Source organism: Petaurus breviceps, unplaced genomic scaffold, assembly GCF_028583685.1.
Source record: "Petaurus breviceps papuanus isolate PSGF00001 unplaced genomic scaffold, PetGlider_PUasm1.0 90925, whole genome shotgun sequence".
Lineage (NCBI taxonomy): Eukaryota > Metazoa > Chordata > Mammalia > Diprotodontia > Petauridae > Petaurus > Petaurus breviceps.
The window spans coordinates 11,236,400-11,308,250 of NW_027187380.1; the positions used below are offsets into that span (position 1 = coordinate 11,236,400).

The window sequence follows — 71,851 nt, forward strand, 5'->3', positions numbered from 1 at the left end:
CCTATGTTATAATGTTATTTTCATGTGAATTGGATTTTTTATGTTATAATATCTGATGGTTTAAAGCTTTTATATTTGGGATACAAACAAGTAGTAACAATACTGCCAATATTTACTGTGATAGCTGATTGTCCATTTAACTTTTTGACTATTCTGGAAATATACAGTGATTATAAGTTGATTGGTTGTATGGCATCAAAAAAAAAAAAGGATTTTAGTTTAGTATAACTTCATGTGGAGTTTTAAGGTCATCAGATTGGTAATTCATTTGTTCTTATTTCGAAGTTCAAACTTGAGGTGATATCATTACTGGTAAACATCTGTACTATCTATGCTGTATGAAAAGCAGTTTCTCTTAAAGTTTTGGAGTATTGTAATTTGGGAAAATCTTAAGCTTCCAAGTCTATCTTTGTTTAAAAGGAAGTTTCAGTTAAGATTGTTTGAAATTGTAAGACTGTTAACTAAGTTATTGGGCTACTGTTTTAATGCTAAAACCTAAAACTGTGACAACTTTATACTGACTAGTTCTGCTCATTCAGAACAGTCCCCCTACTACTGTATAATGTTGTAGTACTGATGACAATCCTTTTGATGAATGGCTTATATGTGGGGTCAATGGCAGTTGTTTAGTGGGAAATCCCTTAGTAATGCTACTAGGAGGATCCGCCGGTAATGGGACCTTAATAAGCGGAGAGGGGAACCTTAATACCTGGAAGGTCAACACAAACCCCCCCACTCAGTATGTGCCCACACCTGTTTGTGTTTGGCCACCCTTCCTTTGGGTACTGACCAATTCTACAGAGGAAGAGATCACTTGCCGCAATGCCACGTGCGTGCTTAGCCAGTGCTGGAATGCCACACGACATCAAACGGCTGTGGTTGTGCGCACACCCACCTGGCTACCGGTGCCAGTAAAGATGGAGCAAGGATTGACAGTGCCCCAGAGACATAAAAGAGACTTTGGAGTGACCGCGGCCATTATCGCTGCCATTGCAGCCAGTGCAGCCGCTATTGCCTTGGCCGCTACATCCATGCAACAGCAGGTGCAAACAGCTGCGGCATTGGCCAATGTTACTTGACAAGCAGCGGAAGCCATGCAATCGCAGATGGACATAGACCGAACCTTGCAGGGGGGGATCATGATTCTTAATCAAAGGGTGGACCTAGTGCAAAAGCAAATTGATGCCATAATGGAAATGGGTCTCATGGGGTGCCAATGGCACACAACCGGTCTTTGTGTGACCTCCGCCCCGTACCAAAGATATTCTAGGGCAGCTAATCTGTCCTATACTCTGGGTTCATTTTTAAACGGGACATGGAATAAGCAGTTTACACTGAAGTTAAATGAATTAAGACATGCTATAGTTGTATTGAATTCTACCACCATATCTGGTCCCCAGTTATCAGCATGGACTGAGTGGTTCTAAAACATTACCCAATGGTTTGCCTCTTGGGGAGGTTTGGGGGCGTCAAGTATGGTGTTACTCTTGACCATAGGGTTGCTTGTCTGGTGCCTCTGCCGATTGCAGAGAAGACAACAAGGATATATGTTGCTCACACAAAAGGCCATTATGGCCATTGAGGAAGGAGCAGACCCTCAAGTATGGCTGGCTTCCATGGAAGACATGTAACGCCCTTGAAGTAAGACGGGATCCATTCTATGACGGGCAACCTCTCCTGACCCGGCCGCCTAAGACAGGGCCCGAGGGCGTTGGGTTACGGAGGACGGGTAAGGTTCAGGGATCAGGAGATGACCCAAGCCAGAACATCCCGCATTCCCCTACTGCCGCCAGGGTCTGCTAAATTCAGGTTATTGCAACTGCACCGCTTAAGGCTGTACCGGACAAGCGTCCTGATTAAACAAAAAGGGGGAGATGTTGGGGGCCAGGAAGTAATGGTATATGGGCTAGTGCCTGCTTGCTTGATGTATGACCTTAAAAGGTAATGAATAGAGCTGTAGAAGATGATTGGCTATATGTACTTATAAGTTGCCCTGATGCGGAAGTCCAGGGCAGTCGCGATGTAGCTGAGCCTGAATAAACAACTCCTGCAAACCTCGGGTGCTCTGTCTGGTAATTCCTCCTAGGAGGCCGGTGACGACCGAAGACTTACTATGGGTAAGTGAGAGGACGGGATATCAATAGCCCCCCACAACCTACAATGAAGGTTTTCTGATTTCCACTGAGAAGATATATTTGTTTATAAGACTATACTGTTTGTCTGTCTTTTAAAACCCTGGATCCCCTCCCTCTGCCTCTTCTCCTGACTCCTCAGGGTTTTCAACCTCCCCGAGCCCCCTTTCATCCCCCCACACCCAGACTGGGGCAAACTATCAGCCCCCAGAAGAACCCTCTTCTGCTTCAGCCATCCTTCCCCTCAGGGAATCCATTAACCCAGAGGGAAGCCCCTCTCTAGTATATGTTCCCTTCTCCACTTCAGATATTTACAATTGGAAAATTCAAAATCCCCTTTTTTTTTTTTCAGAAAAAACCCAGGCTCTTATTAACCTCCTTGAGTCTGTCTTCCAGACATATCATCCCACGTGGGAAGACTGCCAACGACTCTTAACCACTTTATTCACCACTGAAGAGCAAGATAGAATTAAACAGGCAGCCAGAAAAGCTATGCTGGGCCCTGAGGGTGGGTCATTGGAGGAACACGAGAAGAGGTTGAGGGAGTGTTGCCCTCTTCCCGGCCCCATCTGGGATCCTAACAGTTCTAGGGGCCAAGAATCCTGCCCATGGACCTCAGATAGGGTAGTGGATTTGGGAAAAGGCACTGTAACCCACTCCTTCCTGGTTATACCTGACTGCCCTTACCCTCTCCTAGGCCGGGACCTGTTAAAAAGGCTTCAAGCTACTATTTCCTTTGGTCCAGGCCTCTCTACCTTCCTAGCAATTTCTCTGCAAACCCTGCTGCCCCCAGTTTCTATCTTGGTCACCATGCCCCTAGCTTCTGAGTTTCTACTCCATCAAACCACCTCTCCTTCTAATGCATCTTCTTTGTTAGCAAGCCTCCTTGAATCATACCCTGGGGTGTGGGCAGAGACCAACCCCCCTGGCCTAGCCTCTCATCATCCTCCTGTGGTCATACAGCTCCTTGCTACTGCCTCCCCTGTCTCCGTCTGCCAATATCCCATGTCTTCCAAGGCCCATCGAGGCATTGCGGTTCACATTTCCTGGCTGCGAGAGGCAGGAATTCTAGTACCCTGCCAAACCGCATGGAACTCTCCCCTTTTACCCATCCAAAAACCTGGCACCTCTAACTTTAGGCCCATTCAGGATCTGCGGGAGGTGAACAAGCGGGTAGAGACTATTCACCCAACTGTTTCAAACCCCTATATTCTTCTTAGCCTCTTTCCCCCTTCACATTGTGTCTACACTGTCTGGGATCTCAAAGATGCTTTCTTCACTATTCCCTTGGCCCCTGCTAGTCAACCCCTTTTTGCTTTCACCTGGATAGACCCTGAGGGTGGGTTTTCAGGCCAGTTAACCTGCACACGTCTGCCCCAGGGTTTCAAGAACTCCCCTACCCTCTTCAATGAGGCCCTCCATAAGGACCTTATCCCCTTCCACAAATCCCACCCCTCTTGCTCTCTAATTCAGTATGTTGATGACCTTCCTCCTTGCGGCACCTACTGAAAGTGCTTGTTTATCTGCCACATCTGACCTTCTTTCTCTCTTGTAGTCTTTGGGTTACTGAGTTTCTTCTAAGAAAGCTCAAATCTGTTTATCTCAGGTCACCTATCTTGGTTACATTCTCTCAGGGGGTACTCGATCCCTTTCCCCCTCCCAAATCCAAACCATTCTAGACTTACCAACCCCAAAGACTAAAACAACAGGTTCAAGAATTTTTGGGTACAGTAGGTTACTGCCAGCTCTGGATTTTGGGTTTTGCAGAAATTGTGAAACCTCTTTATTCTGCCACTGCCAGAGCTGGACCCTTTTCTTGGTTGGGCCCAGAGCAAAAGGCTTTTGATAGCCTTAAGGCCACCTTGGCCTCAGCGCCTGCCTTAGCCTTACCTGATATTACCAAGTCTTTTCATCTTTTTGTTGCTAAATCTAATGGGGTGGATAAAGGAGTCCTCACCCAAACCCTGGGCCCCTGGCACCTCCCTGGCGCCTATCTTTCCAAACATTCAGTAGCTGCTGGCTGGCTCCTTTACCTCTGGGCCGTTGCTGCAAAGGCCCTCCTTGTTATGGAATCTGATAAGCTTTTCTTGGGTCAGCCCCTTTCCATCTCTGCCCATCATTCTGTTGAGACTCCCCTCCAAAGCGATCCTACCCGCTGGCTCTCTAACTCCCGACTAACCCAATACCAAGCTCTCCTCCTGGATCAGCCTCCTCTGACTTTTTCAAAAACCTCTGTTCTTAACCCTGCCACCCTGCTCCCTGACCCTGAACCTAGTCCACCCTCCCCCACTGTCCATGGTTGCCATCAGGTTATTGATCAGGTCCAGGCTACAAGACCCTATCTCACTGACACACCCCTAAGAATGGAATCTCTACATTTGTGACTAAGATCAGAGGTATGGATTTTGGATTTTAGTACAAGGATTGTATAAGATAGTGGTAAGGGTGAAGTTAATGTTAATTTGTTAATGCATCTGTCTGATAATTTTACAAAGGGCAGATAAAATCAATTTTTAAAAAAAGGTTTTTCGTATTTTAAAGGACTCCCATACCAGGTACAGGATTTAGGAAAAGTAGAAATAACAAAGAATAAATAAACTGAAAATTCTCTGTAGTTAAAATATGGAACTAATCTTAAGTGTATTAATCTATATTAAGCCAAAATTATCTGGTCATCTCTAGATCTGAACTGGAGAAGCAAAACTCCTTTTTAGATTCTGTAACTACATGAGGCATCTGGGATTTAAAAGTGTTGCTTAAATGAAATAGGTCACTGGGATACAAAGGATTGTATGTTAATTATGATTCTTGTATAGTTTGTATGTAAGTTTTCTTGGTTATCTTGGTGACATGTACCTAACTTAATGTAATTATGTCATTTTGTAAAATTGTGAGAAAAACCTCATTGTATTAACTGAGCCTAGCCCTGTGTGGCTAAGAAAACAACTATTTGTTTGAACCTAGTCTTGCATGGCTAAAAACTGGACCTTTATATGTAAAATCGTGTTTCTGGGAGCTCTTGTATTGTATATTTGAACTCTAGTCATCTAAGGATTATCCCCTGAGCCTTGAAATCTGAAAAAGATGACATCAGATGCAGACAGCTTTCCCAAGAATCTGGACCTGACCTCTATTGGGACAGCTTCATTCCTGGAGAAATTCAACTAGAGGACTGATGGAAAAATGTGACCCTCTCCTCTTCCTTGTGACTATGGCCTTGATTATAGGAAGTCCCTACTAACTGTTAAATTGCTAATTGTTATGGATCCCCACTACCAGCCCGTGGGATCAAAGCTGACTGTCCTGGATGATTAGGCCTGGTGGTGTCAAGGGCTCGACACAAGCACAAAAGAAGTAGGAAATGTTGTGCCTGCTTTTCCCCACCCCCTACCTCAAGGAGGTGAGCCGACTGCCTAGTCAGCTCTGCCCTCCCCCACTGGGTCTCCGCCCTTTACCCTAGTCAGCTCACCTGCATAGAAGTGGGAGGGCTTCTGGGTCAGGCAAGGGAGTTTCAAGGTGTGTACTGACCAATCACTGCTTATAGAAGGCCCCTTTTATAAGCTGAGGTTCTGCCCCAGATGGGGGCTGTTGCTGGCTGCTGCTACTGCTATTGCTGTACCTCGGACATGTGGTAGTATCTGCTCAGCCTGCCATGTGGCCTGATCAGCCAACATGGCGTTTTAATAAAAGGTCCATTCTAAAATTATTACTTGGGTCTTGCTCGTGTTAATCAAGGTACAGCATGCCCAACAAGGGCTATAAAAATCCATATCCTTTTTTGCAGAAGTTGGGGAATAGGAACATATAGCAATGCATATAATGTCTGACAGTTGATATGCTAGATAGTGTATACATTTGGAGTTTGGTTTTTTTCTCATTTTTTGGTCTTGGGTATAAGGAATGACTATCTGGGAAGGGATAAAAATTATATAAACACAAAGGACATCAATAGCATTTATTTTTCATGGTAATAATAGTTGTTTTTATATTATTATTTGTTTAATAGAATAGTACAAAAGGGAATAGTTTCCCTGAGACATAAATGGTGACTAAGAAAGCCTGAAAGGCAGTAACACTAGAGTCCTTGGTCCTTTGTTTTTGATGTTGAAGGACAAATGGTTGGTAATAGTCCATGTTTAAAACGAAACTAAACTACTAAATTAATGTAAAAGAAGTGCCTAAAACAATATGACTTCCTTCATCTCTCTCACCTCCAATATTGATTAAAATATTGAACACTTATTAAATGACTAGTATGTGCATGACACTGTTCTCAGACACTGATTATATTAAGGAGGTTTCTAATGGTCAGATATGATACATACACATAGTGGGGGCTGGTCAAGAGATTTCTCTGATTAGCTTGGTAAGCTTATAGGGAGTTTTAGGTTGGGCTTTATTCAGGCCAATCTGGTGATTCAAGTCTAGAAGAAAACAAAATGAGACATGTAGAATACATACCGGTTAACAAAAGGAGATTCGCTTAGCCATAGCATAAAAGGATATTATTCATCAATGATATAGCATTGGGTTTGGTGCTTGCCTACATATAGAAATAATGTCTGGTCAGCGGGGTGCATTGGGTATGGTGACTAATACAGCAGTAGCACATTTGTCAACTGAAACGGGATCTGGTATCTTACAGCTGGTCTCATTTATACCTTAGATGATCAGAAAGCCAATGACTTGAACCTTAGCCCCTGAACCAATCAAATCTCACATACAGCTTCCTTGTCTTTTTTTTAAATAAGTTTTTATTGATATGTTCTGTTGCATCATCATAGTTATCTCAGGTATCTTTCCCTTTCCCTTTCCCGGAAAGCCATTTCATATAACAAATAGTAATTTTTTTGAGGAAAAAAAAAAGTACAACTAATCAATACATGGAAAAAGTCTGAAAATATGTCTAATGTGTAAAACCTATGGACCTCCCACATTCAAGAGGGGTAAGTTGGGGGTGTCCTCTTATATCTTTTCATTCAAGTCTTGATGGATCTTTATACATTTGTTATATTTGCTTTTGCTTTTTTTGTTGTTGTATAGTTGTTCTTTCCATTTACATTGTTATAGTTGTATATACTGTTTTCTTGGCTCTGCTTACTTTACTCTGCATCAATTCATACAGATCTTTTCATGCTTCTCTATATTCATTACACATATCATTTCTTACCACACAGTAATATTCCATTACATTTGCATACCATAATTTATTTAACCATTCCCCAATTGATTTACTTTGATCTACTTTGTTTCCAATTCTTAGCTATCACAAAAAGTACTGCTATGAATATTTTGGAGCTGATAGGGACTTTCTTCTTATTGATGGATTCCTTGGGAGTCTCTGGCTCAAAGGGTATGGACATGTTAGTCACTTTATTTGCATAATTTTAAATTGTTTTGCAAAAAGGTTGTACCACTTCATAACTCCACCAACAATATATTAATGTACCTATCATTCTACAATCCATCTAACATTGACCATTGCCAACTTTTTTTGGCTATTTTTACCAATTTTCAGTATGTAAGATGAAACTTCAGGTTGTTTTGATTTGCATTTTTAAAATTTTTAATAATTTAGTGTATATTTTCATGTGGCTGTAAATACTTTGCAATTCTTTTGAGAAATGTTCATATTCTTTGACCACTTATCTATTAGAAAATGGCTATTAGCATTAATAATGTCTTATTAGCATATTTATTAATTGTTTATATATCTTAGATACCAAACCCTTATCAGAGACCTGATACAAAGATTTTTTCCCCACTTGATCACTTCCCTTCTTATCCTAATTTTAATTTTGTCTGTGCAAAAGCTTTTCAGTTTCAAATAATCAGTTATCTTTTTTCACTCTTTCAAAATTGTTTCTGTTTCTTATTTGTTTAAGAATTTACTTTCTTCCCATAGTTGAGTTGTGTATGATCTGTTTCTCTTTTAATTTTTTAAATGTTGTTTATCCTTCTTTCACGAAGAGGCCAGTGACATCATAGGGTGATGTCTTGATTCCCACATGAATTAGATTTAAATAAGGCAGAGTTGCTCAAAGTTGTCATCCTCATTCTCCCTTTCAGAGTCATCAGAGTCCAGGGCAAGACAAACATCAGGAAGACTGGCAATGGACTGGGATGCAGAGGATGACCTTGGCATCTTCTATGTCTGCAAGCTCTAAGCTCTCCTCAGTACCTACTTCAGGCACTTTCATGGCCTTTGGAACAAATTTTTCTCATCTTCCCATTGTGGGGGGAGCAGAGAGGGAAGAAAATATTCATATGGTTGGGGTAGACATATCCCTAACTTACCCATTGGTTTCAGGCCTATTGGTTACCATCTATCTGGTTTAGCCCATCACCAAGATGGTTTTACATGTATGGCCACTGTACATGCTACAACTTCTTGGAGCAGCAGGTGATGGGGTGACTGGTTGGATACTAAAGATGGATGAGAAGCCCTGAAAAGGGCTTGGTAAACCCTCACACCAGAGGTATAGTCCTCTTTTAACAAAGTATATACCCCATTTAAAAAAATAATATATTCTTTAACATTAATGTATTATGGAATATGGCACAAGGTATTGGTGTAAGCCTAATGTTGTACCCAGAAAACAGGAGTAAGACCTAAGTAACAATTTAGAATCGAACCCTTTATTATATGCCATGTTGGCTGATCAGGCCACATGGCAGGCTGATGAGGTACCACCCCACTGTCCCAGGTCGAACAGTAGCGATCTCAGGTAAAGCCTCAGCTTTTAAAACAGTTAGGTATTACATAAGCAGAAACTTGCAGAGGCCAAGAACAGTGATTGATCAGTACACACCTTGAAATTCCCGCCGGGCCCCAAGTCTCCCTGACCCAGAAGCCTGCCCACCTCTGTGGGGGTGTGCTGACTGGGGAAGGGCCCACATCCACTAGGGGAGGGTGGAACCGGTCCACTCACCTCCCTGAGGGAGGGCCGAGGCTGGGGGATGGGAAAACCAGGCACTACATTCCCCACTTCTTTGGGCGGGTGTCAAACCCTTGATACCACCAGGCCAAATTATACAGGTCAGTCAGTTCTGTTCCCAAGGGCTGGTAGTGGGGATCCATAACAATTAGCAATTTAACAGAGTTAATAGGGACTTCCTATAATCAAGGCCATAGTCACAAGGAGGAGGGGGTGGCCACATTTTTCCATCAGTCCTCTAGTTGAATTTCTCCATGAAAGAAGCTGTCCCAATAGAGGTCAGGTCCAGATTCTTGGGAAACCTGTCTGTATCTGATGTCCTCTTTTTCAGATCCCATGGCTCAGGTGGGTAATCTTTAGAAGACTAGAGTTCAAATATACAATACAAGAGCTCCCAGAAACACGATTTTACATATAAAGGTCCAGTTTTCTAGCCATGCAAGACTAGGTTCAAACAAATAGTTCAGTTTTCTTAACCACACAGGGCTAGGCTCAGTTAATACAATGAGGTTTTTCTCACAATTTTACAAAATGACATGATTACATTAAGTTAGGTTCACAATTACATGTCACCAAGATAGTCAAGAAAACTAACATACAAACTATACAAGAATCATAATTAACATACAATCCCTTGTATCCCAGTGACCTATTTCATTTAAACACTTTTAAATCCCAGATTACTCATGTAGTTACAGAAAAAAGGAGTTCTGCTTTGCCACTTCAGATCCAGAGGCGACCAGATAATTCTGACTTAATATAATTTTTATTATATATATTATATATATATTTATTAATAATATAATTGAGTACAATTATAAGTACAATTACTTAAGATTAGTTCCATATTTTAAAACTACAGAGAACTTTCGGTTTATTTATTCTTTGTTATTTCTACCTTTCCTAAATCCTGTACTCGGTGTAGGAATCTTTTAAAATATGAAAAACTTTAAAAAAATGATTTAAGCTGCCCTTTGTAAAATAACAGACAGATGCTTTAACAAGGTAACATTAGCTTCACCCTTACCACTATCTTATCCAATCCTTGTGCTCAAATCCAAAATCCAAACCTCTGATCTTATTCCCAAACCTGCTCAAAGCATGAATTCACGTAATAGAAAAATTTTAAAGCCAATTTTATACATCTGTATTTAATCCCAGGTGTCATCTAGTCTGATCCTTTTGTTCTCCTCAAACTTCACTATCCTGCTCAATCAGGCATCTATTTCATTACTTTTTGCCTTATTACTAATCATCTCCTTCTTTGAAGGATGTTATCTCTATATTTATTCATTTATTTGGCCCTGAATATTACTTCTCAGTGAATTTCCTATAAAATAAAAAGAAGGACAATGTCATAAACCTTGACAGAAGGGAAACTTCCTTAGCCTTGTTTGATTCCAGGCATGAGTCATCTCTGCTAGTCATTCAGATAGATGCCAGGTGCGGAAAGCAAGGATTAGGCATAAACAGGCGGGGGGTTTCCTTTTCAAAAAGAAAACACAAATTGGGAAATAAAGTCAGAGAGATCCCACCTGAGCAGTGTCCGAGGTTGTCCCCAAACTTTTCCAAGCACAGACATCCACCTTGAACAGTTTGCAGCCTGCAGACTGAAGCCTCTGCCATCCCATTATAGGCTTTTATGACGATTCCTGTAATCAAGGCTTAGGAAAATGGTAAAATTTACAGTCCCTCAAATTATTAAATAGCAAATAAATATGGACTGGTGTCCTTCAGATAGGGCCATCTAAAATTTGATTGAGCGATTTATTACAAACTCAAGTTACAAATCTTTCTGCCTTCCCAAAACTTCCTCATGCTCTCTTAACATATTCTAAAACTGATATCAACTATCTGGAAACAGGAAGGGATGGATGAACCCCATTTGTCCCCAAACCTTCTTATCTGCTTTGTTCAGATTTTCATAAATAGACTTTAAAGACAGTTTGAATTAACCTGGTGTCAAAAATGGTATTTTTCTTTTCTCTCAACTAAAGTATCTCTGATTAACCTAAATATCAGGCACCCAAGTACCCCATCATTCCAAGCACCTGATCATTCCCCCCTTAAACAGCTGGGACACAAAAGCATTTGGGCAGAGCTATCTCTGTTTTTTAGGGGGCTGGGTCTGTAGGCAGTGGCTAAAATGTGGCCAAAGCCAGGTCCAGGGGGTGATGGGCCATGGTCTTGGGACAGTGGGTAAGTATCGGTTAGTATAATCCATTACTAAGACTATTTCAGGTTCAAATCCGGCCTCAGACACTTAATACAAAACTAGCCGTGTGACCTTGGGCAAGTCACTTAACCCCAATTGTCCTCCAAAAAAAAACAAAACAAACAAAAAATAATAGATTGGAAGGGAAAAAGAAGACTGGCTAGGAAATTATAACAATAGTCAAAAGAGGAAAGATGAAGATCTAAATTAGTGTAGCTACTATGGGAATGGAAAGAATGGATGAAAAACATTTCTCTAGCATGGAGCTAGAATGGACTGAAGATGGTACTTCTAGTTCTCATACCTTGTTATAATATTTATTAATTTGCATTGTCTTTTAAATAAACCCATTTAGGAAACAAAGTACACTATTGTATTCTAGAATATAGAGAACTTAAAGACAAGAAAGAAAGAGGGAACTGGGTTTTAGGAGGACATTCAGATAAAGTGGCAAAGGTGAATAAAGGGTAGATAATGAATGAATGAGAAAGCATTTAATCAATAGTAAAGAAACATGCAGTAAGCACCAATTTTGTGCTAATGCTAACAGTGCTAAGCCCTGAGGTTACAAATACAAAAGTGAGGAGTAGAAACAGGACTTCCACGTGGCTCCAGCTTCCAAGTTCCCCAATTAATGTAAAAAGGAACTCTGAACAAACTTTGGAGCTACAGAATCCACAAAATGACACAGAGAAGCTAACCTCCTGCTGAGGACAGCCCGGCAGGCTGGCAGGAATTGGCCAGTGCAGGGCTCTGGGAGCTGAGCCCAGGCCCACATGTGCCAGAGGTTTTAGCCCCAGGGTGGGCCTGACCAACCACCAGCCAGAGGGACTCCAGATCACCAGCAGCTGTGGCCATTTCCAGAATTATCAACACATAGATGCTAAGGACAAAGTGAGAGGTCAGTGCAGTGTGGACTTTGGGACTAGTAGTTGGGAGACTGTTGGCTTTTGCCCCCAGGGCGAGAAGCCACTGAGACACCATGGCACAGCCGGCACCACATTGCAGCTTTAGCTCCTGGCCTGCAGAGTGTAGGGGAACCAAGCCACCAGTCTGAGGGGTAATTGCTCTTGCTTTAACCTGCTTGGATCTGGATTGCAGTCTAGGGTGGAGGTCCTGGGGTGTGTGACCAGCTTGCCAGAGCATGTGAAGGCTTCAGAGAGGGCACCCAACTAATACCTCTGGCAGCTGAGAAAACCCCAGTGTTTGGGACGGAAGCTCCCCTGTCTGGTGGCAGAGTCCTATTGTGGTAAAGAGCCCAGGGGTCAAGTAATTGAGTGGCAACATGACCAGGCAAAAGAAGCAAAACAAACAGAAAAATCCAACATTAGACTCCTATTTTGGGGACAAAAAGGAGCAAAGCATGGAACAGGAAGAAGACAGTAAAGTCAGAACTCCTGCACCAAAAGCTTCAGAGGAAAATATGAGCTGGTTACAGGCCATAGAAGACCTTAAGAAACAGATAAGAGAAACGGAGGAAAAATTGGGAAGAGAAATGAGAAATGATGCAAGAAAATTATGAAATGAAAGTCAACAGCCTGACTGAGGAAAATCACATCTTAAAAAACAGACTAACTCAATTGGCAAAAGAGGCTCAAAAAGGCAATGAGGAGAGGAATGCCTTAAAAAGTCAAATTTGCCAGATGGAAAAAGAAGCTCAAAAGCTCACTAAGGAGAAGCATTCCTTAAGATTTAGAATGGAGCAAAGGGAAGCTAGTGACTTGAGAAATCAAGATGCTTTTAAACAGATCCAAACAAATGAAACAATAGAAGGCAACGTGAAATATCTCATGGGAAAAATCACTGACCTGGAAAATAGATCCAGGAGAGATAATTTAAAAATTATTGGTCATGATCAAAGAAAGAACATAGAAATCATCCTCCAAGAAATTCTCAAGGAAATCTGCCCTGATATTTTAGAACAAGAAGGCAAAATAGAGGTTGAAAGAATCCACTGATCACCTCCTGAAAAAGATCCCCAAAACTCCTAGGAATATTAGAGCCAGGTTCCGGAATTCCCAGATCAAGGAGAGAACATTACAAGCAGCCAGGAAGAAACAATTTGAATATTGTGGAAACACAATCAGGATAACTCAGGTTCTGGCAGCTTCTACACTGAGGGATCAAAGGGCCTGGAATATGACATTCTGGAGGTCAAAGGAGCTGGGATTAAAACCAAGAATCACCCACCCAGCAAAACTGAGTATCATGTTTCAGGGGAAAATATGGTCATTCAGTGGAATAGAGAACTTTCAAGTATTCTTGAAGAAAAAACCAGAGTTGAAGAGAAAATTTGACATTCAGATACAAGAAGCAAGAGAAGCATGAGAAGGTAAACAGGGAAAAGAAATCATAAGGAACTGATCAAAGTTGAACTATTTACATACCTACATGGGAAAATGATAATTGTAACTGATAAAACTTTTCTCAGTATGAAAATAGTTGAAGGGAATATAAATACACACACACATACACACACACACACACACACACATATATACATATATAGTCTTTATTGGAGGGTATATAGACATATGAATACATATATAAATGTGTATATATATGTTTATAGCTATACATAGAGGGCACAGGACCAATTTAATAGGAAGGGATGATACTTAAAAGGTGAAATTAAGAGGTGAGAGAGGAATATAATGAGAGGAGATGGGGAGAGACAGAATGGGGCAAACTATCTCATATAGAAGAGGCAAGGGAAAATGGGTACAATGGAGGGGGAGAAAAGGAAGGCATAAAGGAATGGGTCAACCTTATACTCAGTGAATTTGGCTCAGGAAAGGAATGACATACACACTAAACAGGGTATCTCACCCTACAGGAGAATAGATGGGAAGGGGAGGAGAGGGGGGTGATTACGGAAGGGAAGGCAGGCTAGAGGGGAGGGAAGTTGGAAGCACACACTTTTGAAAAGGGACAGGACCAAAGTAGAGAATAGATCAAGTGGGAGATGGGATAGAAGGGAGGGAAATATAATCAGTCTTCTACAATATATCTATTATGATAATGTTTTGCATTAGCTACGCATGTACAACCTATATTGAATTGCTTATCTTCCCCGTAAGGGTGGGTGAGAAGGGTGGAAGGGAATGAATCTGGAATTCAAAGTTTTAAAACTAAATGTTTAAAATATATATTGTTATTATTATTATTATTAATACTATTTTTACAACTAATTGGGAAATAAGAGGAGGGGATATCTTGGGGGACCGCTATTTTGGGGGAGGTGGGTAGGGAAAAAATGGGGAGAAAATTTGTAACCCAAAATCTGGTGGAAATGAATGAAGTAAACCAGAAATTAATTAAGCATTTGGGAAAAAAAAATAATTAAACATCTGTCTAAATACTATTTTAAATATTAAAATATTTTTTGAATTATTGGAGTTTTATTAACAGGAAAACTGAAACAAGGTAGATGGGACAAAAAATTAGTGAAGGATTAAAATATATGATAGGGATGGACCATGGTCATTTTAATCGGAAAAGCATTTATTCATAAAATAATTTTTTAAAACAACCCTTAAAGAAAGTGATTGTTCTGTCATTTGGAAAATCCAATCAGAAAATTTAAAAAAATTTTCAATACATGAACAAAGAAAGTAACAGAGACTAATTATCTAAGGCAAGAGAAACAATCAGAAATTGAGGTATAGTCTGGATAGGGTTTATAGAAGACTTCGTATTGTATTTTTCAGAATTTAGTTTAACAGTTTGTGCCATTATGTTAATTTTTAGGAAAGAACTGAATAAGGTAGTATGCTTGAATTTTAATAGAACACTTTGAAAATGATGAACTATTGTATGGAAAGCACCTGATTAGCCAAGAATCTGAATCTTATTAATTGAATTTTTTTATATAATTAAATGCATTTTTCCACATTCTGAAAATAATAGAAGAGATTTTCAAACTGAAGTTGACCTGCTTGGTTTGGAGTGTATTTAATCAAGAAAAATCTAAATTTAATATGTGTGATTTGCTTCTTATGTATATTAAACAGAAATGTTTATTTAAAAAAAGAAATGTAGTTTTTATACTTCAACCAATTTAGAAACTTTTGATTCTCAAAACTTTTCAATACATGATTAAGAACCAAAAAAACAAAAACAAAAGTGAACTGCCGCGAAGGATTTTACATTCTAAGTGTGTGTGAACCAACATCTTCACATATGATCATGTGCAGAATATATTCACATTTTCTTCTATTGATTTTGTTTTGTTATTTCTTTATGTCTCATGGAGTAATTAGCTTCTGTTGAGGTATAAGGTTAGGGGTGCTCGAGACCCCAAAATATCAAAACACCAGGTCCTGCCAAATGAATTTGACTCAAGTCTTCTCTCAGCCAAAGCAAAGCAAAGCAAAGTTTATTAAAGGTTTGCCATATTGGATAGACTCTTAAGGAGCCTCAGTATCTGTGATGCTTGTACTGGATAAGCAGGCCAGAATCATCTGACACAGAGTAAGTCTGGGCTAGCTAATTCTTAGGCCTTCCCTTTTCATGGAGACAAGATGGGGTCAGAAAGGTTGTCGGAGAAATCTAGGGGTAATCTAGAGGAGAAGTTTGGAGAGGGTCTTCAGGAGGAGTCAAATGAGGCCATACTCCAGTGATGAGAGACTAAGGGTGAGAAGAATCTGGAGGCTACATGGAGAGGACAGATAATGGAGGGCTAGGCTAGTAATTGATATTAGGGTGAGCTATAACAAAAGGCTTATGGCCTCAGGCAAATGCCTCATCAAATGGGAATATATAAGGAGAGTTCAAGAGAGTTCCCAGCTCCATACCTCATGACTTCCACTTGCCCAATTCTAATTTTTAAGGAATTTTCTTCTCTGAGATTTTGTACTTCTTTTACCTTTAGGCCAATTCTGTCTTTTAAAGTGTATTCTTTTAGTATTTTTTTGTGTGCCTCTTTTACCAAGTAGTTAATTGTCTTCATAATTTTCTCACATTACTTTCATTTCTTTAACTCTTGGACTTGGGTTCAATTAGCATTTTTCTTTGAGACTTTGGTTGTAGATGTTTTCACATTGTTTTCTTCTGAGTTTATGTCTTTGTCTTCCCTGCCACCACAGTAGCCTTGACTCCCTTACCATTGATGTTGTAAATATTGTTGCTGTAGCTGTGTGTATGTGTGGGGAGGGGTGCCTCTCGACAGACTTCCACCTTGTGTGACAAACTTCTCCTGCTGACCTCCTAAGTTTTCTTAGGCCAGGAAAATGTCTCTGAATTTTTGTTGACTCTGTTTCTCCAAAATTTTATTTGAGGCATTATTTTCGAGTAGTTCACAGCAGAATGTTGAGAGAGTTCAGCTGGGTTATCTCTAATCCACTGCCTTTATACAGAATATATTCAAAATGGGGGCAGCTAGGTGGCACAGTGAATAGAACACCAGTCCTGGAGTCGGGAGGAGCTGAGTTCAAATCTGACCTCAGACACTTAGCACTTACTAGCTGTGTGACCTTGGGCAAGTCACTTAATCCCAATTGCCCTGCCTTCTCCCTCCAAAAAAAGAATATATTCAAAATGAATACAAGGTAGTTTGGAGTGGGGGGTGCCCTAGCAGCTGTGGAGATCAGAAAAGGCTTCATGAGGATGTTGTGCCTGGTTTTCCCCACCCCCCTACCTCAAGGAGGTGAGGGGTCTGCTGGGTCAGCTCTGCCCTCCTCTACTGGGTCTCCGCCCTTTACCCCAGTCAGCTCACCTGCATAGAAGTGGGCAGGCTTCTGGGTTAGGCAGGGAGTTTCAAGTCTTTATAAGCTGAGGTTCTGCCCCAGACCAGTGCTGTTGCTGGCTGCTACTGCTATTGCTGTACCTGGGACATGGGATGGTGCCTGCTCAGCCTGTCATGTGGCCTGGTCAGCCAACATGGCATTTTAATAAAAGGTCAGTTTCTAAATCTCAAAGGGTTTTTGAAATCTAAGTTTTTATAACGCTTTGGAAAGAAGAGCCCTCAAGGAACCCTTGTATTGACTTTAAAGGAGTAGAAAAGGGGTTGTACTGGAAAGGGCCAGGGACTTGTGTCACCTAAAGTCAAATCCTGCTCAGACAGTTTTGTTCCTCTCTGCAAATCATTTAACCTCCTTGGGCCCTAGTTTCCTCACCTATTAAATTGGAAGGGAGGAGGTTGGGCTTGATGACAATTGTAGAGGTATGCTGGACCCAACTCAAAGTATAGTCGAATGTTAAATTTCTAGTGTCAGCATTTATACCTCGGAAATCAGGAAATCCTATAAGTTAGAACTCGATTTGTTTTGTTGACTTGATGGAGAAAATGTTAATAATGCAAATTAAATTTAAAAGTGTGTCCAGCGCACATGACCTCCTTCCACCACCCGGATGTTAAACATTTACCAGCATACCTCTACTTTAAGGTCCTTTGTAACTCTAAATCTATTCCTATAACTACAGGTAAGATAACATTCACATAATAAATCGAGGATCCGAGCCTCCAGCCTTCTCAGGGGAGTTTTATCTATTACAGTATGGTCAGTGTGCAAGACAGGATGCTCAGCCAATCGGCTTACCCCTTCCCCCAGAAACGCGCATGCGCCAAGGGCCATAGACGTACAGGGCTAGAGCGTAGAACACGGACAGGGATGACCTGTCTTGAGGAAAGTCCTGGGATCTACTTTCTCTCTCCAGTTCTCTCTAAACAACTAATGTAACAAGCTAGACTCCAAGAACTTTTATTGTTTTGGAACTCGGCTACTGCAGATTTAAAAATACAACGGTCCTGAAGTCGGCCATCTTGGATCGGGGCAGAAGCATTAACCATGGGACCGCCTTAGCCCGGCACTGCCCGAACCTGCGAGGAGGAAAGAGTCCCCCTGGTGGCCGGAAGTGAAAACGATGAGTCCCTCGCCACTTTCCATAGAGAAACCGCCTCGGACAGACCGTTGGAGGAGGAGACTGAGGCGAGAGGGAACGACACTCTAGCCCGCGCCTCTAGGATTCTAAGAGGGGGCTGGGCCTAGCTTCTTCCCTGTGGTCGGAGCACACGAGGCGGGGTGGAGGGGGACGGGAGGTCACCAGGGCCCTGAGGGCTGCGGGGGAGGTCCGAGATTGCTGGTGGCTCGAGTGGAGACCACCCGACTCCTCCCTTCCTGTTCCGACTTCGTCCCTTCCCCCGCCGCGCTTGCTCTCTAGGCGGATGGGGCCTCGACCTCGGCCTCAGTAATTCTTACTGCCTCCCCGCGCTGTCTGCGGAGGGCTGGACGATGCCCAAGAAGCTGCTGCTGCTGCCCCCGCTGTCCGTATCCTCGACCTTTCGTGCCCTTCGAGCGCGACCCGCTGCCTTCCCAACCATGAACGCCGCCCGCACGGGATACAGGGTCTTCTCGGCCAACTCCACCGCTGCCTGCACGGAGCTTGCCAAGCGCATCACCGAGTAAGCGGGAGGGGCACGCATGCGTGACGTAGGGGTGGCTGGGGCTGGTTTTGGAATCGGGAGACAAGGGTTCGAATCTTGCGTGTGTTATTTCTCCGATTGTGGACCTCACTTTCCCCATCTGTAAAAGAGAGGAGCTATGCTAAAGGGTGTCAGAGCCACTTTACAGCTTTAAGTTCAGTATTCCCTTTTTGCATTTGGGCCTGAGAGAGGGGAGGCAAGTTTGGAAAAGAAGGAAGAACAGGTGCAAGGCCTACTTTGCACAGACAACCCGGAAGAGTGTCTGGCATTTTTTTTCTTAAATTAGTTTTTCATTATCACATTTGAGGAAAGTCCTAGTTATATCCACTGCGGCTGTTTCCTAGTTGGTAAAAACAGACAAATGAAACAGGACTAGTAGATGGGAATGTGGGTATCCTTCCATTTTCAACACCGCATTACTACTTACAGACTCGCCACTGATACCAGCACTCAGCTTTTTCTTCTCCTTAGAGGTTAGTGCTATCCAAATTCATCAAGCTGATCCAGATCCCAGTGGCTATGATTCATAGACAGCTGTTATTCCCTTCTTTTCTCAGTGTTATGCTCCTAAATTCTTAGGTCAGTGCCCTCAATTTTACAATTCTGTTGGGCTGCTTGGATCTTGGAATTAAAGCTGGTCTGTACTCTTAAGTAATCTAATCAAACATCTTTAATTTTAAAGATAGGAAACTTGTAAAATAGATATGTAATTTCCCCTGCAGTTCTTTTTCTCCTCCCAATGTGCAAGGCCCTGGGGGTACGAATTGTTTTTTCGTTTTGTCTTTTTTGGAGGAGGGAAGGCAGGGCAATTGGGGTTAAGTGACTTGCCCAAGGTCACAGAGCTAGTAAGTGTTAAGTTTCTGAGGTTGGATTTGAACCTGGTGTCCAGGGCCCCTGCTCTTTTCACTGGGCCACCCAGCTGCCCCAAAAGTTTTTTTTAAAGAAAACTTTCTGCCCACAGGCTTATATTCTTTTGGGATGATCACTGAGTTAAAGCTGGTCTGTACCTTAAGTAATTTAATCAGCCCTCTCTTTCATTTTAAAGTTCAGGAAACTTGTAAAATAGATAAGTGATTTATTCCACAGTTATTTTATTCCTCCCTAATTGATTCTCTGGGCTGTTCGATGTTGCCACTAACCCTGGAGTCAGGAATTCAGAGTTCAGATTCAGTCTGTGAGGCTTACTGGATATGTGATCCTGGGCAAGTTGCTTAATCCTTATTTGTCTCCTCTGTAAAATGGGGACACACTTGATAAGGATATGCCAAGGCATTCCATTATCTTTTCCAAGCAAATCCCATGCATGGATAAAGCCTGTTGGGTTACATAGCATCAGTCACAATTGAGCAACAAAATTGGTTCTCTATCCCATTCCTTCTTAGGCTGTTCCAGATCTTTTAACTCCATCTAGTAGTCTCTGATAAAGAGGTGGCCCTTCTCTTATCTAAGAATCTTTTGATCTCACCTCTCTTTTCAAGCATATGGTTCCCAATAACATCCTCTCTAATCTTCAATCTCTACCTATCTACGGTTTCCTCCCTGCTGCTCACAAACACACCTGAGTCTTCCTCAGATACCACCATCTTTGCTAACTCATCTCATTTGGTGTCTTGACTTTATCTCCTCAGTCTCCTCTTAAACACATGCAATCTGACTTCCAAACAATCATTTACCTGAGACTACTCTCTCCAAAGTTATCAATTTTCTCTTGACCTTTTCTCAGTCTCCTTGATCTCTTGAGATTGGTCACAGCCTTCTTTTTGTACTCTTTTCTTTGGGTTTTTGTTAACACTACCCCTGGTTCACCTTCTCCCTCTCTGGTCAATTATGAGTCTCTTTTGATAATTTTGTCATCCACATCACACTCACTAACTATGGATGTGTGCCAACACTCTATTGGGTAACTTCTACTCTCTAGATGTACTCCTTTACCTGGTGATCTCTTGAGCTTCCATCAGTTCTCCCATCTCTGTGCCAATGACTCCCAAATCTATATATCTAGCCCTAGTCTCTGTCCTTAGCTCCAGTTACTCATAACATACTGTCAGGACAATTCCATCTGAATATCCCATAGGCACACCTTAGTGTGGGAACCAAGATAGTAGAATGACAGGAAGCAGTGTGTTTGGCTTCCCTCCACAAACTCCTTCAGACAGATATAGACTGAATCTTGATGGGGAAATCCATAAAAAGTCAGTAAGTCATTTGTCTAGTTTATCTCCAGATATGGGGAAAAGAGAGATCAAGTCTAGTCAGGCACCAGGGGAGCACTCCAGCCTCTAAGGAGAGGCTGTGCACCCAGCCAAGAGGAGGTCCCAGTCCTATACTGAGGGGGACACTGCAGCAGGACAGGTGCAAGCTAGAAGCTTTGTTGCCTGCTACCCAGTTCTGAATCACAGAGCAAGGATGAGCACAGTGAGAAAGGGACCTGTGCAGGGGAGTGGCATCCCTGGGGAAAGAGGCCCTGGATTTATATGGGGAAGAAAGGAAGTTCAGAAGCTGGAAGCAGCAGTGGTCTGGCTCACACCCCAAGCTCAGAGCAGGGTCTTATTTCTAGCATCTATCCTAGTTTTCAGAGGAATAACCAGAGCAGGAAACTCACACCAAAGGGGAGCCACAGTTCTTCAACTCTGAACCAGTAGAACTTTCCACCACGCTGATAGGAGTGGAGTCCAGGAGTAGTCTACTTGTTGCTCAGGCCCAAGTCCAGGTCATGAACTTGCAGGGTTTAGACTCTTTGGGTGGCCAGCAGTCAAAAATTACCCTAGACTGCACCACTCACCTGCCATTGAGAAGACAAGAAAAATAAAACTCATTACAAACATGTATAATAAAAACAAATTTCCATGTGGATCATGTCCTAAAAAATACTTGTCTTATTCTGAATCCTTCACCTTTATTAAAGGTGGGTGGCGTATTTCTTCATTAGTCATCTGGAAATCATGTTTAGTCATGTTGATAAGAGTTCAACTCAGTAGTGTTTTGTCACATTTACTATATGCCATAACTTGTTTATCAATTCCCTAATTTATGGACATCTTCTTAGATTTCCATTCTTTGCCACTTCAAAAAAAAAGTATTTTTTCCTTCATTCTTAGAATTTGTTTTGCTTAGGACTTAATCCCTCCTGTAATCTACCCTATCCCTTTTTACTCTGATTTCCATGTTGAATGAAGTATATTTCTATACATATGTGTATTTCTATTCCTTCTTTTGACCATTTCAGGTGAGAATGAAGTTCCAAGTGTCAGCCGCTCTTCTCATGCACTCCTTACTATTATTTGAGATAATATTCCCTTTCTTTACTTTGCCTTTCCCCCCAGTGTATCCTTCCACTCTCTTTCCATTTTTTTTTTAAGGTCATCAAGTCATAACAGAAAAACTTTTAGTTGGATACCCTCTTTGAACTCTGACCAGAGGGACCACATGTATTGTCTTTCTATATTGGCATGTAAGAAGTTTATCCCTCATTTAGGGTTTTTTTTTTTAACCATTGTTCATTTTGAATGAATAAACACATTTTATGTGTTCAAACTTGTTTTTAAACTTCAGAGTTCCTACATAGCTCTGAACTTTTCATCAGGAATGCTTGGAAGACCTCTATTTCATTAAAGAGCCATTTTTTTCCTCAAATAGCATTATATTCAGTTTTGTTGGGTAAATTATTCTTGATTGCAAGCCCATATCCTTTACCTTCTGGAATATTGCATTCTAAGGTCTCTGCTCCTTTATAGTGGTGGCTGCTAAATCCTGTGATCCTGACTTCTTTCTTAGTACTTGAATGCTTTCTTTCTGCTTGCAGTGATTCTTGAATTTTCCCCCCTTGGTCTGTTTTTCAGGTCAGTTGTTTTTGCCAAAAACGCCTAAAAATCTGAATGGACTAAATAGAAGCCACACAAGATTATGGTGTAATTTCTATGAAAGAGAGAAAATCTTGGAATTAGTTCAGAATGTAAAATATAAAGGTCGACAACCAAGAGTAACATCCTATAAAACTATGCATAATCCTGTAGTGGGGAAAAAATTGACCTTTAACGAAAGAGGACTTTCTAGTGTTCTTGATATGATAAGAGTTAAGTAGAAATTCTGAAATGAAAACATGAGTCAAAAGAAATAAAAGCCAATTACTCCATGAGGCAACAAGAAATATTAAAACAAAGTAAAAAGTCCAGGAATTTTAATTGAATTTATCCCAAGCTGTGTTTTTCTTTGAAGCTTTGTATGTAGCTGTTTTAAAATCATTATCTTTTTTTTTTTGGAGGGGGAAAGGTAGGGCAATTGGGGTTAAGTGATTTGCCCAAGGTCACATCGCTAGTTTTTGTGTTAAGTATGAGGCCAGATTTGAACTCAGGTTCTCCTGACTCCTGGGCTGGTGTTCTATTCACTGTGCCACCTAGCTGCCCCCTCATTATCTTTTGCATTCATGTCCTGAGTCTTCTTGTCATCATAATGGTTTTTTATAGCGGGATATATTTTTTTTAATTTGCTCATACTTACACAGGCTATAGCCCATCTTGGAACTTGATGCTAGGAGTGGACTCTGGGGCACTTTTGGAAGGAAGGTCTTCCCTGGTGCTATTGCTTTTTGCTGGGGGTATTAAGGATATTTTAGAATTTCAGGGACAGGCTGGGGACTTGCAAACTTTCAGTACTTTCAAAGTCAAACCAATTGGTCCCAGTACCCTTGTATAGCCCTGGGACCTCATCTTATCCTGGTGCACAACCTCTCTCCCTCTCAAATACTCTGTGCGGTATGGTTCAGTCCTCCTGACCAGACCCTTTCACCCAGTATCTACAGGCATTTGTTTCCTTGTGACAGAAAAATTACTACCTGTGGCTTTTCCTTGGATTGTCCATCCGGATTCATTCTGGTTTTTTAAATCTGTTTGGAAGAATTGGCAAGGAACTCACTGTACTACTTCATGCTGCTTTAACATCTTAGATCTACCTCCCATCAGTTCTTTAGGATTAAATTATTTATTCTTTGATTTTGAATCTTTTCTTCAAATTTCCCTCTTGGTGTTTCAGTTAGTAAAGTACACATTTGATATTTTGCTTTTCTGTAATTATGTTAGGTGTCCTTATGCTCTGGCACATGGTCACTTTTTGTAAAGCCATGATGCACAACTTAGTGAGATGTATATATGCTTGGCAGATTCTTTCTGTTTTAACTTTGCCCAAGATTTGGGAAGTTTTTTTTTTCATTGTTTTTTAAAATATTGTATTTGTGTTTTGTTTTTGTTTGTTTATATTTGGTCTTAGTTTTCAGGGAGTTTGATGGATCTTAAATTTTTTTTCCCTGATACTTTGGCCATCTTCCTTATCCTTCTTCCAAAAGAACTGATTTCTATTGCCAGGATCCTGGGTTGTGATAAGTGAACTTTGTTCTGATATTTTTTGAAATTTCATGGAGTTTTTGAATTTTGAATATTCCATTTTTCAAGATGCCCACAAGTTAGATAAGTTATTAATCTATTTATTCTCTTTTCAGGTTTTCTCTCATTTCATTTTTATATCTTTGTTTCTTCCTGGCACTCTTAAAGTCCTTATGAAAGAATCTTTTTTTGTTTGTTTGAGACTCTGCTTTTACTTGTACATCATATCTATCTCTTCAGGTTTTACCTCTTGGACTTTACTTGGATGTGTTGGGTATTCTTTTTTGGACTCTGACCCATCTGCAGTTTGGTTGCCTCTGACATTCTGCTCTTTCTCTCTGGGTAGTGACCTGTGGAGACAGGCTCTCTCTTCCTCTTATTTTCTGACAGGCCAGGACTGAAATCTGGCATCATGTCTCATTTACTGGAGGTTGCTTAGGCTGGTCTGAGACCTCTTTCTGGGGCATCCTCATTCAGCTTGCCTGTTGTTATCAGTCTTGTTTATCTGGGCTTGTCTAGCTTCCCTGGGATTCTTCTCCCATTACCTGCAGGCTTTAACCATTTTTACTGGAATTTAGGCAGGTTTTCCTTGCAGGCTCTACCTTTCAGCACTTAATGACTTTTGGCCTATTTGCTAGGACTTGTACTGCTTTCCCTGATGCAGCTCCTCTCCCAGAGCCTACAGGCTTCAAGCTTGTTTATCAGACTGCACTGGCTTCCCTGGTCCTACCCCCTTTAAACCTCTGCCAGTTTCTGCCTCTTTTTTTGAAGTTCTGAAGTGGGTGGAAAAACTGACTTCTGTATTCTCTGTTGTTCTAGGCTTTTCTGGTGTTTTTTTTTTTTAATCATTGCTTCATCTGGGGTCCTTTTCATCTCTTTCTTAGGCTGTGTGTGTAGGAGAATTTGACTTATCTATAACCCTTTACATTACATCTGTTATCAGGAACTAGAGGCCAAATTCTTGAGAAGCTCATCCATGTCTGGTTCTTGGCTTTCCCAGCCAAAATATTGAATGGAAAAGAAGTTTCACTCTTAAGGACTTGTTCTTAGGGTACATCTAGAAAGAATCAGCATTAATTCTAAGTCTTTTCTAGAAGTAGCTTGATTATTTTTTTCTATTCTTCCGTACATCAGATGGGAAAATACAAATATAGACATGCTGTTGGACTTTATGTCCAACTCATGTTAAATTATCTTTAACTTTTGGAAATGACATCAAAATTATGACTTTTTATTTTTAGCCCAGGCTATAGGGTGATAGTGTTGGAGCATAAAGACTAGATAGTCTTAACTTCTCATTTATAGATAGGGGTTAATACTCAAGAGTGCCCATGGTCACATGGTCAGCATGGGTCAAAGGTTGGATTTGACCCCATGTCTTCCTAATGCTAAAGACAGCTCTCTATCCACTGTGTTTCATAGGAGTAAGAATATAGTTTCTGATTTTTAGCCTGGTTTTTCAACTTATTTGGGAATTCCAGTGTCTTAATGAAATGAAAGACCTTACTTCTACCTCAGAATCCATATGCCAGTGAAATCACAGGCCATGATCCTTCTTCCCCTTCCAAAAAAACAAAAACAAAACAAAAACAGTCCCACGATGTGTTTAAGATTGAAGGGCAGACTTGTGATTATGAGTGCAATGAGAGGTAATGCTAAAGATCAGGTTTGTAGCATTGTGCACGATGTGTAGCCTTTAGCCATACCCTTTTGTTTCCTCACTTGAAAAACATGGGGGGGGTGGCAGAGTCAAGACATCGGAGTAGAAACAGGACTTCCTTGGCGCTCCCACTTCCACCTCCTCCAATTCATGTAAAAGGTGACTTTGAACAAACTATGGAGCTACAGAACCCACAAAAGACACAGAGAAGCTAACCCTCCCACTGAGGACAGCCCAACAAGCTGGCAGGAAGTGGCCAGGGCAGCTTGTTGGGCTTGTAGCCCCTCGCAAGCCCTGAGGTTTTAGCCTCAGGGTGTCTACGACCAGCCACTGGCTGGAAGGACTTCAGATCACCAGCAGCTGTGGCGGTTTCCAGAATTATCAACTCATAGATGCTAAGGATAAAGTGAGAAGTCATTGCAGTTGTGGACTTTGGGACCTGGGAATTGGGGAAGGGGGTTTGCACTTTGCCCCCAGGGCAAAAAGCGGCGCTGTGGCCATGTGGCAGCTGCCGCCACATGGCTGCTTCAGAGCTCCTGGCCTGCAGATTGTAGGGGGACCAAGCAACCATTCTGAGGAGTAATCGCTCTTGCTTTAACCTGCTTGGATCTGGATTGCTGTCTAGGATGGAGGTCTTCGGGTACATGACCAGGTGCCAGAGCATGTAGAGACTCCAGAGAGGGCAGCCAACTAAGGCAGCTGAGAAAACCCCAGCAATTTGGGACAAAGCTCTCCTCTCTGGAAGCAGAGTTCTACTGTGGCAAAAGCTCAGAAGTCAAGTAATTGAGTGGCAGCATTAGCAAGCAAAGGAAGCAAAGCAAGCACAGAAATCTGACTTTGGATTCCTTTTTGGGGGACAAAAAGGATCAAAGCATGGAACGGCAGAAAGACAGTCAGAATTCCTTCACCAAAAGCTTCCAGGAAAAATGTGAATTGGTTACAGGCCACAGAGGAGCTTAAGAAGGATTTTGAAAACCAAATAAAAGAGGTAGAGGAAAAATTGGGAAGAGAAATGAGAATGATGCAAGAAAATCATGAAAAGCAAGTCAACAACCTGACTGAAGAAAATAATGCCTCAAAAAATAGACTAACTCAAATGACAAGAGAGATTCAAAAAGCCAGTGAGGAGAAGAATGCCTTAAAAAGCTGAATTTGCCAGATGAAAAAAGAATCTCAAAAGCTCATTGAAGAGAATAATTTCTTCAGAATTAGATTGGAGCAAATGGAAGCTAGTGACTTTGTTTGGAAACAGATCCAAACAAATGAAAAAATAGAAGGCAATGTGAAATATCTCATTGGAAAAACTACTGGCTTAGAAAATAGATCCAGGAGAGATAATTAAAAATTATTGGACTACCTGAGAGCCATGATCAAAAAAAGAACCTAGAAATAATCCTTCAAGAAAATCTCAAGGAAAATTGCCCTGATGTTTTAGAACCAGAGGGCAAAATAGAGGTTGAAAGAGTCCACCGATCACCTCCTGAAAAATATCCCAAAAAGAAAACTCCTAGGAATGTTATAGCCAGATTATGGAGTTCCCAAATCAAGGAGAAAATATTACAAACAGCCAGGAAGAAATAATTTGAATATTGTGGAAACACAATCAGGATTACACAGGACCTGGCAGTTTCCACATTGAGGGATCGAAGGGCTTGGAATACGATATTCCAGAAGTCAAAAGAGCTGGGATTAAAACCAAGAATCACCTACCCAGCAAAACTGAGTATCATGTGCCAGGGGAAAATATGGTCATTCAGTGGAATAGAGGACTTTCAAGCATTCTTGATGAAAAAAACAGAGTTGAATAGAAAATTTGACATTCAGATACAGAGAAGCAAGAGAAGCTTGAGAAGGTAAACAGGGAAAAGAAACCATAAGGAACTTATCAAAGCTGAACTAATATTCCTACATGGAAAAATGATAATTGTAACTTATGAAACTTTTCTCCGTATGAGAATAGCTGAAAGGAATAGAAATGTATGTATATATATATATGTATGTATGTATTGTGTATATACGTATACACACATATATATGTCTATATAGGAGGGTGTATGAATACATATGTGAGTATGGGTATATATGTGTACAGGTATACATAGACAGAGGGCACAGGACCAACTGAATGGGAAATGATGATACTTAAAAGGCAAAAATAAGAGGTGAGAGAGGAATATAATGAGAGGAGATGGGGATAGACAGAATGGGATAAATTATCTCATATAGAAGAGGCAAGGGGAAATTGTTACAATGGAGGGGAGGAACAGGAAGGCAAAAGGGAATGAGTCAACCTTATTCTCATTGAATTTGGCTTAGGGAGGGAATAATATGCACACTAAATAGGGTATCTCACCCTATAGGAGAGTAGAGGGGAAGGGAAAGCGGGGCAGATAATGGAAGGGAGGGCAGGAAGTGGGGAGGGTAGTTGGAAATACCCAGTTTTGAAAAGGGAAAGGATCAAAATAGAGAATAGAATAAGTGGGGGGTAGGATAGAATAGAGGGAAATATAGTTAGTCTTCCACAATATATCCACTATGGAAATGTTTTGCATAGCTACTCATGTACAACCTGTATTGAATTGCTTATCTTTCCAGTGAAGGTGATTGACAAGGGAGGAAGGGAAAAGGTCTGGAATCTAAAGTTTTAAAGTCAAATGTTTAAAAATATATATACATATTATTTTTAATATTTTACATGTAAATGAGATATACAGGCACTTGGGCATCTAGATCCACTGTGCGCTACTGGAAAGTCGAAGGAGGAACAGGGGAAGATATGGGAGAGAACAGGAGGGGATGTTCAGTGGGAATGCTGTTTTGGGGTGGTGGTTAGGGAAAATTGGGGAGGAAATTGGTAACTGAAAATCTTGTGGAAATGAATGATGTAAACTAAAAAAATAAAAAAAGAGAGAAAAAAAGAATAAAAATAATTAAAAAAAAAAAGAAATTCTCAAGGAAAATTTCCCTGATGTTTTAGAACCAGAGGGCAAAATAGAGGTTGAAAGAATCCACCCATCACCTCCTGAAAAAGATCCCCAAAAGAAAATTCCTAGGAATATTATAGCAGGTTCCGGAGTTCCCAGATCAAGGAGAAAATATTACAAGCAGCCAGGAAGAAACAATTTGAATACTGTAGAAACACAATCAGGATAACACAGGATCTGGCAGGTTCTACACTAAGGGATTCAAGGGCTTGGAATATCATATTCTGGAGGTCAAAGGAGCTGGGATTAAAACCAAGAATCACCTATCCAGCAAAACTGAGTATCATGTTTCAGGGGAAAATATGGTCATTTAATGGAATAGAGGACTTTCAAGCATTCTTTTTTTTTTTTTTTTTGCTTTTTGGAGGGCAATTGGGGTTAAGTGACTTACCCAATGTCACATGGCTATTTTTTGTGGTAAGTGTCTGAGGCCGGATCAGAACCCGGGTCCTCCTGATTACAGGGCCGGTGCTCTATTCACTGTGCCACCTAGCTGCCCCATCTTTCAAGCATTCTTGATGAAAAAACCAGAGTTGAATAGAAAATTTGATATTCAGATACAAGAAGCAAGAGAAGCACGAGAAGGTAGACAGGGAAAAGGAATCATAAGGAACTTATCAGAGTTGAACTATTAACATTCCTATGTGGAAAAATGATAATTGTAACTTATGAAAATTCTCAGTATGAGAATAGTTGAAGGGAATAGAAATGTGTGTGTGTATATATATATATGCATATATATATACATATATTCATACATATATGTCTATATAGGAGGGTATATGGGCATATGAATACATATGTGAATATGTGTACAGGTATACATAGACAAAGGGTACAGGATCAGTTGAATAGGAAGGGATGATACTTAAAAGGTGAAATTAAGAGGTGAGAGGAATATAATGAGAGAGATGGGGAGAGATAGAATGGGGTAAATTATCTCATATAGAAGAGGTAAGGGAAAACTGTTACAATGGAGGGGAAGAACAGGAAGGCAAAAGGGAGTGAGTCAACTTTATTCTCAATGAATTTGGCTTAGGGAGGGAATGACATACACACTAAATAGGTTCTCTCACCCTACAGGAGAGTAGGGGGGAAGGGGAAGAGAGGGGGGATGATGGAAGGGAGGGGAGGCTGGAGGAGAGGCAAGTTGGAAACACCCACTTTTGAAAAGGGACAGGATAAAAGTAGAGAATAGAGTAAGTGGGACATGGGATCTGATGGAGAGAAATATTGGCAGTCTTCCACAATGTGTATCCACTATGAAAATGTTTTGCATAGCTGCACATGTACAACCTCTTTTGAATTGCTTATCTTCCCAGTAAGGGTGGGTGACGAGGGAGGTAGGGAAAGAATCTGGAATTCAAAGGTTTAAAATCAAATGTTTAAAAAATATATTATTATTATTATTTTACATGTAACTGGGAAATAAGATATACAGGTACTGGGGCATAGAGATCCACCATGCCCTGTTGGAAAGTTGAAGGGAGCATGGGGGAAGATATAGGAGAGAGCAGATTGGGGAAGGGGATAATTCAGTGAGATTGCTGTGTTGGGGTAGTGGGTAGGGGAAAAATGGGGAGAAAATTTTTAGCTCAAAATCTTGTGGAAATGAGTGATGTAAACTAAAAAATAAAAAGAATTACAAAAAGAATATAAAAAATAATAAAAAATTAAAAAAATTAGAAAAAGAAAAACATGGGAGGCTAGGTGGCACAGTAAATTACCGGCCCTGAGTTAAAATCCAACCTCAGACACTTAACACAAAAGCTAGCCATTAACCCCAACTGCCCTCAAAAAAAAAAAACATGGGGTCAAACTCTTCCTCTTCTTTTGTCTCTTCTCTCTCGTTGTGAGGCTTTTACAGTATTGTAAAGCTCAAATCCTGACTGGAAGACTTCTTTCTGGGATGTAGGATACAGAAATTGGTGACCATCATGCCACTCATATCCACTTTTGTGGGGGGTAGTAGAAGAACCACTTTACTACACCATTAAAACAAAAAACGTGGTTGTTGGCATCTGTAGTTAACAGTGGTCAGTCTGCAGTGAAGTAGTCAATCTTCATCTATCAATTGAAGTAATGGTAAATATAATTAGTTATAGAATCCATACATGAAATATATTCAGTTTCTGTGTATAAAAGATGGGTTTGTATACACACAGTTGTAGTATGGCACTTCTGGTATAGTATATAGTGCATTCCTGGCTGCAGAATATCTTCGCTGTTGAATCTTTGGTGTTAGAAAGTAGTGCTACTAATAGTGACCATTTAACTGGATGATAGTTGATATTTTTTACTTGTATGCCTTTTATATTAAATAAAATACATGAAAAACTAATTGCCCATGAAACTGAAAAGGTTTTGCATCGATGGAAAGAATACATTTTTATAACAAAGAAATCTAGTGATGGGGGGCTTTGAATAAGATATCTCTATATACAAAACACATAGGGAATTAACTCAAATATGTAGTATACCTAAGGCCATTTCCCAATGTGGTCAAAGGATATGAATAAATGATCCTTAAAATAGTTGTAAAAACTATTAACCAATCATATGAAAGATTGCTTCAGATCATTAATAGGAAAATACTCATCAGAACAACCCTGTGATTTTACCTGAGAACCCCAAAGATTGGCAAAAATGGAAATAGTGTTGAATGGGCTCCAGAAAGAATGGCAAACTGACAGTATAACTGTAAATTAGTTCAACTGTATTTGGAAATATGCTTTCTTTCTTTTTTCATTTTGGATGGGGGAAAGCAGGGCAGTTGGGATTAAGTGACTTGCCCAGGGTCACAGGGCTGTATGTCAAGTGCCTGAGGCCAGATTTGAACTTAGGTCCTCCAGACTCGAGGGCCAGTGCTTTATTCACTGTGCCACTAGAAATATGCTTTCTTTAAAAAGTATCTAAGACCCAGAAAATTTGACCCAGAAATACCACTTGTACCCCACATTAGTTAAAGATAGAAATAAATCTCACATACATGCCAAAATACTCATAGCAGCTCTTTAGTGATAGCAAAGAACTAGAAACAAAGTAGATACTTATTGACTGGGAATGATGTAACAAATGGTGGTACAAAAATGTAATAGAATATTATTGTATTGTACTAAGCCATAAATTATGAAAGATTCAGAGAAGCATGGGAAGACATTAACTGATATAAAAAAATTAGAACCAGGAGAACAGTGCCTTCAGTAAGAAATAACAATGTAAATGGAAAGTAAAAAAGAATATAATATAATTATAATGACCACAGAATTCTATAGAAGAAAAAGAAAGAAAGAAAAATTATTAATCTGTTTTTTTCCTTCTGCAGGCGTCTTGGTGCTGAGTTGGGAAAGTCTGTTGTGTACCAGGAGACAAATGGAGGTGAGAATTTTACCTTAATTCAGTACCTTAGCATAGTTTAGAACTAAGTTTGGTTATCCAACATTTTTAGAAACCATTCAGAGTCTTTTGCATACAGAGAGTTTCTTCCTTAGCAGTAGGGATAAGTAGGATCTTAGATTTAGAATTGTAGGAGACTTTCAAGGCCAGTCCCACCTCATTTTACATGTGAGGAAACTGGGTCTAGAGAGGTGATAAGGTCATAAACATGGTAAGTGGCAGAACCTGGATTTAGGTTCCGTGTTCACCTCTTGTCCTTTATGTTCTCTTTTTCCCAGTGTGCATCACTATCCATTATCCAGGATCCCAGAAATATTTATTTAGAAAATGTTAGCCTTTTGGTGTTAATTCAACAAGCACTTAAGAGCTGACAGTTTGATCCAATGTACTATGAACAGAAAGATGAAAAAAACAACACAGCTCTTGGCCCTCAAAGAGCCTTCAGTGTATTAGTAGTTAAAAAAAAAATCTGGTGCATACCACATGGAAGGAGGTTTTGTTTCAGTGTTACTGATTTTTATTTCATTGCCATGTGTTTCCAATATGAGAAGACTACTTTTTTTTTCCAGTAGAAAATCAAGCTATCAATAACCACATTAAAAATACCCCAAATCTCTAATTACAACTGAAATACAAATTAATATGACTTCAAGGTTACACCTCCCATCAAATTGGTAAAGATACAAAAATGACAATTTTTGACATATGATTGGCAAAGATGACAAAAGAGAGGAATACAGTAGTGAAGTTATGTTTTTTTATTTTTATATCATCCACATTTCCTAATGCATTCCACCCTCCTTTCACCCCAGAGAGCAATCCCTGGTAAAAAGTGAAAAAATAGTTTGACAGAGCTAACCAACATATCAAAAAAGTCTGCCTTGAATGGATCTTTAGGGTCCTCTTCCCCCCAGACAAAGAAGTAGGAGGAGGTGCCAAAGAAGTAGGCGTAGCAGTGTCAGATAATGCAAGGAGCTCAAAAAGGCTGAGGACTGAGAATGGGCCATTGGGTTTAGCACTTAGGAGATCATTGGAGAGAATGGTTTCATCTGAAAGATGTTAGAAGTCATATTTCAGAGGGTTAAGAAGAGAGTGAGGACATGGAGGCATTCGGTAGAGCTGACTTTCTCAGAGTTGAACCCGGAAAGTAAGCAGAGAGACAGAGAGAAGTTGATTATGTGGCAGACACATAATAATGTATAATCATATGTGAAAACTTAACAAATATACCTTCAGCTGTATTATTTGAACTATAAGCTGTGTTTAAAATCTTTTTCTTCCCTTTTCAGAAACAAGAGTTGAAATAAAAGAATCTGTTCGTGGTCAAGATATTTTTATTATACAGACAATACCAAGGTTAGAGCTCACTTTATATCTTTTTCCTTTCAAGGACTTTATTATATATATACTTCTTCCAAAATAGGATTTTTAGGTTCATGCAACTGAATTTGCTCATTAGTATAAAATCTATTTCCCTGAGCAGTTCCTTCTAGTTAGAGGAATTCTGCTGTGGGGCTTTTTGTTAAATACTGTGTCATTTGTTTAGGGCCCCTCATCCCCCATCAGTGGATCTCCATTTTCTCAGAACCAGCAAAATAATGACACCTCTTCCAGCCCCTCTCTTCCTCCATATCATTCTTCTTCGACTATCTTAAGAACCACCACTGAAGTTCTGTGCACATTAGACAAGTACAAGATGCAGCAGTGTGTGAATTTACATGCTGGGGCTGACAGCATTCCTATTCCCATTCGGGGTCATATCTCCATACCATCTAATATAAAACATTTAATTTTTCTTTGCCCTGGAAGATAGCATTTTCTGTAATAGATCATCAATTGTTTAAATTTAAAAACAATTAAATTATAAATAAGAATCATTAATAAGAAGAAATTCAGTTTAACTCAAACATTTATTAAGCACTTCTTAAGCGCTAGAGGCTAGGAGTACAAATACAAAAACAAGGAGAAACAGCACCTTCCCTGGGGAACAGGGTTCTTAACCTTCAGTAGATGAACTTGTTTTTCCAAAATATTTTGGTATCTGTATTTCAGAATATTTGGTTCCATTGTAATACTATTTTATTTTGTGCTTTTATAAACTTCATTCAGAGGGGGCCATGAAACACAAAAAAGGTTAAGAAGCTATGGGCAAGATAGAAATTGACATTTAAATAGTGATTTAGGAAGCCAGACTACATCACCTCTAACATTTTCTCTTGCTCTGACCAGTTTAGTCCTGTAATGAAAAGTTTATCTCTAGCTTTTTCATTTTATATAGTTGTAATCGATGTGTATATAGTTCTGGTATTGTTGAGTATCTCTTTATATATATAGGTCTTTCCATGTTTCTTCCATATTTATTTTCATTATTTTAGTAATAATGATGGTAACAATAGTAGCTAACATTTATTTTGCTTACTACATAACAAGGCACAGTACTAAGCACAAATATCATATATTATACAAATATTATCTCATTTGATCCTTAAAACAACCTTGGGAGGTAAATGCTGTTATAATCCCAATTTTACAGATGAGGAAACTTCAGGCAACCAGGGGTTAAGTGACTTACCCAGGGTCATAGCCAGTAAGTATCTGAGGGTAGATTTGAACTCAGTTCTTTCTAATTGCAGTCCCATTGCTCTTCTATCTGCTATACAACCATTTATTTAGCTCTTTTCCAGTTGACTGTTTTACTTTTCCTATCACATATAGAGCAGCTATAAATATTTCTGTATTTACAAGTTTTAAGTTACCACCAGGGAATAAAATTCATATCAATAATTTGGGGGTTATGTTACCTTCTGATTAATGTATTCATTGAACATTTCACACAGGTACTTAATAAAATTGTTGTGCTAAGCCCAAGTGGAGATATAAGAGGTAAATAGTCTCATAGATCTCAGTCTCTAAGAGACTTTTTTTTCCCCTCTAAATTGGCCTTGATCAAGTATATATATTTCAGGAATATTCCTCCTCTGTCTTCTGTGTACTGAAACCAACATGGCAAAGGCCTGCACATAGGTACGTTCTTTAACCAAACTATATTCCTCTGGTGTTTGAATTTGAGCAAAATAGAATTAATGCAATAGGAAGTTTCTTTACCTAGTTGACCTCTCAACTGTTGGTACTCAAAGCATACATCTTTTTTGTTTTGTTGTGGTTTAAATAAATTAAAGCAACTTTAATATATATACCCCAAAAGCTGTACTATTTACATTAACTGCATATTTGCTTCTGGATTTTAAAAATACTTTTATTGTTTTAATTGGCATCTACAAACCTGACAACAAAACTTCTTTCCGAGGACCAGCTTCCTTAAATAAAAGAGAAGCTCATCTGTAGTCTGGCCATTTGGTGATGAATTCTTTTTTTTTTATTAATTTATTTTTAGTTTTCAACATTCATTTCCACAAGATTTTGAGTTACAGATTTTTCTCCCTTTCTTCCTCCTACCCACCACCCCAAAATTGCGAGCTGAATACTCCTTCCCCTAATCTATTCTCTCTTATTTCCTCCCCCATCTCCCCCCTGATTTTCTAGTAGGGCAAGATGGATTTCTATACCCCAGTGCCTGTATATCTTATTTCCAGTTGCATGTAACATGCATTAACATTTGGTTTTTGAAACTTTTGAGTTCCAGAGTCTTTCCCTTCTTTCCTCCTCACCCACCCCCACTGGGAGGACAAGCAATTCAGCATAAGTTGTACATGTGTAGTTACACGAAACATTTCCATAGTAGTTATATTGTGAAAGACTATATTTCCCTCCCTCCTATCCCACCCCAAATTGTTCTTTTTCTACTTTAACCCTGTCCCTTTTCAAAAGTGTTTCCTTCTAACTGTCCTCTCCCCGAGTCTGCCCTCCTTTCTGTCACCCTTATCCCCTTCCCCCTTGCTTTTCTGTAGGGTAAGCTACCCAATTGAATGTATGTTATTCCCCCCTTAAGCCAAATTCAATGAGAGTAAGGTTGACCCATTCCCTTTCACCTTCCTGCTCTTTCCCTCCATTATAACAGTGTTCTCTTGCCTCTTTTATATGAGATAATTTATATGAAATAAGTTTACCCTCTCATGCTTCTCTTACTTCTTGTAGTTCAAAGTCAAATTTTCTGTTCAGCTATGGTTTTTTCATCAAGAATGCCTGAAAGTCGGGATGGCTTAAGTGGCGCAGTGAATAGAGCACCGGCCCTAGAGTCAGAAGAACCTAAGTTCAAATCCGGCCTCAGACATATAACACTTACTAGCTGTGTGACTTTGGGCAAGTCACTTAACCCCAATTGCCCTGCCTTGCCCCCTCCAAAAAAAAAGAAAGAAAGAAAAAAGAATGCCTGAAAGTTTCATTGACTGACCATATTTTCCCCTGAAGCATTATACTCAGTTTTGCTGGGTAGGGGATTCTGACCTCCGGAATATCATATTCCAAGCCCTTCGATCCCTTAATGTAGAAGCTGCCAGATCTTGTGTTATCCTGATTGTGTTTCCACAATATTAAAATTATTCCTTCCTGGCTGCTTGTAATATTTTCTCCTTGACCTGGGAACTCTGGAATTTGGCGATGATATTCCTAGGAGTTTTCTTTTTGGGATCTTTTCAAGAGGTGGTCTGTGAATTCTTTCAATTTCTATTAATTCTTTAAATATCTATTTTGCCCTCTGGTTCTAAAATATCAGGGTAATTTTCCTTGAGAGTTTCTTGAAGGATGACTTCTAGGTTCTTTTTTTGATCATGGCTCTCAGGTAGTCCAATAATTTTAAAATTCTCTCTCCTGGATCTATTTTCCAGGTCAGTGGTTTTTCCAATGAGATATTTCACATTGCCTTCAATTTTTTCATTTGTTTGGATCTGTTTTATAGTATCTTGATTTCTTATAAAGTCATTAGCATCCAATTGTTCCAGTTCTCTTCAGTGAGTTTTTGAAATTCCTTTTTCATCTGGCAAATTTGGCTTTTTAAGGCATTCTTCTCCTCATTGGCTTTTTGGGACCTCTTTTGACTTTTGAGTTATTCTACTTTTTTTTTTTTCAAATGCTTTATTAACTTCAGATTTACATCATTCATTTCCGCCAGATTTTGAGTTACAAATTTTCTCCCTGTTTTTCCCCTACCCACTGCCCCAAAATAGTAGTCCCACAGGATATCCCCTCCACCAATCTGCTCTCTCCCATATTTTCTCCCATACCCCTTTGGACTTTTCCAGTGGATCTCTATGCCCCAGTGCCTGTATATATATATATATATATTTGAATATTTCATTTTAAAACTTTGAATTTCAGATTCATTCCCTTCCTCTTTTGTCACCCATCCTTACTGGGAATATAAGCAGTTCAGTATAGATTGTACATGTGTGACTAATGCAAAACAATAACAATAACAATTACATATTGTAAAAGACTGACTATATTTCCCTCCCTCCTATCCCACCTATTCTCTGCTTTGATACCATCCCTTTTCAAAAGTGGGTGCTTCCAACTTCCCTCCCCTGCAGCCTGCCCTCCCTTCCATCATCCCCCCCTCTCATCCTGTTCCTCCCCATACTCTCCTGGAGGGTGAGATACCCTATTTAATGTATAGTTCATTCCCTCCTCAAGCCAAATTCAGTGGGAATAAGGTCAACCCATTCCCTTTTGCCTTCCTATTCTTCCCCTCCATTATAACCATTTTCCCTTGCCTCTTCTATATGAGATAGTTTACCCTTCTGTCTCTCCCCATCTCCTCTCATTATATTCCTCTCTCACCTCTTAATTTCACCTTTTAAGTATCATCTCTTCCTCTTAAATTGGTCCTGTGCCCTCTATGTATATCTGTAAACATATATACACACATTCACATATGTATTCATATGCCCATATACCCTTATGTATATATATTTCTATTCCCTTCAACTACTGAGAAAAGTTTCATAAGTTACAATTCTTGTTTTTCCATGTAGGAATATTAATAGTTCAACTTTGACAAGTTCCTTATGATTTCTTTTCCCTGTTTACCTTCTCATGCTTCTTGTATCTGAATGTCAAATTTTCTATTCAACTCTGGTTTTTTTCAGCAAGAATGCTTGAAAGTTGGGGCAGCCAGGTAGCACAGCGTTTAAGAGCACCGGCTCCAGTGTCGGGATGACCTGGGGATCAAATCCGGGCTCTGATAGCACCACACCCAGAAATAACTGGCCGTGTAACCTTGAGCAAGTTACTTAACCCTGATTGCTTAAAAAAAAAAAAAGAATGGGTGAAAGTTCTGTATTCCACTGAATGACTATATTTTCCCCTGAAACATGATACTCAGTTTTGCTGGGTAGGTGACTCTTGGTTTTAATCCCAGCTCCTTTGACCTCCAGAATATCATATTCCAAGCCCTTCGATCCCTCAGTGTAGAAGCTGCCAGATCCTGGGTTATCCTGATTGTGTTTCCACAATATTCAAATTGTTTCTTCCTGGCTGCTTGTAATATTCTCTCCTTAATATGGGAATTCCGGAACCTGGCTATAATATTCCTAGGAGTTTTCTTTTTGGAATCTTTTTCAGGAGGTGATCAGTGGATTCTTTTGACCTCTATTTTGCCCTCTGGTTCTAAAACATCAGGGCAGTTTTCTTTGAGAACTTCCTGGAGGATGATTTCTAGGTTCTTACTTTGATCATGGCTTTCAGGTAGTGCAATAATTTTTAAATTATCTCTCCTGGATCTATTTTCCAGGTCAGTGGTTTTTCCCATGAGGTATTTCACAATGCCTTCTATTCTTTCATTTGTTTGGATCTGTTTAACAGCATCTTGATTTCTCATAAAGTCATTAGCTTCCATTTGCTCCAATCTAATTCTGAAGCAATGATTCTCCTCATTGAGCTTTTGAGATTCTTTTTCCATCTGGCAAATTTGGCTTTTTAAAGCATTCTTCTCCTCATTCCCTTTTTGAGGCCCTTTTGCCATTTGAGCTAATCTATTTTTTAAGGTATTATTTTCTTCAGTAAGGTAGCTGATTTTCATTTCATAATTTTCTTGCATCATTCTCATCTCTCTTCCCAGTTTTCCTCCACTTCTCTTATCTGCTTCTTAAGGTCCTCTATGGCTTGTAACCAGCTTGTATTTTCCTTTGAAGCTTTTGGTGCAGGAGTTCTGACTTCACTGTCTTCCTCCTGTTCCGTGCTTTGCTCCTTTTTGTCCCCAAAATAGGAGTCTAATGTTGGAATCTTCTGTCTGCTTTGTTTCCTTTGCCTGGTCATGTCACCCCTCAGTCACTTGGCTTTTTGCCACAGTAGGACTCTGCTACCAGACAGGGGAGCTTTCGTCCCAAATGCTGGGGTTTTCTCAGCGGCCAGAGGTATTAGATGAGTGCCCTCTCTGAGGTTTCCACACGCTCTGACAAGCTGGACACACACGCCAGGACCTCCACCCTAGACTGCAATCCAGATCTAAGAAGGTTAAAGCAAGAGCAATTACCCCTCAGACTGGCTACACTCTGCAGGCCAGGACCTGAAGCTGCCACATGGCTCTGGCTGGCTGTGCCGTGGCGTCTCAGTGGCTTCTCGCCCTGGGGGGCAAAAGCCACGCACTCCCACTTACTGGGTCCCGAAGTCCAGACTGCACTGACCTCTCACTTTGTCCTTCACATCTTTGTGTTGATAAATCTGGAAACAGCCACAGCTGCTGCTGATCTGGAGTCCCTCCAGCCAGCAGCTGGTCAGGCCCGCCCTGGGGCTGAAGCCTCAGGGTGGGTCTGGGTTTGGCTCCCAGAGCACTGTGCTGGCCAATTCCTGCCGGCCTGCTGGTCTGTCCTCAGCAGGAGGTTAGCTTCTCTGTATCATTTTGTGTGTTCTGCAGCTCCAAAGTTTGTTTAGAGTCCCCTTTTTACATGGATTGGGGAAGGTGGAAGCCAGAGCAGCGGGGAGGTCCTGCTTCTGCTCTGCCATCTTGACTCCACCCCTGAGTTATTCTACTTTTTAAGGTATTATTTTCTTCAGAATTTTTTTGGGTCTCCTTTAGCAGGCTGTTGCTTTTCATGATTTTCTTTCATCATTCTCATTTCTCTTCCCAGTTTTTCCTCCACTTTTTTTTCTTCTTGAGCTCCTCTATGGCCTGTGATCAGTTCATATTTTTCTTGGAAGCTTTTGATGCAGGAGTTCTGACTTCATTGTCCCCCTCCAGTTCCATGCTTTGATCCTTTTTGTCCCCAAAAACGGATTGTATGGTCTGATTGGGCTTTCTTATCTTGCCAATTACTTGACTTTTGAGCTCTTTGCCATGGTAGAATTCTGCTTACAGAATAGAGAGCTTTGTCCCAAACTGCTGGTGTTTTTGCAGCTGCCAGAGCTATTAGTTGGGTGCCCTCTCTACAGCCCCCACAAACTCTGGCTCATTGGCCACTCACCCCAGGACCACCACCCAAGACCAAGATCTAGATCCAGGCAGCTCAAAGCAAGAGTAATTTACCCTCTGAATGTTCACTTGGTCCTCCTGTGATCTGCAGTCCAGGAGCTCTGGAAGCAGCCATGCAGCCTGTGCCTCCAGCTGCTTCTTACCCCAGGGGCAGGGGCCAGACCCCCCCCCAACCCCCCAAGGTGATGAATTCTTGAGCTTCTACAACCCAGGAAAGAAAGAACAGTACAAACATGTCTACAGTCCTATTCTCTGCCTCTTCTTCCATTCCCACAGTGACAATGATGGAAAAGGGATGCCAAGAATTTCACCATTTCTAGAACCTGTAAACTTTGAATAGGAGATTCTCATTCAAAGACCATCAAGGAGATAAAGTGACTCAGCCACCTTGACATTCTTGTTGTAAAGTAGCCCAGTATAAGAAGTGATATAAAAGCTAAAGCTATCATCAAAGAAATATATGACCAGAAAAAAAGAAAAGCCTTTGTAAGAATATGAGATAACCAGTGGACTGAATATGTGCCCTTCATTGAGTACCTGTGAAATAGGAAGAAGACACAAGCAAAGACTTTTTAATAGTTATTTTGTTATGTTAACATGTGTTACTTTGGTTAGCCACTCCCATATTTAATTATGTATGAGGTGTTTCCAAATTTTCCACTGTTAGCATTACTGTGAATATCTTTGTATAAATTGCTTTTTTCTTTTAACACCTGATACTGAGATTTAGTTCAACAAAATACTTCTCACTTTCAGTGTACCAGATGCTATAGAGGACTCAAAGGCTATTCTTTGCTCAAAATTTCTTTATCTGGGCTAAAAGTGGTAGTTAGGTGGCTCAGTGGATAAAGTGCTGGGCCTAGAGTCAGGAAGATCTGAGTTCAAATACAGCCTGACAACTTAATAGCTGTGTGATCCTGGGCAAATCACTTAACCACCATTTGCCTTAATCTACTGGAGAAGGAAATTGGAAACCACTCCAGTAACTCTTTGTCTTTGCCAAGAAAACCCCATAATGGGGTCTCAAAGTCAGACATGACTTAACAAAAACATAAACCCTGTAAAGTTCCTAAGACTGAGTCATTTAACTGTAATTCCAGTAATATTTAGCTATTCCCAAACTGGTTTGGGTAGTTGGAAAAATAAATTATGCTACAATTGATCTGTACTTATGTGAGTTCTCAAAGTAGTGGCCATTACAAGGTAATCTTGATGTTAATTTTAAAATAATAAGAGCCAGTAACCAGAATGAATTTCTCTTTTAGAGTAAAACTGGAATAGCACCAATCATGATCTTTAAGGGTAAATACCATAGGATGTTAATCTAAAACTTACTCACTCTATACTTCCAGTCTCTGGACAAGTCTCCATATCAAGCACCTAAGAAGAGCCTTGATGATTAAATGTCAGAGACAAAATCCATCAATGTCATTCATGATGGGCTAGAATTTGTCTTAAAATTTAATTTATTTTAGTTTACAACATTCAGTTCCACAATCCCTTGAGTTCCAAATTTTTCCCCCTCTCCCCACAGAGGCATACAATCCAATGTAAGTCCTCCAGATACCTTCATATTAAACATTAGTCAAGTTGTAAAGAAGAATTATAACCAATGGTGTGAACAACAAGAAAGAAGGAACAAAATAAAACAAAACACAAAAGAGAGAGAGGAAGTAGTTTGCTTCAATCTGCATTCAGATTTTGTAGGTCTTTCTCTGGATGTGGATGGCCTTTTCCATCATGAATCTTTTGGAGTTGTCCTCTAACCTTGTATTGCTGAGAGAAGCGCATTCTGTCAAAGTTAGTCATCACAGATACCGTGTATCTATAATTGTGTACAATGCTCTCCTGGTTCTGGGAAAACTAGATAATTGTCTTAATTGTTTTTGATTGTTCTTTTTTATTCCTTGTTGTTTGGGGCTTGTGTCTAGTTTTTACATTTTCCTTGTTTCCTCACTGAGCATCAGTTTATGTAAGTCTCTCCAGGTTATTATGAAGTCTGTCTGCTCATTTCTTATAGCACAATACAATAGTATTCCATTACATTCATATACCACAACTTGTTTAGCCATTGTTTTCAGTATTTTGCCTTTCAATATAATTGCCATTCAATATAATGCCTTCTTTATTGTTCTATAATTTAGACTGAATTGCCTCATGTCACTGTTTAAGATTTTCTTTTATGACATTTTTGGTTTTAATCTTTTCTTGATGGACCAAACTGGTATCATGATTTATTTATTCATTTATATTTAATAAGCATTTACACATTTACTACATGTGAAGCACAGAATATATTGTAATACAGTTAGTAAACTAGCAGTGTGACCTTGGGCAATTTGTTTTAGGTGGAGTATGGGAGTGTGGGCTTGGTAATTTCATAGTCCCTTTTATCTCTGAAATTCTATGATATTCATAAGGTTGCTCACTTTTATATACCAAATGGTCCCAAACTACTGCAGTTGTTTTAATTCTTAGTCTGGGTTTTTGTTTGTGGTTTATGGGTCCCTTTTGTCTTTACATCATAGTTATTTCCCTTTTTTTTTTTTTTGCCTTTTGGAGGGCAATTGGGGTTAAGTAACTTGCCCAAGGTTACACGGCTAGTTTTTTTGTGTGGGTGTTAAGTGTCTGAGGCCGGAACCGAACTCGGGTCCTCCTGACTCCAGGGCCAGCGCTTAACTCACTGCACCACCTAGCCGTCCTGATTATTTCCCATTTTAAATTGAACCCTGTCTTGTGAGAAAAACAGAATAAGCAACGACATCTAAAACTGACTATTTTTGACATCCCTCACCGGTAGAATGCCAACTCTGGGGGCAGCCAGGTGGCTCAGCGAGTAAAATCACCAGCTCCAGTGTTGGGATGACCTGGGGATCAAATCCGGCCTCAGATACTTAGCACCACACCCAGAAATAACTGGCCATGTAACCTTGAGCAAGTTATTTAACCCCAATTGCTTAAAAAAAAAAAAAAAGGTCAACTCTGAGTTGAGGGCAGGAACTTTTTTTACTTTTGTTTTTGTTTCTGCAAGTCTAATACAAAGGTGCTTGATGAGTGTTTATTAATTGTTTCTTAATGTTGAACCATCCTTGTACATCTAGTATGAACCCAACTTTGTTTTGCTGAATTATTTGTTTTCTAGATCTATCTCTAATCTTTTTTGGGGGGGGGGCCATCATGTTCATTAGTGAATTCTATAATTCTCTTTCTCTACTTTGTTTTTCCTTGGTTTGAGTAACTAATATATTTACCTCATAAAAGAGTTTGATAGAATGACTTCTGCTAATGAAAATGTTTGAAAAAATTCATTTGCCTATGGATTTTTTTTTTACCTTTGGCAATTCATCTATCGCTTGATCTTTTCTCCCTGCCACCCCAGAGACTGAGCTTGAGGCCTCTTGATTTTTTTTACTTTGGTTTTTATATAGATACTCCTTTGATTATAGATTTTCCTTTGAATTGCTGTATCAGCAATGCCATATTCACAATGCCTATAGAGATTACAAATATGCTGATATAATTATCCATTACGAAATACGTCATGTTTGCCATATGAGGAAATAAACTAGAAAATTTATTAAGATACCAAAAGACTGAGTCCCAAAACCAGAAAGTGAAAGCCATCAGAGTAGTTATGATATTGGCACAGGTAGATAAAGTAGAAAGCACCCACATTTTCAAGCCTTTAAAACAGAACAGGCTACCTCAGGCAAAGGTCCTCCTCTCCCCACACACAGCAACCACCCAGCGTCCTGGAAGCGCGCTCCCAGCAGCTCCGGCCCCTGGCAGTCCTCAGCAGGAGTCCTTAGCAGAAAGTCCTTAGCAGTCCTAACTCAAAAAGGGCTTTGCGCTGCCACTGCCTCTGCTGCTGCCACCGTCACCACCACCGCCAGCCAACGCAGGAACGCTAGCTTGGCTTCCGCTTCCTCTTGCTCCGCCCCTTCCTGCTACATCAGCAAGTCCAACGGGGCATGGAAGATTTTTAATCCCATAACCCTTACAATTGCTTTTTGCTGGCACATAATCGTCTAATTGTTTTTGATCGTTCTTTTTTACTCCTTGCTGTTTGGGGCTTGTGCCTATTTTTTATATTCCCTCCATTAATGAATGCTGTGGCTGTGCTGCCTCTGGTAGAAACATAATCTTTCTATAGGTCTTCTAATTCTTGCTTCTAACATCCTTTAGGCTGGGAAATCTAGAAGAAAAACATTGTGAATTTATGTGACAATGTAAGATTTACCAAAAATTTGTATCAACCTTGTGAGGTAGTGTAAATAGTATACTCCTCATTATAAAAAGTAGAAAATAATAATAGCTAACATTCTTATAGCACTTTTAGGTTTATGAAAGGCTTTTATATTTACTGTCTTGGACTCAGAGTTTGACAACTATTTTGTATTTATGGTTTTCATGGTTTTTTATATATTTGTATATGTACCTGTCTTCTCCATTAGAATGTAAGTTCCTTTCTAGTAGGAATTGTTTCATTCTTTATATTTTTAACTCCCGTGCCTATGTTTTCTTTTCCTCCTTTGTTCATACGTCCCTTTGTCTGAAATGTTTTCTCTCCCTCTCTTTATCTCATGAATTCATACCCATCCATTAAAGCCCAGCAGAGGATCGTCTCTGCAATCCCTCTCCTCTTGAGCATCACATAGCACTTTGTTTTATACCTTTCTAAGGCATTTTGTTGTTATGCAGTCACTTCAGCTGTGTCTGACTCTTTGTGACCTCATTTGGGGTTTTTTTGGCAAAGATACTGGAGTAGTTTGCCATTTCCTTTTACAGATGAGGAAACTGAGGCAAAAAGGATTAAGTGACTTCCCCAGGGTTATACAGTTAATGTCTGAGGCTGGATTTGAACTCGGGTCTTCCTAACTGCAGATCCAGCACTCTATTCCCTGGGCCACCTAGCTGCCCCAATTAATTTACTAATTAGTAATTAGTACCCCTAATGCACTTAGCATGTAATATTTTGTGTGTTTGAGTCTTATTCCTCTCCTATTACTTATGTAAATTCTGTGAGTGCAAGAACTTGGTTTAAACTTAGATCAATCTTCTCTAGCATCTTCCCTAGTAATATACATACAGGAACAACAGATATTTGTTAAATTTGAATTCACTGGAGAGGGACAGTCTCATAACAACTAAAAAAGGCAGTGTCTAAAGGAAAAGGCAAAAATATGTTACTATTAGAGAAGAGGAATATGACGAAGGTCCCCATTCTGTTTCTTCCTTTTGAACATGGAATCAATTTCAGTTGTGATCAGCTCATACAGAGAGTAGCAATCCAGAATCATTGTTAACAGCATATAAATTTCTTTGGTCTATTTTTTCCTTTTGAAAACAGATCAAAATGTTTATGAAGTGGGAAGGGAAGATTTGAGCAGTTTTCTCATTCAGGACAACAGGGCACTTGGGGTTGGTTTCCCCCTGGTGGATGCTCTGGAGGTGGCAACTAAACAGTAGTAGAGTGTGGCTTGGAAATGCCTAAACAAATTGTGGTGTGTGAGTGGAATGGAATACATTCACATGTATAGAATACAGCGTTAGAAGTAACAAATGGCATTCAGAGAAACATGGGAAGATCTATATGAACTGATAAGAATAGAGCAAAGCAAACTAAACCAACAATACAATATATACAACTCACTGGTATAGATGAAAACATTAGCACACGGCAACTGAATTCTGATTCACTGCAGTGTTTAATCTTAGTTCAGGAGAACAAATGATAAATCAAAGCTCTCTCTCTCTCTCTCAGTAAAGAGGTAGGGGACTATGGGCACAGAATATTGTGTATGTTGTCTGGCTTGGTCCCTGCATCTAGTTTAGTGGTTTTTGTTAAAGTTGGAATATGTATCAAGAAATGAAAGCTGTATAAGAAAAAAATAAGTAGATAAGCAGATTTTCCCTTGGATTAAAAAAATATGCGATGCTAGTATAGAAATTATATAGAAAGTAGGAGCTGTGGCTTGACCCCAAGGAATGTGTGATCATCCACTTGGAGGCTGACTATTCCCCCATTGCTTTGATAACCAATCATGGCTCTTATTTCCAGTATAACCATATTTATCCTTATCCCCAGAACTCCCCAACTCTACACTCACTTTTTAACTGAATATGCACAAGTATTGGGAACCCCTCCCCTCCCCCCCCCATTATAATCTTTGGCTGTAGAGGGTGGATTCTGTGCTTGAGGACAGTGACCATTGAGTGAAGAATCTACTCTCTTTTCATTTTAGATAGGACATGATAAGTCACATGGACTACAGTCTGGATCACAAATATTATTACATTCCCCCCCAAAAAGCAAACAAAAAAACATCCAACTTTCAAACTTCCATGTTAGTGTTAAGGGTACTGCTGTCCTTCCAGTCACCATGGTTCTCAAACCTCATTTCTGACTCCTTACTTTCTCTTATTCCAAAACCACATATCCAGTCAGTTGCCAGATCTTTGTTCTACCTTCACATCTCTTACATCCTACCACTTCTCTCTTTTCTTCCAGCTGTCTAAAATTTTACCATCTGAGGGTTAGAAATAAAGAATAAAGCTTATCCCTTAGAGAGAACAGATCTTTGAGTTCAACAGTGATATTTTCCTTTTTCTTTTTAGTGATTAGCTTTTTGTTCTTGGTAAAGGTAGTTCCAGTGTTGTAAGATCTGAGTATGATACAAGCAGGGGGCTGTTGGTATCACATCATGGTGACATGCACAGAATCTGGTGACCACCAGAATGATCCCCACAGTTAGTTATATGCTACCAATCCTAAAAATCTAAGCATAGTGCCCAAGTACCAGGGGTTGTTGATTGTTTTGAAGTCCAATATTCAGAAATACTTAGCATAAACTGCTAAGTAGGTGGAACTGGTAAATCTTCCCCTAGAGCCCACATGAACGGAAGAAAAATTCTCATGTAATAGCTTAGCAGTTTGATGCTTTGGTTGGTCAGTAATTGGAATGCTTTTTAGGATTAAAAAATGAAAAGAATCCTAATGGGTAGATTTTAATGTTTCAGAGATGTGAATACAGCTGTTATGGAGTTACTGATCATGGCCTACGCACTGAAGACTGCCTGTGCAAGAAATATTATTGGAGTCATCCCGTACTTTCCCTACAGCAAACAAAGCAAAATGAGAAAAAGAGGTTCCATTGTGTGCAAGCTTTTAGCATCCATGTTAGCTAAAGCAGGTAAGTACTACAAAAAATAAAAGAATTTTATATTCTTTCACTTTGGAGCTCTCATTATTGAAGGTGGATCAGAGCAAAGTATTCAGATGTGAACCTTTGGACATTCTTTGCTGTGTATGTGTGTCTGTCAGTCTGTAAATAAAGGAATGAATAGGTAAATGAATAAAGAGAATGAAAGAGAGTTTTGCTGATCATTTGCATAGTATCAGTCCTTTGCTTGGTTTCAGTAGAATTTGTATAGGGCTCTAGTGGTAATTTTGGCACAAACTCTTTATTCTCTCCACTAGCATGTTTCTCTTGTGTAAGTCTTTAGATATTAGTCTTGTCATTCTGTTAGTCTTTTTACCTTTTGGCCTGGCCTCATATATTTATATTTCTTACTTTGCTAATTCTGTTCCTGTCCAAATTGTATCTCTTTCTTTTAATAGTTATATGACTGAACTAAAAAAAAACAAAAACCCAGATCTCTTTCATTCCATATATTCCATATTTCTGGTGTTTCTGATTCGTTTACCAAGGTAACTTATTTTTCCAGCATTATTTTAATTTCATGCTTATCAGTCAGCTTTTCTTCTACATCAGATAAGTAGGAATAACAGAATTTATGGTTAAACCTATAAATCACTTTGCTTTTGATGTTTTCACTTTGCTGTTTTATTTTCCCAGTTACTCATTCTGGCACTGCTTTATATTCTTTCTAATTATCTTTTATTCAAACTATTGTCATCTACATCTCTTAGTTTTTCAGTATATATTTACTCATTATTTACATTTCTTCTTTTATCTTCTCTGTTCTTTGCCGAGTTTTCAGGAACAAGTTCAAACAAACCCTAAGTAGGAACAAACTTATTTTGCTTCTCAGTTCGGCCTGGTGCATCCTTTGTGTCAGTAATTCACACTGAGGTGTGATGTTTAAAGGACCTGTGTGTAACTGACTTGTTGAAGCCACCTTTGTTGAGCTGCCAGCATCACTCGCCACTCTTTCTCTCAGGGATCCTTAGTTAGACCACAAGATGTTGTCCCGTGTATCGCTATTTGTAGGTGAGAACATTTTAATTTTTTGTTTTAAAATTTCAGGTTTAACACACATTATAACTATGGATCTTCATCAAAAGGAAATACAAGGCTTTTTCAGCTTTCCTGTGGACAACCTTAGAGCATCACCTTTCCTACTTCAGTATATCCAAGAAGAAGTGAGAAAACTCTCCTCTTATGCCAACTAGCAAAAACATAGTCCTTTTTAAAATATTATGTAGGAGTTGAGCATCTAAAAGACAGAACAGATAATGTTTCTCACAGAGAATTATTTGAGTCAGGCATAAGCTATCTCAGCTTCCCCATCAATAAGCCATGTGTGTAGCGTCATGTTATTTGTAAGACAAAAAGGATTGCCTTTTCATTCCATTTGGTGATCTGTTTACTCTTCCCAAGCAATGAAGATTCAGAATTTAATTATTTTTATCCCAAGTGGTATAACTTTAGGGTTGTTTTTGCTGATTTTAAATGATCAATATATTTTAAAGATTCTTCTTTAGTTGTCCTGCTATGTAGCTGTTTTATTTCATGTGATTTTTACATCTGATTTTTAATCAAATTTTGTGGCTGTTAATATCCGATGACATTTTTATGTTTTTTTTTTATTCCCATTCCAGATTCCAAATTACAGAAATGCAGTCATCGTAGCCAAGTCTCCAGATGCTGCAAAAAGGTAAATAAGCCAGAAATGTATAGGGTATCTCTGTTGCTCCTTTTATCATAATCTAACTTTAATAGAACTCAGTAGCTTTTGTACTATAGTCATTTGGGTTTTGTTGATGTAAGCAGACTTTTTTCAAATTGGCACCTGCTGTCTCCACCTTTTAAAGACATCATTATTTATATTCTTTTCAGAGAGCATTAAGTTTCTTCAAAATTCTCAGGAAAAGGAAAACAGTTGGAACAATAAGCATTTTTCTGACTTTTGTTTACAGGACACTTCTGGTTGTACACCTCTTTCTCATGGGGGAGGGTGGGGTGGTTATTGTGTCATAATATTAAACAAAGGACAACATTAAAATTAGTTTAAGCAGACCCTACTGAACCCACAACACTGGTGTTATGGTTTTCCTGTGAAGTACTAAAAGAATCTACCATTTTCATAAAATATATATATATATATTGAAGACCAGGCCATACTTTTTTTGGAAATTCTGACTATGTTGGTACTTAATGTTGTGTTAAAATTGATTGGGATGTTTTCTTAATGACAAGTAAATCTTGATGAAGTGATTTTTAGGGTTCTTTTTCATTAATATTCTTGAGTTTTCTCCTAGGGCCCAATCATATGCTGAGAGACTTCGCCTGGGTTTAGCTGTAATACATGGAGAAGCTCAGTGTACAGAACTTGACATGGATGATGGACGTCATTCTCCTCCAATGGTCAAAAATGCCACTGTACACCCTGGTCTTGAGTTGCCTTGTAAGATTATCTTTGTTTCTTTTGAAGGGCAGTAAAGGGCTCTAAGCCAAGATATTAGGAGACTTTAGTTGTTACTTTCCCTTGCTGGGCCTCAGTTTCCTCTTCAGTGATTTGAGATGGTTATGATCACTATGGTCTTTTCTAGTTGTGTGGTTTCATCACTGTAAGTAGCCTTGTAGTAGGAAACAGTAACCTTTTGTTAACATAAATGCAGCCTCAGTTTTACTACCATTTAATGTGTATTTGAAGGAGGTACAATGATGGATGAGCCAATATAGACAACATTTAGCACTTTAAGGGCAAGATTCAAAAGTTTAAAAATGAAATAATATAAGGGAAGATTAGAACTCTTAAGATTTTTTTGTTTTACTAAAATAGGCATTTTTTAAAAGAAGGGAAATAATGAAATGGAAATTAGAACCTAATGACGAGGTGACTTCTTCCTACTCCTATTTTATTCTCTGGAAATTAGAGAACAGGTATAGTTCCTTATTGCATGGTGTCCAGCTAATCTCCTAATATAAGTCAGCAAATAATGCCTTTATGTTTTCACAACTAGGCCCTAATTATGGAGACTAAGCAATCCCCTGGAGTGGTTATCTCATAAAAGTTCACAGTATTCAAAATGATAATTATTTACATGTCAGATTTGGTGATTAATTTCAACCCAGTGGAAAGTAATATCAAACAATAAGAAAAATGTGTTTCTGCTTCAGGTTTATTACAAAGTATTAGAAGAGTTATAGGAAGCAAAATTTAAAGAAAAAATTACTCAGTATGGTACTGAAGGATGTCTACATTGAATTATTTGAAATATTTAGTAACATTAGTAACAATACACTAAACTGTCTTCTTTAAATCATCATATGTATGCTGGTAGGCGCAGAGAGTTTTGTCCACATCTTGGATTTGTTTTCATGTCCTCACAAGATAGCCAAGTATAATTTCATGACCTAGGGCATGATCTAAAATCATGAATGTTTTTCACCAATAAAGAACTGGAAGCAGCCAGTTGTCACAGCCTTTGGGAGCAAGTGGATTTCCAGACCATAAGCATTGGTTTTTAATTTAAAATACTCAACATTACTTCCTCATAAAAGTGTTGGGAGATCCTTAGTCACTTTATATCTAGGTTGAGCTTTTTCTTTCTTAGAAATAAAAGTTCAGGAAGGCATCCTTTCTCAGAATAACCTTGTTTTATTCACATTAAAATGTGTTGATCAGTATATCCATCTTCATTTATTTTCTTCAAAACATCTGGATATTTTGCAGCTGTGTCCTCATCCGCATTGACTGCCTTTCTAGGAATTTTAGCATTATTCAATCAAAATCAATTTTTAATTCATTTGAGCCAACCATAACTTAATAGTAAGTTTCTTTACCATCTACTTCATTTCCATTTTCTTTCCCTTGTTTAAATAAACTTGAAGATTTGTCTGAAGGATTGCACTGCTAAGAGAAATGCATTTTTTATTGCAACCTTTAGTTATAGCTGAAAGACTTTTATTTCTCCCTTGTAATACTTCTAGTCCTTGTAATTATTTGCAAACCACAAAAAAGCTTATGCGTCTTTGCCCTTTTCCTTTGTTTCTCTTTTATGTTTTATAATATTCCATGCTGTAGATTTGGGCATTTTGACATCTTGTAATATTTTAAAGTGACTGTGACTGTATTCATGCCATTCATTTAAATCACATTTTTTTTCTAATGTAGTGTGTCTATCTGAAGTTGCCTTCTTTTTGTCCATTTTGATAGAGGCTCCCCTTAAAAAGAAATTAACATAGCTGTTGTAAATATGATCCACAGAAGCATGTTACATCTACACAAGACTGTAGGCAGGTATGGACAACACATTAGTCACGGCCTACCTATGTAGTTGGTTTGGAGAATGCTCAGAGGTAGTTCAAATACTGGGCCTACAACATGTGTGTTTTAGTAAATACTAGCTCAAAAACCCCTACAAAAAACCAACCAAACAAAACCTGACAGATTCTCACTCTAAATGATACCATGTTGAAAGTGAGGCTCTTTACTGGGTTGTGTTTTTTTTTTTTCTAATTCCATGTTTCTCCTGTGCTTTTTCTGGGCTTTATAGACTAAAGACAGTTTTCACTTTATATAAGTGAACTGTTTGCAGATCTCTATGTAAAAAGGGAGGAAGGGAGATAGGGAGAGAGCCATTCAGCAAGAGGGGTGGGCTACACAGGATTCAGGGACAGTTTAAGCACACATAGAAGAGGTGGATAGGCAGGTGGAGAGGCAGAAGAGAGCAAAGTTCTCCCAGGAAGTCTCAATGCACACCCCAGTCCACATCCAACAGCAGCCATATCTCTGCTCTTCTGCTTTCACTTGGCATTTTTTTAGGTTTGTTGTTTTTTAGTGAGGGGGTGGGAGGCTACAAAGCACCAAGCAGAGGGGCACAAGAGCAGAGAGAGAGAACACACATACTGTACAGTCAAGTTAACATAGATTTTTGGAATGAGAATTTCTTTCAGAATTTTCTATATGAAGTCAGATTTGCCTAATGCAATTTTGTGTAAATTGAGAACTGTTTTTATAGACTTTTTAGTCAAGTCTGCTTAAGATCAGTTAATAACTAATCAGGAAGAACAAGAACATAAGGAATACCCACCATTCTGATTTTTGCCACATATACATTGTTTTGTTTCCACACATTCTGAACCTTCCGTTCTTTCATGAAAGTACAAGTGAATTCATTTATAGGAAGCAAAGTTCATAGTGGTGATGGTAATAACTTAGAGTGACATGGTTTATTACCACAGTTATTACACATGATGGAATTGTTTTGACTGGGTTATTCAGGTACCAGCTTTACAGAGTATAGCTTAAAGATAATTTCTTTACACATTTGCACAAGTAGAAAAAGTTCCAAAGAGCATAACTTTGCAATATGTGGACATTTCCAAAACTAAGTATGCTTTAATGCCAGTTGTTATTTGGGGGTGTTTCAGTGAGATAAGTGGACCTTTAGTTATCAATGTATTTATTATGATACCACACTCCCTGCAAGAAGGCAGATGTTTGAAATAGTATATGTGGCATTTAATGACAGCATTCTTGTCATGCAGTAGTTTACCATATTTCTACACATGTAGACATGAGACATCACTGTAGAAGAACACTTTATTTGGCCTTAGAACCTGCCTTCAAATCCAGAGACCCTTATTTTAAATCCCGTTTCCTATATTTTTTGATTTTTGAATATTTTAAAAAATATATTTTGAATTATTTATTTATTATGAATTATTTAAATTATTAAAATATTTTTGAAATAATTAAAGACTCTGAGTCTGTTTAAGAATTATCACATATGGAAAGATATTCAGCTGAGAGCTTTATGATAACTTTCTGTTTCTTCCATATTCCCAGCCTTAACAAATCTACATTGGTAATGTAATCAGACAATAGTTTGGCTCTAGAGAGCCTTTTGATTCAGTGTTAAATAATTCACCTAAATATTTCTCTCTTCTTTTGCTTTTGGAAACTATAAACCCACTGTGATCTTTTATTCACTAAACTATGTATGCTATAGTAAAAGACTTTCAATCTTTTTTGTTACTTGATGTATATACAGCCACAGGAAAAGAAAGGCTAATGTATGTCCTTGTCCTTTAGATAGGTTATATGGCAGGCTATTCTCATTCTAAAAAGAATTGTTCCCAAATCTTCTGAGAGATTGTCATGCCTCCTTGCCACTCAGACTTCCAGTCTTGGTATGCAACACATATTTGGTACAAAATTAGCTTGGAATGTTGGGCTTTATAGCAGTCTTAACAGTGCAACCACTACTTATATGTAAAGATAGTTCCCATCAGAGAGAAAGGGAATATTTCATCATTAATATGGATCTGAAGTCATTCATTGGAAAGGCACTGCTTAGCCTTAGAACATTGTTTTGTTCAGAAATTCAGTATTTTTTTGTTGGTAGCATTTCTTTAATCCTATACCTTTAAAAGGGAAAAAATTAATATATTATATTTTAATTTATGTTACAGTTATAAGACAGTTTAATTTCTTCTTTTGATAGCTTTTCCCTTTTGAAAATAACTTCAATGTATAGGAGCTTTGGGGCTTCATGGCCTCTAGGATACAGGAAATAAAATTACTAATTTGCCAGTAAAATAATTGTTTCTTTTCAACTCATTTACCATCTGAGTTCAACAGACTTCTTCTATTCACTGAACTGTAGAGTAAAATAGGCTTGGGTTCAGCTGTTATAATCTCTTTGGTAGTAAGAGAAGAACCCCCAAAATTCAGTGAATTGTGTGAATATAGTCAAAATATTTCACTTTTGAAATCAAAGGATTTTTCTGTCAGTCTTTGTTTTATGCAAGGTCAGAACTTATTCTAAATTTCTATGCTCTTAACTTCTGTTCTAGATATTGTTAGTCTAAGTGGAACTGATTTCCTTCTTGGGGAGAACTTAAAATTCTGTTACTTGGCCATTAAGAGAATTTTTTTTTTAAGGATTCTAGTGTAGTTCTTGTGGAGTATGGCTGTGTGGTTTGGACTATGGTCATTGCCTCACAGATTCGATTAGGGACAACCAAATCAATCCTTCTCCTGGCTTGTCTCATCAATTTTCTGGCTTTGTGTTCAAAGACAGTTTGTATATATGGGAATATTCTCAATTTCCCAAATTTCCAGAAATTCTCATTAGAGAAATGAGCTTAATTTCCACCCAGGCATAAAACCTAGAACAGGTCCCCAGCCCTGAAGAAGATACCTTCTCCTATGGGATACAGTTTTTTTCTCTGTCAGTCTCAGATCATGAGTTTATAGGATTAGTTAGACTGTTAATGTCTATGTAATTTGTTATTGAGGGAGTCAAGGTAGCATAATAGATAGCAGGCCTCAGCTAAGTTCAGGTACTACCTCTGATACATACTGGCAGTAGAAACCTGGACAGGTCACTTTATCTCTCAGTACTTCCCGACAGCTCTCAGATGGGAGTTGCCGAGAAGATGCTCGGCTTTCCTGTTGGGGGAAGTTCCTCACTAGCAGCTCCCTACATTACAGGGAGGAAATCACAGAGCCTTTAAAAATAATTTATGTACTGCATCAAGTAACTTAGAAATTCAGACCAGGTACAGGAGACCACAGTGAGACTTAGAGCTTTCTCTCCTATACCTTCCTCCCAGCTGGTCTGAGGCAGGGCTTGTGAAAAGAGGGGAGAGAAATTTAAAATCTGGGGGAAAAGGATATTGACTGGTCTTCACTCTCACCAACAGTCAAGTCAGCCTGGGTCTGTGCTCCATCCACTCCTGCTGTGCAGCTTGTTTTCCTGCCTCTTGCGCTATGGTCTGCACCATTTGTGTCTTGACCCAAGCTTCTCTGTCTCCCATGTGCAGCACCATAAAACTTAGGCAGAACTTCTTTCTTTAAAGTACTACAACCCCAGGGCAAACTGAATTCTCTTGAAAAATGTAGACAGGATTCTATTTCATCTTGAGAAGTCTTCCAGAGCCTCTGATCCTAAGGAGGGCCTGAGTTTTTCTGGCTCTTGGCAACCTGGGACCACACGAGGTGTGGCAGTGGGGAAGCTTTGAGAATCTTATTATTCAGTGGCAAAACCATTTTATGAAGTGAATGAAATATATATGTGTGCATGTTCCTCTCTGATGTATAAAAGCTAACCACATTTTGTTTTTTCCTAGTGATGATGGCCAAAGAAAAACCACCAATCACTGTCGTTGGAGATGTTGGAGGGAGGATTGCCATAATAGTGGTATGGAATCCTCCTTACAGCAAAAACATTCTAAATACTTGAACTTTAAAATGTTTCTGCAAGAAGACACTGATACAACTTATGCATGCACAGAGGCACATATATCATTAGAGTTCATGCTTTTGATCTTTTTAATATCACACAATCAGTCTGTGTGGCAAGAGAGTCAAGGTTAAGTGACCTCCCAGGGTCACACAGCTAGTATGTATCAAGTTTCTGCAGTGGAATCTGAACCCAGGTCCCCTACTCCTGGGCCTATGCTCTTTTCACTGCACCACCTAGCTACCCCCGATTGATATATTTGAAACAGTGCTTCCAGTTTTTTCTCACAATGACTAGTAAAACAATTTCTGAAATAATTGTCAGGGCCAGAATGTAGACTATATTCATGAAATGAAACAAAAATAATAACCATCTCAAAATAACATATTCAGATACACAGTTTGTCACTGTGCTCTTAACTACCAGAACTCACTGGCCAAAGTTACTAGCAGCATGGTACTTAATAACAGAAGTTGTTTTTATCACAAAAGTTAAGCCAGTGTCCCGAGTTCAGATTCCTCTTAGTCTTTGGATAGTGTGTTTATTTCACTTGTGTGTTCACTCACAGCTCTGCTTAGAATTTCTTAGCTGGAGCACAGAGTCTTATTTCCTTACTGAGGATTTCTTCTGTTATTCCAATGAACTTGATTTATCAAGAGCTTGAATGAGAGATTCATAGCTACAGGTATTTATTTACACTAAAATCCTGCTGGTGCTTGGGCTAGTAAGACAGCCACATACAAGCCTGTACTCCCATTGTTATTATTTCTACATGTTCATCCTTGCCTTGAGGTTGGCTTTAGTTGGAGTAGGCAGGATAATTGTAAACTCAGATAATATACACTGAAACAGCTTGCAGATAGAAATAAAAAAATACATTTCATTTCTTTAATATTAGTATATTATTCCCTTTAAAAAAAAAGAAAGTCTACCAACAAGAGGAGTTAAATTCTTTCTTTTTTTTTTTAATTCTGTAGGTTAATTCAGTGGGCAGCAGCTCTCTGATTCTGTTCTGTTCTCCCCCCAGGATGACATCATTGATGATGTGGAAAGTTTTGTTGCTGCTGCTGAGATCCTCAAAGAGCGAGGTGCCTACAAGATTTATGTCATGGCCACTCATGGCATCTTGTCTGCAGATGCACCCCGCCTAATTGAGGAATCATCCATTGATGAAGTATGTCTGTTCTTAAAAAGATTGAAGCACCTTTCTTTACTTCTGAACTGGCTCAAGTCATTGCTCATTGTTACTCTTTTCTGTGAACAGCAAAAGCAAAAACCAAAACAAAACCCACAAATCTTGTACTTTTTTAAGCACATAGAATTAGAGAATACTAGAGCTGGAAAAAAAGTTGCAGGTTCAGCACCTTGATTTTATCGGTAAGGAAACTATCCCACAGAAGTGAAGTGATTTCCCTAGGGTCACAAAGTTGTTGGACAGGTCCAGTACTAGAATCTAGGTTTTAAGACCTGGAATATAGTGTTGCCTGTTTATAATTATGTAGGTTTATTTATATAGTGTTGTACAGTGCAAAATGTTTCATTCACAGGAACCCTGCAGGTTGATTTTGCAAGCATGAAATTGTGAATTTTTCCCATTTCACAGGTTTGGGAAACTGAAGGGTGGGGAGGTGAAACAGTTTTTCCCAAGGTCAAACAGTAAGAGATTCATACCAGGTCTTAGTGATTCTTTCTAGGACACTAAACAGGTGGCTTTTTCTTGCTAACAGTAAGGTCAGGAAAAGTGTTATTTTGTGATAAGTGAATGATCATCAAGATGGTTAGAAAATAACAGCACAAAGAAAACTCTTAGCCTTACAAACACCTCCAGGTGTACATCTTTAGAAAGGTGATTTTCCCAATTTGGGTTCTCCAGGACAAATCAAAAACTTTATGTAGCAGAATGTTTAATTAGGCAGTTCATGTTAGCATTCCAGTGCTCAGACTCAACAATTTAAAGTTATTTAGTAATGGCTTAAATACATGGGAAACAGCAGAATACCCTTTAACTCTGACATCCTCTCCTCCACCATCTTTTTTATTTTTAAATCGCCATCCAACTTAGTGTTTTCATTTCTGTTGTATATAAAGATAAAATATATCTTTAATATGAAGTGTCTTTGAAGGGGACTGTGGGGAATGATTCCAAAATCTGATGACAGTTTCTTTTCTGTTACTGTGTGGCTGTATATAGGTGGTGGTGACCAACACCGTTCCTCATGAAGTTCAGAAGCTGCAGTGTCCCAAGATAAAGACTGTTGATATCAGTTTGATTCTTTCAGAAGCAATACGGAGAATCCACAATGGGGAATCCATGGCTTACCTATTTAGAAACATTACTGTAGATGACTAGAATCCAGACTTGCTTTTGTTCTGGGGCTTCTGAGGAAAAAAGGCATGGCCATCAGTTTTGTACATCAAATATTTCTTTTGGGGGAGTAGAGTGCTGGAGGTTTCTTGAAGTGACGGTGGAGAAACAAAAGAAAATTAAATTGAGCAGTGTTTAAACCAGAAACTTTCTTTTGCCATGTGGAGAAGCATTGTGACAGAGATGGTGAAAAAGGAATGAGTCCACATCCTGAAGGATCTCCAACCAATCCATTTCTTTTTATAAGAACTATTAAGTCCTGTGCTTAAAATGAATCTATTTCAAAGACATAAGTCTGTTTCATAACCCAACTAATTGGTTTATTTCTTAGAAAATGGATTTGTTACATTGAAATTGCTTCTACAAACAGAATGCTTGCCTGTAGCGTTTATGAATCAAGTGTCTGTTTCCTTAGGAAAGGAGTAAGTATTCTGTCACTTAAGTAAGAATGTGAGATTTCCTGGGGCTAAATACAGTTTACATGTGGGGTAGGAAGTAATATAGTGATATCAAGATTGGGCTGTCTAGCCTATGAATCTGGCCACCTATATATGCAGGTTTTTCTTGAAGTTGCAATTTAAATAAGGTGATCTTTACCTAATCCTGCTACACTGCAGAAGCCCATTGCATGTGCTAGGATGTGGGACTCCTCCCCCCACTCCCCTACATTTGCCCATCCCATCTAATGTCCTTTCCTATCCTACTACATGAATGAGGAGTGTGTATGATGAGTACTTGGGACCAAAATGATAAATTACAGCATTACAGATTATATGGCAATATGAGATTAAAATCCCTCTATTAGCTCACTGAACTGGGTGCTGCATGAAAATAATAGATTCATGCTTTTGCCTGTACTAACGAATCTCATCCCTTCCAATCAAGGGTTAGTCATCCATGGGAGATGAATGTAGCTTTCCTCCTAAGCAGTGTATGACACTGACCTAGCATTCATTCCATTTCATTCGTGTTTGATGGTTGTTAAAAAGCACAGATGGACTAATGTGCAATTGCATTTCTTTCTCCCAGCATGAAGGTTTTCTTCAATAATTTCCTAACTCTCCAGATAACTTTTTAGCCAGTTTAATTCTGTTCTTCCAGAGCTGCAATAGGGTCTGCTGATCCCTATTGTCCTGGATAGGTAGAATTTTGGTTGGAATGACCCAAAAGATTTAGGTAAAGCAATATATAGTTTGGGTGAAGCCCTAGATCAGGTGGGCCTTTAGAGGTCACCTTGCTGTGTAACATTGAGAAAATTTAATCTCTCTGGACAGAGCGTGTCTCCACTGGAAGACAGGAAGGTATGGACTGGGGTCAGTTCAGCTTCTAGAATCTGTTGGCCTTTTTACCACTTAGAAAATTTTGCATTTGATTCTGATACTATATGGTAAGCATTCTGTATTGAAGTACAAAGTTCCTTAGTGGCCAAAACGTAATTCTTTCTCCACTCTTATCAAAGTTTGGTGTCTGGAAGGCTGGTTTCAGTAATTCTGGAGAAAAATAATCAGACCTTGGTTTTCCAAGGGTTAACTCTCTTAATTTTAAATAAATACAACAGCAATGGAGCATCTCTGTTTATTCAATTTTCATTGACCTTTCAATTCAAGTCTGTCAAAAGTTAACTATTAACATTCCTTTTTTTTATCATCACTACCCCCATTTTAATGAAGTCAGGTAGCATAAGAACCCGCTCATCTCTGCCATGTTGAATAAAGAGAACTTTTGAGTTGACATGTTCTGACTCACCAAGGTGATGCAAAATTCCTTTACTTTCTGCAGTGGAGTTTAGCAATACCTTATAAAACTGGATTTGGAGTTTAAAAACAAACCAAAAGTCTTGGGTTCTAATTCCACTTACCACTTAATAACTTGACCTTCCAGCAAGTCAGTTTTACCTTGAGTCTTAGTTTTCTCATTTGAAAAGTGAAGGGATTGGACTAGATTTTTAAGAGCCTTTCCAACTATGATCCAGTTGAACGTTACACTTGGTTGGGCCTGAAGTGCCAAGCTTCATCTTTCTGATTAGCAGCAGAATTGAGACTAGTGAAGTTTAGAGAAATCCGTTAATGTAGCCAGAGAAAGGCTTGCCACATAGAACACTTTCAAGATTATAGGTATTTGCCACTAATCTACTTCTATAGTAAAACACCCTCCACACTTCCCCACTTTTTTTTTTTTAACAGCAGGAATACTTAACCATTTTTGTGCCATGGACCCCTCTGGCAGTCTGATGAAGTCGGGATGGGTTGAGGGGAACTTTAGAATAATGTTTCTTAATTCATAAAACAATATCATGATTACAAAATAAAACAATTATGAAATTCACTTGTCAAAAAATTTTGTAGATTAAGTTCATGAACCCCACAATAAAAACTAGGTAGGTGCTACAGTGGGTATACTGCTGGACCTGGAGTCACACCGGAGTTAAAATCTGATCCTATACACTAGCCATGTGACCCTTGGACTTGTCATTTACTGCTGCATGCGTCAGTCTCTGAATCTGTAAAATGAGAATAATTACAGCACTTGCCCCAAAGGTTATTGTGAGGAATAAATTCAGTGCTCATAAGGAGTTAACGTGGAACAGATTCTCATCAGTCGTTCTATGAACACATTTAGCCACTTATGTTTGAGTATAAACACATCCTGTCCTCAAGTGAAGGACCTGGGAAAATACACCCTACCTCTCTTCCTCCAGGTAGGCTACCAGGGGCATTATGGGGAAAACTCTGGCAGTGGACAAGTGGACTGTGAACCCAGAGTATGGAGACTTGAATTCTAATCCTAATTGTCACGAACTGGCTCGGTGACAATCATCCAGATCATTCTTTGGAAAGGATAAATTCCTGGAGTCACAAATGGCAATTACAGGCCAAGCTTTCCTTGTTCTGTTGCTGGGTTCGCGGCGGATGGTATCGATAGAAAATGCTTTAACTGCTCTAGCTGGCTTCGGGAACGAGCAGCTAGCCCTGCCAATGGAGTTCGCCATCCTCATCCTTACCTCCCTAATTTTGTGGGGGTTCCAGGACTTTACTCTCAGTGGCGCATTCTTCCCATAGAACTCATAGGAAGCTGTAGTGCCGCTTTTGCGACTGTTACCGAGCAACCACAAATACTAAAGGAATAAAATACCCTCTTCGAAGAAAACAAATGGCATGCTGGGCATTTCGAACGTGCGGACTTGGCGGGGAACCAATGGGAGGGAGAGGGTGGAACGTCCAAGCTGTGAGACTTGGAGATTAGGTACTGCGCGGAGGTCTAGCAGGCAACCTAGGAATAAGCTTTGAGATTCACTGAATCGACGGTGGGAGGTGGGAGGTGGAAGGGAGGGAGGGAGGTCTGCACCGGGCAGTGCTTCCAAGAGAAGGGCCAAGAATCCCTTGCTCCCTGGGCACTCACATACCTGGACTGTATCCTTAGATTCCTGATAGCGTCGTCCCCTAGCAGGTGGGACATAATCTGTCAGGTAGTAGTAACTTGACAGGGCTAGCTAAGGGCACCAAGAAAACTGGCAAGAGTTCGTCAACCGGACTCATAAGGGGGGCGAAAAACTGGCCTCCTATTCTATGGAGGGAGCCCATCCCGAGCCTGACCCGTTTGAATGCTGAACCGAACAAAGCGGACTAATCATGCCTGCCAAAATCACCTTGGGGGAGCTGGTGGACCTTTCCATTGGCACGCCAGAGATTGGCGCTGTCAACTTCAATGCCCTCCACACCCTGCTCGCTGCTATGCTCAAACATCTAAACCTGCAGGACATCAAAATTGAGTTGCCTCCCCAGGTCACCGAGCAGAGCCGGAGCATAGAATCTATCCGGGCGTCCACAAGTGGGACCCCGGGCAAGGAGAAGAGAAAGGTCAGCATCAGCAAGCAGCCTTCTTCAGGGCGACTCACACCCCAAGTAATAGAGGCTCACGTGAAGGACCTGGGGGGGCAGGTGCAGGATTTAGGCAAACAAGTCCAAGCCATTGGGAATCAGGTGCAAGGAATTGAGAGCCACGTACAGGACATTGGCTCCCAGGTTGATGTATTTGGGGAACAAATAGCTGCTTTGGACAAGCTGCCGTCCGGTACCGACCTGCTAGAGAAGACTCCGAGTGGTTCCCGAGTATCAGACATCTGGCAAATGATGCAGATGAAAAAGAAAGTGGAAGCCAATGAGGACGGCATTTCCAAGGTGAGGCAGCTTCACTGCGGGTTGGGGGGTTTGAATGTCTTCCCCGGGACTTTAAGAGTTCCCTTTTCCCATGGAGTACTCATTCAGGTTTGGTCAAGTTAGGTCTCACCTGTCGTTAACAGGTTCTGAGCGAGCAGACATTCTGGGTTCGTATAGAGAGGAAGAAGCCAGCCCCTCGAGGGGAAGTGTATCTCTTAGTTCTAAGTTGGGGGGGGGGGGGCTGGTTGAACTTCCATTCGGAGACATCGGTGTTCATCACGTGCAGCAGAAGTAGAAACTTAAGGCCCTAGAAAAAGCAGGAGGTGCGACAACACCGGAAAGTAAAGGCGGATAAAGGACCCTCCCCAGTCCTAATCTAGGAGACGTTGGAAAAGTACCTTTGAGATCAATTAGTCAAAGCACTTCATTATACAGATAGGGAAACTGAGGCACAAAAAAGTAAAGTCACTTGTCCCAAATCATATAGCTAAAGTTATTGGTGTAGCTGGAACTAGAACATCACCTCTTGATTCTTAGACCAGTGCTCTTTCCAATACTGGGCTATAATCTTGTCAGAGAAATCTCCAATATCATTTCCTTTTTGAAATTATGATATTTTGAACAGGATACTAACAAAAACTTCATTCAAAAAAGCAATAATAGCCAGAAGAACTCAAAAGAACTTTAGGTGGTTGTGGTAAATATTAAATTTTGACCATTCCAATAGTAAAAAACGATCTGATATATTTCAATCAGGCAAGCCTTCCCCTGCCACCCCCCCCACCCCACACACACACACCTGGTAAGTGGGACATTGAGCTGGCAGTGCTGAGATCCCTGAGCACTTTCAGGTCCCAGGTTGAGAGAATTCTTTGTGACTGACTGAAGGAGGTACATACATACATACAAGAGGTGATGCTAGGACTTAGGCATCTCTCATTAGTCATAGTCACTCACTCTTCTAGGTACAGGGGGAAGAAGGCTAACAAGACCCAGACAACAGACTTTTTTTCCAACCTAGGGAAAACTACCCCACTGGGTCCTAAGTAAATGTTTAACAAATGGCTCTCCAAAAAAAAAATGTACTTATGATATACACTTTAAAATTTTTAAGTTTAATCTATATTATTAACATTTCCCCTCACTATCTTATACTCAGACAATCAATAAAACAATACATCAAACCCTGCTTTGTAGTATTTGTTGATTTCCCAAGGTGTAAATGCTTACACTGAAATTTTTAAAAAATTTATTTATTTACTTTTAGTTTGCAACATTCAATTCCACAATCCCTTGAGTTCCAAATTTTCTCCCCTTCCCTCTCCTCCTCCCTACCTCGAAACCCGGCCCAAGGCGACATGCAATCTGATATGGGTTCTACAAATACCTTCCAATTAAACATTAGTGAAGTTGTAAAGAATTATAGCCAATGGAGTAAACAATGAGAAAGAAGAAAAAAAAAAAAGCCAAAACACAAAAGAGAGAGAGCAAGTAGTTTGCTTCAATCTGCATTCAGACTCTGCAGTTCTTTTCTCTGGATGTGGACATCCCTTTCCATCATGGGTCTTTTGGAGTTGTCTTACAACCTTGCATTGCTGAGAGGAGCCCAGTCTATCAAAGTTAGTTGTCACAGATATGATATATCTGTAATTGTTACACTGAAATTTTAACAGTTAATTCTGGTGGGTTCCAGTTGGCTTCAGCACACCCCTAACAAGGTATATCACCCTAGCTTCTGTTGGTTCCTCCTGCAGGCCATGGGACTGATCCAGGATGTCATGAATGAAGTCAAAGAATTGAAGGCAGATCAAGAGAAGGGCCCACTTCGGAAGGACTTTCCCCAGGTGAGAGGGAGTCTTCCAGGTCCCAAACCAGCCAAGTATCTCCAGGATCCCTCCCTCCAGTACACCCTAGTTGAGGCTGATACATTCCAAATCTTAGCAATGGGAAGCAGGACTCAGGCTGGTCAGATTCTGAAAAATCAGGAAAGTATTTGGGCCCTTACTCCCAGAAGCAGATGGATTTCTAGACCTTCATTGCTCTGCAGCCATGAAGTTCCCCCACCACCACCACCCATTACTTATCTAGCAACTACAGCAGTCAGGTCCCTTGGCTACAGAGATACCACCCAAGCTTTAAAGATTTTGATTTTTAAAACTCTGTACTAGCATGGAATATAGAGACTTTCTCCAAGTTTAATTTTAACAGTTACTTTTTTTGTGTGTGGGGGGGGGAGGCAAGGCAGTTGGGGTTAAGTGACTTGTCCAAGGTCACACAGCTGGTGTGTCAAGTGTCTGAGGCTAGATTTGAACTCAGGTCCTCCTGACTCCAGGCCATGTGCCACTTAGCTGCTCCTACAGTTACTTTTATTTATTTATTTTTTAATCAAATGCTTTATTAACTTCTAGTTTGCATCATTCATTTCCACAAGATTTTGAGTTACAAATTTTCTCCCCCTTTTCCCCCTACCCACCACCCCAAAATATCGATCCCACTGGATATCCCCTCCTCCAATCTACTCTCTCCCATATCTTCTCCCATACCCCTTCTGACTTTCCAGTAAAGCATGGTGGATCTCTATGCCCCAGTGCCTGTATGTCTTATTTCCCAGTTATATGTAAAATAATATTGATAATAGTATATATATATATTTTAACAAATTTGATTTTAAAACTTTGAATTCCAGATTCATTCCCTTCCTCCCTTGTCACCCACCCTTACTGGGAAAATAAGCAATTCAATATAGGTTGTACATGTGTAGCTATGCAAAACATTTCCATAGTAGACATATTGTAAAAGACTGACTATATTTCCCTCCCTCCTATCCCACCTCCCACTTGTTCTATTCTCTACTTTGATCCTGTCCCTTTTCAAAAGTGGGTGCTTCCAACTTCCCTCCCCCCCAGCCTGCCATCCCTTCCATCATCCCCCCTCTCATCCCCTACACCCTTACTCTCCTGTAGAGTGAGATACCCTATTTAGTGTGTATGTCATTCCCTCCCTCAGCCAAATTCAATCAGAATAAGGTTGACCCATTCCCTTTTGCCTTCTTGTTCTTCCCCTCCATTGTAACCATTTTCCCTTGCGTCTTCTATATGAGATAGTTTACTCCATTCTGTCTCTCCCCATCTCCTCTCATTATATTCCTCTCTCACCTCTTAATTTCACCTTTTAAGTATCATCCCTTCCCATTAAATTGGTCCTGTGCCCTCTGTCTGTGCATACCTGTACATATATATATACACACATTCATATATGTATTCATATGCTCATATACCCTCCTATATAGACATATATGTATGTGTGTGTGTGTGTGTATATATGCACATTTCTATTCCCTTCAATTATTCTCATACTGAGAAAAGTTTCATAAGTTACAATTATTGTTTTTTCCATGTAGGAATGTAAATAGTTCAACTTTGATAAGTTCCTTATGATTTCTTTTCCCTGTTTACCTTCTCATGCTTCTCTTGCTTCTTGTATCTGAATGTCAAATTTTCTATTCAACTCTGTTTTTTTCATCAAGAATGCTTGAAAGTACTCTATTCCACTGAATGACCATATTTTCCCCTGAAACATGATACTCAGTTTTTCTGGGTAGGTGACTCTTGGTTTTAATCCCAGCTCCTTTACCCTCCAGAATATCATAATCCAAGCCCTTCGATCCCTCAATGTGGAAACTGCCAGGTCCTGTGTTATCCTGATTGTGTTTCCACAATATTCAAATTGTTTCTTCCTGGCTGCTTGTAATATTTTCTCCTTGATCTGGGAATTCCGGAACCTGGCTATAATATTCCTAGGAGTTTTCTTTTTTGGGATCTTTTTCAAGAGGTGATCAGTAGATTCTTTCAACCTGTATTTTGCCTTCTGGATCTAAAACATCAGGGCAATTTTCCCTGCGAATTTCTTGAAGGATTATTTCTAGTTTCTTTTTTGATCATGGCTTTCAGGAAGTCCAATAATTTTTAAATTATCTCTCCTGGATCTATTTTCCAAGGTCAGTGGTTTTTCCCATGAGATATTTCACATTGCCTTCTATTTTTACATTTGTTTGGATCTGTTTAATAGTATCTTGATTTCTCATAAAGTCACTAGCTTCCATTTGCTCCAATCTAATTCTGAAGGAATGATTGTTTTCAGTGAACTTTTGAGATTCTTTTTCCATCTGGCAAATTTGGCTTTTTAAGGCATTCTTCTCCTCATTCCCTTTTTGAGCCTCTTCTGCCATTTAAGCCAGTCTATTTTTTAAGGTATTATTTTCTTCAGTCAGGTTGTTGACTCTCATTTCATAGTTTTCTTGCATCATTCTCATTTCTGTTCCCAATTTTTTCTTTACTTCTCTTATTTGGTTTTCAAAATCCTTCTTAAGCTCCTCTACGGCTTGTAACTAGCTTGTATTTTCCTTTGAAGCTTTTGGTGCAGGAGTTCTGAATTCACTGCCTTCCTCCTGTTCCATGCTTTGATCCTTTTTGTCCCCAAAATAGGAGTGTAAAGTTGGATTGCTCTGCTTGGTTTGCTTCCTTTGCCTGCTCATGTTGCCACTCAATTGCTTGACTTTTGAGCTTTTTGCTACAGTAGGACTCTGCCACCAGACAGGGGAGCTTCATCCCAAACGCTGGGGTTTTCTCTACTCCCAAAAGTATTAGTTGGGTGCCCTCTCTGAAGCCTCCACATGCTCTGACAAGCTGGTCACACACCCCAGGAACTCCACCCTATACTGCAATCCAGATCCAAGCAGGTTAAAGCAAGAGCAATTACCCCTCAGACTGGTAGCTTGGTCCCCCTACACTCTGCCGGCCAGGAGCTAAAGCTGCTATGTGTTGGTGGCTGCATGGCCTTGGCCCCTCAGCCACTTCTTGCCCTGGGGACAAAAGTCAGATCGCACTCTGAATTCCCAGGTCCCAAAGTCCACACTGCACTGACACCTCACTTTGTTCTTGGCATCTATGCGTTGATAATTCTGGAAACTGCCACAGCTGCTGGTGATCTGAAGTCCCTCCAGCCGGTGGCTGGTCAGGCTGCCCTGGCACTAAGACCTCCAGCTTGAGCAGGGTTTGGGGTCGGCTCCCAGAGCACTGGGCTGGCCACTACCTGCCAGCCGGCCGGGCTGTCCTCAGCAGGAGGTTAGCTTCTCTGTGTCCTTTTGTGGGTTCTGTAGCTCCAAAGTTTATCTAGAGTAATTTTTTTACATGAATTGGAGGTGGTGGGAGCTGGAGTGGCAAAGAAGTCTTGTTTCTACTCCACCATCTTGACTCTGCCCCCTAGAGTTACTTTTAAAATAAGATTCCAGGAATAAACACATTTTGGAGAGTAGCAGGCAACATCAAGGAAAAAAATGTTTTTAATAATTTGAGGCAAAGACCTGAAATGTGATTCATTTGGCACATTCTGCCCTATCCCACTGCCACAGACACATCTCCTCTGGGAACACAAAGGGGCAGTAGAGAGCAAGGATTACACCAGAATAAAGGGGGGGGAGAAGACTTTTTTTTAACTTTTTCAACAAAAGCTACTGTACTTTAAAAAAAAATCAGTGTAGAACCACAAAGGAAAAGCAATTTTTAATCTGGTTTGATTTTTTTCTGTTTAAAGAGAGAAGTGTATATTGTTCTCACCCATTTTTTTTTTTTGAGGGGAAAAGGCAAAGCAATTGGGGTTAAGTAACTTGCTCAAGGTTACACAGCCAGGTGTTTCTGGGTGGGTACTAAGTGTCTGAGCCCAGATTCGATCCCAGGTCATCCCGACTCTAGGGCTGGTGCTCTTACTTGCTGTGCTACCTGGCCGCCCCACCCTCACCCATTTTTTAAATGAAGAAAAGAGAGACTTAAAATAATCATCAGTTGAACATTTTTGCCCAAGGGACACCAAGTGAAATTAAAGAGAGAGAAACATAGAGAAAGAAAGGGATAGAGGAGAGATTGGTAAGGAAATCCAAGGAGAGGAAGAGAAAGAGGCACAGGGAGTCTGGGAGATGGCTATCTCTTTGGCACCTTCACAAAAACTGAGCATGTATTAGGGTATAAAAACTTCACAAATGCTGAAAAGCATGTATATTAAATGGACCCTTTGTGGATTACGATGCTATAAAAATTATATACAATAAAGAGTTTGGAAGCATAGATTAAAAATTAATTGGAAACGGAAATAGTCTAATCTTAAAGATTGAGAGCAAAGCATAGAAATCATCATAAATTTCATTTAAGATGATGACAACAATGAGACAACATGCTAAAATTTGTAGGAAGTAGCCAAAGCAGAATTTAGGGGAAATTTTATATCTTTAAATGTTTACATCTGGGGGGGGGAGGTAATTGATGAATTGGGTCTGAAACTTAAAAAACTAAAAAGAGAACAAATTAAAAATCCCCAATTAATCACCAAAATAGAAATCTGGAAATCCAAGGAGAGACTGACAAAACTGAAAGTTAAAAAAAAAAAACTGAACTAATAAGTAAAACTAAAAGCTTGTTTTATGATGGAGAAAAATAGATAAACCATTGGTTAACTTGATTAAAAAAGAAGGAAGAAATGGTTATGTCTCCTTACATCCTACTATTTACCTTTCAAACTAAGTATTAGACAGTTTACCTAAGACTCAGAGAAGTTATAACTTGCCCATGGTCACAGGGAGAGTAAATGTCAGAGACAGGATATGAAAACTCAGGTCCTTCTGAATTTAAGACATCTACTGGTTTTGAATTTTACTAAGGGCATATTGAGAAATTCTCCAACTATTCTCAAGATTAATTTCAACAATCATTTTACTTCTAAGAAGTGATATTCCAGAAATAAGCACATTTCTGAGGGGGTTGGGGAAAGTTAGCAATGAAAAAAAAATGCCTCAAATGGCTGAGGGACTCTGTTCACTATACTGTATTTCTAAACCTCAAAGTATATATCTGAAATAAGATGTTACTTTCTGTGAGGAATTCTGAAGGTTTTGCAGGTGAGTGAAGGAAGGACTTCAACAAAAATTTATCCATTATGTGCCAGGCACTGGATATTAGGTAGTAGAGATAAAAAGGCAAAAACAAAAGTCTCTTGTCCTCAAGGAAATTTTAGTCTAATGATAGACAACTGAAATGCAATGTATACACAGATAAGTAAATACAAAATCTATAGAAAGTAACTGAGTGGTAAAGTGAATAGAGTGCTGGGCCTGGAGTCAGGAAGACTCATTTTCCTGAGTGAAAATCTGACCTCAGATACTTACTGGCTGTGTAACCCTGGATAAGTCACTTAACCCTGCTTGCCTTAGTTTCCTTATCTGTAAAATGTTCTGGAGAAGGAAACAGCAAACCACTCCAGTATCTTTTTGAAGAAAACCCCAAATGGGACAGCAAGGAGTAGGATATGACTGAACATCAACAAAATTTGATGGGAGGGAATAACATTTTTTTTTTGATGATTAGAGATATGTATCCATTTAAATACTTGAGTTATAAGCTACAAAGAACATTTGGTATCTTACAGCTCTTTAATTGCCCTGCCCAAGTTCCTGTAAAGGAACTATAAAGATTAGGGTCCCCTCATTCCAAGAGGCTTTGAAAGGCTTGGTTGATTGGTTTGGGGGCTGTATGAAGCCAACGCCAGGATGGAGGCAATAAACTGAAAAGATGTTCTGGATTTGCAGTTGCCTCTGAAAGCTCTCCTCTAGGTGTCTGGGCTATGAGAACAGAGAACAACAGACACTTTTTTGGTTAGCTAGGATCCTTCTTTCTTGGTCCCCTCTCATTTTTCCTCTATAGGGATCTTGACACACTTTCCCTGTTTTTCAGCCTTGTCTTAGAGATGGTAGGAAAGTGGGAATTTGATTCAGTGTATGCTTTTTATTGTTTCTTTCAGGCATTGAAAGACTACAGATCAGTGATTACAGATATGGAAGAACGGATAACAGATTTAGAGAAGCTAGTCAATAATCAAGAAAATAATCTGGTAACATTCTGCCCAGTACAGGGAAAAGGAACCCTTGAACTGACTCATAATCTAGCCCTCCCTCTAAAGGCCCACTCAGGTTCCTCTCAGCAATCTCATCACAACAGGAGTAAGAGTGCCCTCTGCATTCTGGGCCCTCATCCCGGGACCCAAAGAAATTCTAAGGTGTCACTCCTTACTCCAACTTCCTGCTTCTAATTCAAGGTGGAGGGTTAAGCTCTATACCTGCTACAAGTCTACAGTGGAACAAAGAAAGGAGCTGTCTGAAGCTTGCTTGACATGGGGGGTGGGAGGAGGTGGGGGGAGGGGTAGTTCAGGGCAAGCCAAGAGCAGTTTGGGGTAAAACAGGATCCCCAAGCTTACATGGATATGACCATTTTCCCACCAGGAAGTTGTTTCGCGAAAAATGAGTTTGTACCCAGAAGACAATTCGATAGTTACCTGGGAGGACTTGGAGCAGGCACTAGTTTCTGGTCGAAGAAGCTCTTTGGTGATTTGGGAAAATCGGGAAAGAACTTAGGGTGGGCTCCGCTTGAAGCCAATAGAATAGTGCAACATGTACCTGCGGTTTTTTTTTTTGGGGGGGGGGGGGAAGATCCATTTCTGAAGGGATCTGAGTGTATCTACAATATTATTCTAAAGCCCTGTATAATTTACCTAGTGACCTGATATGATAGGGGTTGAACTATTATGTTTTATTAGATATTATATTCTGCCTGGAAATCTCCATTAATTCCTGCATTGGGGACCCATTAAGATCTGGTCACAGAGATTCTCTCTTGAGCAGTGTACTAAATTGACCTGATCAGATCTCCCCTAACACACAACCTGGGATCAGTATAGCTGACTTTGACCATATGTTTCTGTCTTCCTCTAACTAGCCAGGGGACAGGCCTTCAGCTCCAGAGACCTCTCTAACCACTGAAGATATACCCCTTGACAAGGATTCTCAAGACTCAAAGAAAATAATTTCACAGAAGATGCCATCTGGCATAGAGATTCCACCCACATCTCAGGGAGCTGCTGGACCTAGGCCGATTGGCACAGAACAACATGCTCCACTGCCCTTTGGCACTCCACAACAGTCCCCTCTAACCTTAGTTAGCCACACACTCCCTTCTATACCCTCAGGCATTTCTCAGTTTCCTCCAGGAGTAGGTCAGGTAGCCCCTGGGATAGGTCAGCCACCCCCTGGGGTAGGTCTGATAGCCCCTGGGATGGGCCAGCCACCCCCTGGGGTAGGTCAGGTAGCCCCTGGGATAGGTCAGCCACCCCCTGGGGTAGGTCTGATAGCCCCTGGGATGGGCCAGCCACCCCCTGGGGTAGGTCAGGTAGCCCCTGGGATAGGTCAGCCACCCCCTGGGGTAGGTCTGATAGCCCCTGGAATGGGCCAGCCACCCCCTGGGGTAGGTCAGCCAGCCCCTGGGGTAGGTCAGCCACCCCCTGGTCAGGTAGCCCCTGGGG

General features: G+C 39.8%; 2 protein-coding genes across 2 annotated transcripts in view; both read left to right on the forward strand.

The window, feature by feature from the left end:
• The first annotated feature begins 17,049 nt into the window (after positions 1-17,049).
• Positions 17,050-60,620, forward strand: PRPSAP1 (phosphoribosyl pyrophosphate synthetase associated protein 1). The gene is made up of 10 exons (XM_069076310.1): positions 17,050-18,687; positions 32,053-32,105; positions 33,413-33,479; positions 47,509-47,681; positions 48,759-48,874; positions 49,334-49,389; positions 49,994-50,139; positions 55,818-55,888; positions 56,958-57,104; positions 58,122-60,620. The coding sequence occupies exons 1-10, from the start codon at positions 18,518-18,520 to the stop codon at positions 58,278-58,280; spliced, it is 1,158 nt and encodes a 385-aa protein (XP_068932411.1). The 5' UTR covers positions 17,050-18,517; the 3' UTR covers positions 58,281-60,620.
• A 1,304-nt stretch (positions 60,621-61,924) lies between these two features.
• QRICH2 (glutamine rich 2) overlaps positions 61,925-71,851 on the forward strand; it is a 45,081-nt gene continuing 35,154 nt past the window's right edge. The window contains exons 1-2 of the mRNA XM_069076858.1: positions 61,925-62,473; positions 64,207-64,296. Of these exons, the coding sequence (XP_068932959.1) occupies positions 61,925-62,473; positions 64,207-64,296 (639 nt within the window). The remainder of the gene's footprint in view (positions 62,474-64,206; positions 64,297-71,851) is intronic.

Excerpts from the sequence above, each read along its gene's own strand:
- PRPSAP1 (XM_069076310.1), top strand. The coding sequence starts at position 18,518 with ATGCCCAAGAAGCTGCTGCTGCTGCCCCCGCTGTCCGTATCCTCGACC. Across the intron at positions 47,682-48,758 it reads ATCCATGTTAGCTAAAGCAG|GTTTAACACACATTATAACT; the intron begins GTAAGTACTACA and ends TTAAAATTTCAG. Across the intron at positions 55,889-56,957 it reads GGAGGATTGCCATAATAGTG|GATGACATCATTGATGATGT; the intron begins GTATGGAATCCT and ends TTCTCCCCCCAG.